The 72089-nt window shown below is 38.0% G+C and overlaps 3 protein-coding genes across 3 annotated transcripts in view; 2 read left to right on the top strand and 1 right to left on the bottom strand.

The window, feature by feature from the left end:
• COL25A1 (collagen type XXV alpha 1 chain) overlaps positions 1-26307 on the top strand; it is a 195896-nt gene extending 169589 nt beyond the window's left edge. The window contains exons 21-41 of the mRNA XM_053461495.1: positions 85-147; positions 1537-1605; positions 3673-3717; positions 4028-4072; positions 4888-4965; positions 5568-5591; positions 7148-7192; positions 8710-8754; positions 10481-10561; positions 10843-10905; positions 11467-11517; positions 12080-12106; positions 13398-13478; positions 14510-14545; positions 15736-15789; positions 18289-18342; positions 18586-18612; positions 19105-19158; positions 21063-21149; positions 23487-23525; positions 24104-26307. Of these exons, the coding sequence (XP_053317470.1) occupies positions 85-147; positions 1537-1605; positions 3673-3717; positions 4028-4072; positions 4888-4965; positions 5568-5591; positions 7148-7192; positions 8710-8754; positions 10481-10561; positions 10843-10905; positions 11467-11517; positions 12080-12106; positions 13398-13478; positions 14510-14545; positions 15736-15789; positions 18289-18342; positions 18586-18612; positions 19105-19158; positions 21063-21149; positions 23487-23525; positions 24104-24106 (1071 nt within the window). The 3' untranslated portion in view covers positions 24107-26307. The remainder of the gene's footprint in view (positions 1-84; positions 148-1536; positions 1606-3672; positions 3718-4027; positions 4073-4887; positions 4966-5567; positions 5592-7147; positions 7193-8709; positions 8755-10480; positions 10562-10842; positions 10906-11466; positions 11518-12079; positions 12107-13397; positions 13479-14509; positions 14546-15735; positions 15790-18288; positions 18343-18585; positions 18613-19104; positions 19159-21062; positions 21150-23486; positions 23526-24103) is intronic.
• An 8212-nt stretch (positions 26308-34519) lies between these two features.
• ETNPPL (ethanolamine-phosphate phospho-lyase) lies at positions 34520-49354 on the top strand. The gene is made up of 14 exons (XM_053461508.1): positions 34520-34678; positions 38091-38209; positions 38392-38551; positions 39184-39258; positions 40072-40165; positions 40616-40732; positions 43134-43216; positions 43645-43870; positions 44178-44332; positions 45058-45147; positions 46303-46433; positions 48436-48503; positions 48618-49038; positions 49114-49354. Exons 1-13 carry the CDS (start codon positions 34623-34625, stop codon positions 48747-48749), a joined length of 1506 nt encoding a protein of 501 aa, XP_053317483.1. The 5' UTR covers positions 34520-34622; the 3' UTR covers positions 48750-49038; positions 49114-49354.
• A 14260-nt stretch (positions 49355-63614) lies between these two features.
• Positions 63615-68532, bottom strand: OSTC (oligosaccharyltransferase complex non-catalytic subunit). The gene is made up of 5 exons (XM_053461511.1): positions 68379-68532; positions 68056-68213; positions 65325-65418; positions 64515-64712; positions 63615-63862 (listed from the first exon to the last, which is right to left on the bottom strand). The coding sequence occupies exons 2-5, from the start codon at positions 68192-68194 to the stop codon at positions 63844-63846; spliced, it is 450 nt and encodes a 149-aa protein (XP_053317486.1). The 5' UTR covers positions 68195-68213; positions 68379-68532; the 3' UTR covers positions 63615-63843.
• Positions 68533-72089: the final 3557 nt, after the last annotated feature.

The raw sequence follows: 72089 nt of genomic DNA on the forward strand, positions 1-72089 counted from the left end.
AAACAATGATAGCGTCCACAAAATGTATTTAACTTTATATTTTTCTTAAACAAAGTCTTATAATCTCTGATTTATTTCTCTAAGGGAGAGCCTGGCTTTTTGGGACCTCAGGGAGAACCTGGTTTACCAGGATTACCAGGAACTAAGGTAAGAAGTCATGCAACATATAATGAAATGTTTGTTCAACTGGGCTGAATTTTAAAAGACAACATTTTAAAGAAATTGGTTTGATCTGATGATACAATCATACCTTATTTATTTATTTAAAACAGGAGGCAATGTACTTTATGTCTAAAAAAAAGTTCTTCTCACCATACCAACCATTGTAATGTTAGCACTAAGTGGACAATTCATCTCTCCAAGCCTTAATATGTAAACCTACTGCTACATTATGTTCTCTTCACTGGATTATTTGTACGGTGTGGGTTCCTTATTTCCATAAAGAGTGTTTTAAAAATATAATTTGAGATTGATGAACCTGTGTTACCTAGGTTACGCTGAAATAAAAAAGAGCAAGTGGAATCTACAACAATGTGCCTTTGTCTTTATGATGAGAAGGTTATTAATGGCATGTGGGAACAGGGGATTTTTATGTTTTTAGGTTTTTTTTAGTAAAAAAAAAAAGTCCTTCCGTTCCCATCCTTAAAACCCCCCCAAAAAACGGCAGTATGTAAATATAAAATATATTAGAAAAAAAAAGAAAAATGTAAAGTTGTAGGAAAAAAAACACCCGACGGCTTCCATTGTTTAGACAAAATCAATGGTTTGGGGGGGGGGTATGGAATTTATTGAAAGGACATTTAATTTTAACAAAAAGTCCATAAAGAAAAAGGGCCATGCTATCATATCAATATTTCCAAATGTTATTAAGAGTATTGGCAAAAGGATTTCTCAACGTGGGAAAAGCCAAGTGCTAAGCTTGCAGTTTAATGAGATAACATTTGATCTTATAAAAATATTCCAGATACAATGTTTGAAATAGTTTGAAAAATCATTTAAAAGGTCAATGATGAGTGTTTTGGGAAAAAAGTCGAAACAACAACATTTAGATCAATATCATGTTAAATTAGTTGAAGGCCAAATGTCAAAAGAACATTTATTTTCTCAGATTTTTATTATTATTCTATTCTTCTTTGTTGTTTATTCTTGTAAAATGATTTTCCTGTTTAGTTTTTTTTTTTGCTGTTCATTTTCTTTGCACTTATTGGATGTCTAAGTTGCCCATGACAAGTGATAATAATAAATATGGAAATAATCAAAAAAGTAAAATAAACTATTTTGATGCAAGGCTCTTTAATTAGACGTGACTATTTATTTAACCGCAGGCATTTCTCTTGGGCAGTATTATTAGAAACGACTGTTACACGTACAGAAGCTTTATTTACATTCTTGTACACACTATACATGTAACGTAGAGAGACATTTTGCAGACAGTCTGAAATGTGTTTGAAGATAGCCATGTTAGTCTAGAGTATAAGTGCAGGCAATGAGTATCACTTCAATTATTATATTAAGTTTTTTTTTCCTATTTTATAGGGGGAGCGAGGAGAAATAGGACCCCCTGGAAGAGGTGAGAGAGGTGTTCCTGGATCACCTGGTCAAAAGGTGAGTGTTGCAGACTTTCACATGAAGAATTTAAGTTTTTTTATGGAAACATAGATATTGACGGCATCTAGGTTTTTCTGCCCATTTTTCCTAATGTAGGGACTGGAACCTTAATCAGCATCTTGTCTTAGATTAGGGGTAGCTTTATGCCTATACTGCGCATCTTGAAAACATCCTGGCATAACTCCATGAGCAGGATTTGTATCTACTACCAAAAATAGGTATTAATTTATAGAGATGAAAAACTTTTTTGAACCGCATTGCTTGCCTCCAAATCTACATTTAAATAGACGAGACCAACAGCTATATATCAGAATAATAAAAAATGTATGGTAGGGTCATTGCCGGTCTTTGTTCTGTATCTCTGGCTCTGCATTATAGAAAAGATGTGCTATATCATGACTTGATTGAGATGTCTATAGAGACTGATCAAAAGGTCACCTCCTTCCAATTGAATTCCTCAGATTATCACTGAAAACTGATGCAGAATTTCCCTTGAACCCCCAACATAAACTTCAGCTTTGAATGAATTCCAGAACAAGTTATTTTCTTTATCCAAGACAATCTATTTTACATAAACCATGTGCTTATGGATAGTCAGTATAGGTTTCACACAGCATTATGGTGATCTATTGCATCCCTCAACAGTTAGTAAATTTACATGTTCTGGCTTAATACCAATGCAGAACATAGCTATGACTATTGAAATTATTGGATATCTGGTATTCTTATTTGTGATAATGTTATATTCCACTTCTTGTCAATCTGTGTCTATCCTTCTGCTGTTGAACTACCGTTCCCATTACCTTCCATCCAGACTTGAGAGCTCCTATTCCCTGCTCTGTTTGTTTATAATGGGGTATTCTCAATGGCCTTTATTACATGAATTTGTTATGGCAAGTAGGCCCTTTTGGCCATGACTATGTGTTCTCTGTGGCACCGATTTGGTAGTTGAGTTAAGGAGGCAGAGGAGAATAATGAAACTGGGCAGTTTGGGTGTTTTGTTAATTAATAATATGTACAGTAACTTTATTGCAAAAGTTTACTAAAAAGAAGAACAAATTGACACTGGGTTCTAGAAGATAATAGGTAGAGATCCATTTTTTTTGTCTCGGGTATATAAGTAACTTTGAAGTTATACATATATAATCACGTTGATGTTTTGCCTGACTATATTGTACTGAATAGTACAGGACACTGTAGACTAAGGCTTTCACTACAAGAAGAACTTTTCTGAGAGCCTTTTATGGTATAGAATAAAAGTAAATTAAGCCAAAGGATGTATTGGCAAAAGCCTGGGAAACTACAAAGAGAGAGAAAATTAATTCAAATAAAGAACACAATGCCATGCATGCAGATTCCACAATACTGAAGTGACATCTACAGAAATTACATTATGCTGCTTAATCATGGGTTTAAACATAACTATTATGGTGCAAAATGTTGAGAATAAAGGGTTTTGAAATACTTATTTTTTTTTACATTATCAACAAAGCATTATAAAAATGACATGAGAAAAAAATGCAATTATGGCCTTGAAATGTTGTTTCAATCATCTTTCTTGACACATGTAGTACTCCTGTCAAAGCCTTTCATTGCTTAGCTTCATGGTATGATACAGGAAAGTTGTTTGTTTTTTTGTTTTTAAGAGGGTACAGGAATACTAAGCCACATTGGGAGCTTGATAACTAGATTGCTATCTCTCAACACAAACAGTATGAAATGTTATAAGGCTTGAGGCCAAGTGGATTATTTACTTTTACAACCCATCCTGGTGATGGGCTTTTTACGGATTCCGAGAACCCAGACATATTAGTGTATCGGACTCATGGTATTTCTTAGTATTGCAAATAGCTGTATACATTTGCTTTGTATTACAGAAATGTTTGCGTGTCCCAATTAACTTCATTATGCAAGGTTTATGGAAATTGTTATGTATTTATTTAAACATGTTCTTTTCTCTGTGGAGACAGGGTTTCTAAATGCCTTTACTGTGCTACAACTAACCTCACCGCTTCTATTTCTGTCACTCTTTTGCCTTCTTTTTCTGAAATGGATAAATAACAGGGGGAACCAGGTGAATCTGGAACCAGGGGCTCAAAAGGGTCAAAGGTCAGTAGCACCACCTCCCTGTATCCTTATGCTTTCCGGAAATAGTAACTAATGGTCCTTTTGCACAAGCATTTTAACATAAAACCCATGGCTTCTTTCTGCAAGTTATGTTAACAAAAACTAAAAAGCCACCATATCTCAACTAGCTTACTAACGTCTTTAAACTGCTGCTCTGGCTCCATCTAGTGGAGGAAACACCTAACTGTAATCAGATATGCCAGCTAATAAAATCTTGGGACATATTTAGTATGTGCTGAGAATGTAATCTCGGAAATTGTACTAATACACCTGTATACACAATGCATTTTAGGGAGATTCTGGAAGCAAAGGAGAAGCTGGTCCCATTGGTCCTCGAGTAAGTAATCTAAACAGAATTTATCACATGCAACACAGTCATGCCTGGCCTGAAGGCGGACGTCCGATCGACCGTTCTGATGTAAATCGTTTAAATTCTGGCACGCTGTGCTTGGAATGGCAGTGCCTAATTTTAGTTCCTGGCCGGCCTTGAAGATACTATTAATGCATATTTAAACAGCGGACACAACACGGTATTGTTACAATGTGTCCAAACTGGAAATTACAGTCCGGTACCATGTTTTTAAAGGTATAGTCCAGCTGTCGTATACACTTTACTACATATGACAGCTGGGTGTCACCTTATATTTATCCCCATTTTCTCCCCCAACCCCCATCTATTAGCCTTACAGACTTTCATTGACTTGATCTCCTGCTCAGCAGGGCTCTAATGCACAGATACTCCAGCACTGGCTCATGGTAGATATCCAGGTAGATATCCCTGAACACATGCGCAGAAAGTGCTCCCATTGATTTCAATGGACGGGCTTTCCTGACAGGTGTTTTTCTTTATGCTAAGTCCCCGCAGCTTACTAAGTACTTTAATATACATTCATTGTTGGCGAGTCTGTTTCTTTAATATCTCCCGTGCGTATCCATGTTATCCCGCTATTCAGCGAGCAGGACTGTATATCATTTATGGTAAATCATGGACGGTTAGTATTAAAACAAACATACTACAGGTCTGGTGCTTTTCAATGGGCTCATGGGGGTTTAGACAACCTTGTCGATCCCTAAGTATTATTTAACAAGGTAACACTCCTGGTCTGCAAACTCTGTGACTGTGTAACATAATTTCCTTTTGTTTCCTTAAAGGGACCCCCAGGACAAAAGGGTGATCAAGGGGCAACAGAGATAATCGATTACAATGGAAATATTCAAGAAGCTTTGCAGGTAGGGGAAATGAACCTCTCGGTGTAAAACGGCAGGGAAATGCATTGTTTCAAAGTTTATGACCACAGCTGGACTGCTCCATTCAGTATCTTTAACTCATCTGCTTTGTCAAGGGCATTAATCACAATGACTCTTTCAGCGGTCTCTAAGCCTTTCTCTCGCTTAACGTCTGTCTCAATGCTTTTGGCCGGCTGAAATATCCCGATATTCTCCAGCCTGCTGTTTGACATTGCCTATTGAGAATAACAATGATTTATTGCCAGATCTGTACGTTAGGAAGTGCAGGTAGCAGTAAGCATTTCATATATATGACACACACATATTTCCTCCTGGTTCTTCTGGGATGGATGTCAACTGAGTGTCCGAATTAAATTCTCTGTTAAAACTGTTTTTTAATTTAGTAAGTCACCACCGGGAGTTGGAATTCTATCCAACGTACATTCATCATTCTTTCCAAATCCTTTTTTTTGTGTGTAAATGATCAGGTTTTATTGAGAGATATAAAAAAATGACTGGTTTGTTCTGGAAGAAGTACTTTGGCTCTGCAGAATAATGTAATAATAAGTACAATCTTATTTCTTGTTGCTATGCCTTGTCATCAGAGGATTACCGCCATTACTGTTACGGTAACACTACATGCATGGTGTGCTGTGTGCTGTTGTGTGTGGCCCCCCGCTGTGCCCCCCCCCGTGCATGACTACAACCCACCTGTCCATTGTAATAGAATTGTTCTAACACCTCTTGACATGACATTGTCACAGTAAAGTGCTCCTGTCACCTAATTACTTGGCAATCGATCTCTATTCCAAGTTCTCTATTCCATGTCGCATTAAGACATTTAAGTGCTTTTCTCTAGCTTTTGTATATCTTTTTAATAATCTATTTCAACAAACTGACCTTGGCACTCGTTATTGTGGTAATGCTCCCCTTCTCTGGAATGGCCTCCTCACTTATAAAGCAAGTAAGATCTGAAAACATATTTAAAGTTTGGCAACAAGACAAGGGGGATAGAAGTCTGGCAACTTTTTTGGCACATGGGTTTTAACGTACAATATGCCTATAACTGGCCAACAATCCTCCTATTGTGTAGTATTTTGGTCCCCATGGTTATTAAATGCGTGGATTTGCACACGCCGCTCGATTAACCAACCTGGTGCCGCTTAACCAGCCAGCTTACCCCAACTAGAGAAAAATATCAAATACGCACACATATATATATATATATATATATATATATATATAGTGCTACAGGCATATGGTAATCATACAAGCCTACCCGGCAAGCTCTGCTTATAGTTGAGGGGGTCACACCGAGATCAGTGCCGTACTAATTATGATTACAGAAACTTTCTGGGGGTTACGGAACCCGAATACCATTCTAAAGAATGTCCCGGTGATCTAGAATAATGGAACACTTTCTCCGTAGACTCAGTTACAAGAAAATATTCTGGACATTAAAAGAATTGGAATATCGTCCAGCCGCGTTATATACTGAGTGTATGCTGATACGCTGCTTGAAAAGAACATTTATGTGCATGGGTTAAAAAGGCTTATGAATTGCCCTGCATGCGTTAAATGCATTTGTATGATGTTGATGTTGTCACCATATTTGAATAAAAAGAAAGCGGATTTTATCGCAATTTTATCGCAACTATGTCGTAGTGTTAAGACATCAAGCATAAAAAATACACAGTCATGAAAACATCGGTGATTGCCTTAAAGCAACATTCTTGTCATGTGAAGACTAAAGCCAAATGTGAGCCATAAAAAAACCCCTTAAAATACTGAAAACACATAAAACAAAATTGAGTTGAGAAAACCATATTCTTATCTTTTATGTTTTGTTAGAGATTCACCTTATAATCACCACCTGCGATGGCTTACAAAATATTTGTGACTTTTTTAAGCCAAAACAATATGTGATCTTCTATATTGTATGTTCTAGTTTTCCAGTATTGTCGTCTTTGAAACAAAGTCTACTCAACCTCATTATAGAGGTGCTACTAAAAACATATGTTTCAGAGCTGGCATGGTTTGTATAAATGTCCCAGACTGTTTAAACATCCCATTCTCTGTACTGTGTTAATGTTTAACCAAGTCGCACGCACCACCAAATATATCATTGTGTGTCATTGGTAGAAATTCCTGTTTGTTGCAACTAAATTCATTTTTGTTTTAACAGGGACCACCTGGACCACCCGGCCTACCTGGCTTACCAGGATCAAAGGTGTTTTTTTTTTTTTTTTATTTGTATTTAATTCATTTATACTAAAAATGTCATTATGAATTATGGTGACATAGATCAAGGTCCCAATCGATATGTTTACTACTAGACAACAAGATGTAGGTAGTGGGAGAACATTTGATGATGCCTCCTGAATTTATAATGCATTCTTTTTAAACCTGTGACTTAATAGTTAATGTCGATGGTATTCTGCTGCCACCTGCAGGTGACATTTGGTTTTCCATTTATTAAGTGGAAAATGACTTCATGAATGTCACCAATATCTTTCAATTTATCAAGTGGAGACAAAAAATAAATAAATCAGATGATGTTGGTAATTACCTCTGTAAACACTGTGACATGGACATATAGTTTAATTACGCTACCTTTGTGGCGAACGCATTAAGCATGTTTTTCTTGGTTCTTATTCTAATTTTGAGTTGACTTACATACTTATACAATTAGGGAGCAGCACAGTAAATGTGTTGAACTCAAATGCTTATGACATCTACAGTGCATAAAGTGGGAACATATATTTTGGAAGCACAAATCCACCCAATATTTTACACTTGCATTATTTCAAAGGTAAAAACTCAACTATAATTTTTTAAAAAAAAAGTTGCATACAATTTTGTTATCCCAGTATTACTATAAAATGACTTTGTGTGTGCATGTTTTGATTAAATTCATACTTCCAAGCGCCCAGGTGGGAAATCCCTTTTTTCCTTTCCCATAATCCCTTTTTGCTAGGAATGTGGGTAGGAGTGTATCATGGGTTTGCAGAAGTCACAATAATTTGTGTATAAACAGCTGAATAAATGTTTCGAAATTACGTTTTGTAAATCAAAAACATTCTTCTTTTTCTAAAAATGTCTAAATTACTGAACAGCTCGTGTAAATGATCTCGGTAAATCCCTTCTCCTAATCACATTTCCATCCACATCCCCTAAATCAAAAGTATGCATCTTTGACCAGCTAACTTTTTGGAAGCAAGTAGCTGAGTCAGCATTTTAAAAGAAAAGTGCTTGGCATTACACATTCTCACTTTCATCTCTTCACTTGATACATTCGGAAAGATTTTTACTGCAGTTTGCCTCTCTTGATGAATATAGGATTAGATATTTCGGTGGTTGTAGAATGCCTTGGTGTATGTCGACTTCTGTGCGCTTCATTATTGTGTGGTTTGTGGACATGCATGATGGTTAAAGTGCTAGCGCGCTTCTGATAAATGTAGCCCAAAGCATTTTGCATCAAGATCTCTCCTATATGCTTTACTGATGCTTACTAACTTGTAATCCAAGGTACTTCGAATTAGTAAACTTGTAAGTTGTTTTAGTGTTATTGAGATATAGAAACATTATATGACACATATACCGTAATAACATAACTAAATATTCAAGAAGATAATATGAAATAATGTTATTATCTATATGGCGCGTGTTATTTTTATAGCCTGGACCCGTAAAATGATCCAATAACAAGCTAAAAGCAGCTCGTAGTAATCCACATTGTTTCTACAGGGTGAGCTAGGCCCTGTTGGTCCTCCAGGAATTGATGGGGAGCAGGTAAAGTGTCCAATACATTCTAGTACTCATTGGGGATGGGAATGTTGTTATCTAAAAGTAGCATTTCTGTCTGGATTTGTTCGTTGCCAGCCACATGCGCCATGGTGCCTAAACACAATTTTTTTCCTTCTTTACGTTTATATCTTCTGCATGAATTGAGCAATCTGTTGTATATTCAGACTATGGACATTGTGCTAATGCTCATTTGGTGATTGGTTGCTAGGCAGCAGGAAGGCAACCAATCATAAAATGATTTCCAAAATGGGAATATCTTTTTTTCCAATATGAAAACATTGCTCTGGAAGTATTATATTTTTCCAGACAGTAATGATGCTTTTATGACTATGTGGAACCCGAATACCATATTCACCACTATTGGTGAAGCACCATTGGTGAACTATTCTTCTTTGTTATATATATACTTTTAAATACACATGCGTAGTGGCATAATATTTCAAGTGATACATGTATGTAGTAATGATATAATAACAAAATTGTTTACAAAATAAAACATTTTATGATAAGGAAATTGCAAGGCAGCAGGAGATGAGGTTTGATAGATCTATAAAGCTTAATATGCCGTACAGATATTAATAATGCATTTTATTTTAAGTTCTGCTAACTCCCTTGTGCATCCCGTCGTCATTTAGCTCTGCTTTTGCTTGAGAACATTTTCTCCGGCAGTATCTGTGTCGTGCATGCCGCTGTGCTAAAGGAATGGGGCATGGTACTGGCGCTTCATGACCACAGATGTGCAGCCCTGTTCCAAAGCAACTCTGCATATGAATATGTGGAGTGTGAGTGATACTATGTGCCCAGATGCCATAACAATCCCATAACTAAACAAAGCAGATCAACACTCAAACCGACATGGATATATGTTGGAACGGAGCGCCTTGGTACTTTGAGGACCAACCAAAATAATGACCACTTCCAAATTTCAAGCCTCCAAACACACAGGTTTTGAGATTATTCCAGTCTAATCACAAACACGGTCATCTATAACCCATGTGTATACAGGGATTTCATATAAATTTTGGATGCAGTGACAGAGAGAGACTGGGGTACCAGAGTAATGGGGTCATAGGAGGAAAAATGTTTGTCATAATAATGTTAATGTTACTGCATATATATCTACCATTTTATGATGGTATTCTTGCATCACAGTTCTAGTACCCTACAGTACCATCTTATTACCACTGTACATAACCAAGACTAAAGGATAAACCTGCATCTTTAACAAGACCCTCCACAGCGTTGGAGGGTCTTGTTTTCAATAAGCTACAGTTTGCCTTGAGACTGGACACTCCATCTTCAATCCTTTCTACCACTCTGGTAGGCTGTACCATGGTGTCTAATATGTATATTATGATATCCCTTATTACTGCTAGCCCCATTCATTCTACGAATAATTTTAATCTAAACCTCAAGTTTACATTTTACAAATTAAATGCGTAAAATGTGTGCGTTATTGACATCCACTTTCTGAGTATTTGTAAAGCTATTTACCCAGTTCTGTACATTAAAATGCACAGCCTGTCTGTAACTGACATAGTTTGCTGAACAGTACTGATTAAATTATCGACTCTGACGACTTAAGCGACAGCTTGGACACTTGTGATGACCTCCATGCTTTTTTTCTGTGGTTAAGTACTTGATCATGCACAGGTACATATTTTACTAAGTGTCCCTTTAGGGTTATTAAAGTATGATAATTGCCTCACAGGGTCCTAAAGGTTCAAAAGGAGATCACGGTAATGCTGGCATGCCCGGAGAGAAAGGAGGGATTGGACTTCCAGGTTTGCCTGTAAGTATAAAATGAAAGAAGTGTTATAAGGTATATATACTTCTGCTACATTATACGTCTCTACTAACAGAGCAGGTTCATCCGTTGAGCATTTGTCTAGTATATTAATAGAAGAGATATGGCATTGGTTAATTAAGAAAATCATAGCTAGTCATTATGTTCCATAACTACTTGAGGGCGCTATAATTGATGTTTTGTAGCTGAAATGGAGAGAAAAGCATATTATATGGAAAGGAGAACACAGAATAAGATATATAATCAGACTGTTGTTTGTTTTCCAGGGTGCAAATGGGATGAAAGGAGAAAAGGGAGACCATGGGTCACCTGGACCACACGGAGCTTCTGTGAGTGGACATGTTAATGCAAAGGATGAGCTCCTTTTTGTTACTTCACTCCCTGTTGGCCCATAGTTGGCACATGAACGTCCTGAAAAATGGAGAAATACCTTCACTTCTAATTGCATGGTTTAGCTTGCCAATTCCAAATTGCATGAATGTTCAATCAAAATTCACAAGAGGGTAGTATGGGTGAAATTCAGAAAACAAAGACTGATTTGATTGTTAAAAATGTATTTTAAGTTCTTTATAAACCATAATTAGTACATTTCTTTTCAGTTTATGTTTGCAACCAGAAATTATGATAACATTTTTCCGTGACGGCTTCCCTTTATACTATGAAATTTCAAACTTGCGTGACAGCTAAGTGTTTAAGACATTATCCACATTTTATAAATGAAACCCTCTGTGCGGTGGGAAATTACATACAATAGTGATTACATAAGCGGAATCATACCGGCCGAAAAGCTTTGTGATGACCGTAAATAGGCAGGGAAGCTGTTTTACTTTGTCTTTCATTTGTATTTTTTTTCTATTTTCCCTAATCTTTGGGAATTTTTCTTTTTACAGATTATAGGACCTCCAGGTCCAGCAGGGCCTCATGGTCCTCCAGGCCCCATGGTAAGTCACCAATAATTTTTCATTAATTAAATAAAAGAGCATTTTGAATAAACTTTGGATAAATAGTTCAATAATGTTAACATTTGCACCAACACAAGGACACAAGGACCTTCTTGACTGAGATGTAGACTGACATTATATAATGGCCAACGCCATTTTCAGCATTGCCTTGTTAGTACGTAACTTAGTACATGTACATGCAGTTGATTTGATGAAGGAATTCTGTTGTTCTAAACTATGTCAAAGTAACAGTTCCTTTTTTAAAATACCTACATTTTTTAGCTATTTTTGTCTGAAACCCCAGGCTTTGACTATCTCCTTCATGTTGTTACTCTTTAACCCAAAGATAGACAGCTTCTGGTCTGCTTGCCACTCTTGAAATACTGTACATCTGTGTAGTTAACAAAAAAAAGGTGCTTTACATCGGCGTCCCCATTTAGACCAGTTGTGGTTGAAAAATCAATACGGAATTGTTAATTTGGATACACCTTGTATTTTATAATTTTTTTCTCTATGTCTACCTATAATAAAAAATAATCATTTTTGGTCTCCTAATTTCCAGGGACCGCATGGACCATCTGGATCAAAGGTAAGTACACACCTTGTCATTTTCATGTAAGGAATGTGTGCAAAATCGCATGTTTTTGTGTTAATTCTAGAGGTGCATGCATATATATGTTTTGTGGCACGTACAGTAAATGTGTTTTTGATGTGGTATTTGCGCATAAACCTTTAAGCTCTTACTACAAAATCATGAAATTTGGGGATAAATGTAAAAAATATTCACAAGTATTCAATTTCAAATATTAACTTCATTGTTCTACAGAATATACAATGATAAAAAAAAGGTTTGGAATTTCCCTTTTGGGTACTCCTAAATTTAAAGCACAACATAATTTAATGTGTGAACAATTTATCAAAACAAGTTGCTTAAAATTTCAGATGACGGAAAGAATTTTGAATTATTAAACTCACTAGAAGCGGTTAAAGTAACGATCTTAAAGGTTTTTCTTGAATGTGCTGCATATTCTAGTCTGCAAACCGACAAAATACACAAAACAAAAGTACTACTGGATTGGTGTATCCCTAGCCAAAGCTCTAGAACCGTCATAATAATACATGTTTCCCGTGGTCTTCCTAGCTGCTCTAGAACACTGATGTCATCAGTAGGTAACATAACCTGGGGAATGATAGTTACTTTAAGATTCATTTTGAAATTTGAAATATTTTGAAAATACACATTTATGTTATAGATATGTTTTTAAAATGTCAAACTACATAAGTTATATCTGATTGGCTTCATCAAGTTATGCATTTAGTTTATTCAGTCAGAGTCAAGTTGAAGTAGTATTTGAGATTTGCATTCAAATTAAGCCAAATAAAATTCACACATACAAATGTAATTCAAGACGTTAAAGTTTTGGAATAGTTGTTCTAAAACAAACCATACCATTCTGTGCTACAATTAAGAGACAGGACTCCCTCCTACAAAAAATTCTAAGCAAGAGTCCTATCTGATTATTGTGAGATGAAGTATTTCCAAAATAGAACATCAGATCTCTTACTCCTGAACTGGAATTATGTGGCATATTTGAGAACCTCCCCTATGCTGATATGGATACGGTCCTAGCTCTTTCCAAACTAGAATATTAAATTGTAACATCAGATCCAAAGTCTAATCTCAGTAGGTGTCTTTCGGAAAGTTGACTCTTAGGTGGCCCATGTTTATTTTAAAACCTGAACTATGTGCAATTTTTTTTAAATTTCATGTACTTTGTTTTGTGTACTTGTTACATTTGCAGCAGTGTCTGCAACTTGAACCTCTTCTGTCCCAGCTTACACGGCCGGCAAACAAAATTGGCATCTACTTTTACATTTAGGGTGAACCAGGGTTAAATGGTCTTAAAGGATTGAGGGGTGAGCCAGGTCAAAAGGGTGACAGAGGACCACTGGGTCTTCCAGTAAGTAAAATTCTATTCAATTTCACCTCAATCCATATGCTTCTTTTTCTTTTTCCATTTCCAAACCAACGATTACATGGAACAGCATATGATCTTTTATACATATTAGAACAGTGCTGCAGCAGACAGGATAAAAAAAACCAATCCTTGTTTGTTTTCCATAGATAGTCCATGTTTACTTATGTTGTAATCATTTCCCCCAACACTTTCAATGCAAGCATAATCGTACCCGTCATCTTTGTATGTATTTGTACACTTATGTCCAAGTCGTATTCTAAACAAACATGTTAATGGCGTCTTAGTCTGAGTTCATGTTTGTTTTGCAGATGTGCTATAATTTTATGAGATTACTCACAGAATTAATGGTGTGGATTTGCTGTTTGCTTGCTCTTATCGACTCACATTATGATATTGCTAATGGTTTGTTGCCCATGTACTAATGGTTCTGGGAACTCCCACCTTTAAGAGTTCATGATCTTGTTTTGATCTGATGTTTTGATTCATATATGGTGAGCTAAGCCCAACCATTATTTCAACTCATAACTAGTTTATTTCTGCCCTTCATTGGTTTAAATATTGTTAAAATTCATCCAGCTATAAGAACAGTTCAGATTTTTGTCCATTAGAGGGCACAGAAGACAGTCATGTACCATAATTGCCATTTCTTATTTTTTTTTATGTATTTCTATAGTTATTCAAATGGTCCGATTAATGAATTATAGTATAATATATAACAGTATAGTATAGTATATATAATCTATATATTATTACCAGACACTCATGCTTCCTTTTTTAAAAAAAATATCTTCGATTATGGGAGCGGGTATGGTTTCCCAGGTTTTGTGTTTTTAACTTACACTTGTAAATGTCATGTGCAGTAGAGAGTGCTTCTTGTTAATGCCATTCCACAGTCTTTGTCACCACTTGTATTGTGTTACTCGGTTCCATGTGCTCATCAACATCACATACTAATGTCACATTCTTGTCATCTATGTTATCCCCATCGTGTGTATTTCCATCTAATCATACAGGGAGCATCTGGCTTAGACGGAAAGCCAGGACCCAGGGTGAGTCCATTGTCTTTGTGTCTCCTGCTTGCCACCCCACAGCTTCAAGCTGAGGGGAGTAGGGAACCCCAAACCAGGGGAGTCCAATTGATAAAATGAAACAACAGAGAGATTCAGGATCTGTAGCCATAAGCTATCCATTCTTCTAGCTGAGCAGTTCAGCAATCTAAGCAATGATAGGGGCCTATGGATTAACTCCACAGTTACTCAATAACACAAGAGTGCTTACTCATCAACAGAAGTTTATTCTCTACAACATGGACCATCAGTTGCTTGGATTCAATAGTTATATATTAAAATAGTTTCTCAGCATGGGATATTTGTCAAAAAAACTAAACAAAAAAAACTAGAATGTATTAAATAATAGCAATGCATATGGACACATAAGTATTCTCTCAATAGTACAATTTAAGAAATATGAAGTAATGTGCTAATTTATAAACCTCCCACTTCATCTGGCAAGAAATACTATTTGACAGTGGCCATTTAAAGTGGAAGTTCTCTTATTGTAAGATATATAGTTATGAGGCTTTGCTGTCACTTTAAGATGAAGCAGATGGGTGTGGAGATCTTTGAGTAAATGGACTAAAGGAATAAGTGCAATGTTTGTCACATTCAAGGATAGGGTTAACCATTTGCGTGTCCAATAGTGACAAAATGTAATCTAACATACATAAAGTAAAACATATTCCTTGGTGCCTGTTAATTCAGCAATGAAACTTACTTCTTTCTCCTCTTCTTTATTTCTGGGACATTTATGAAAAGTCTCTTACTTAAAGCATGAATACTCCTTGAAGGCATGTCTGCCTGTCCTTGGTCACTAGGCCACAGCATTTCCAGAAAGTCTTCCAGTTGAATCCTGTTCTTCACAATACTTATTAATTATATGATTTGTTTACTTTGCACGTTGCTTCCAGTAAATGAATAGCAGCCATATTATACAGGTTTATATTACGGGGACATACTCATCTATTGCACACATTTGTTATTTTGGTCTGCTCTTTCATGGTAATGTGTAACCGATTGTTTGTCATTTAATATATCACCTTTGCATGTTGCCTTCTAACACTATTTTTCACTCTTTTCAATTCCTTGTATTCCTACAGAACAAAGTTTGAGGAAAGGTTTCCTGGGACCATTGTTCAGAGATAAATCTGAGTTTTTAAATACTTTTCTAATTTTCCTTCTAGGGAACAGATGGCCCAATAGGTCCTCCTGGTCCAGCAGGTCCCAAAGGAGACAGAGTAAGTCTAAAAGTAATGTTATGTAATGTCAGGGATAGTTTTGCTTATTTAATTGTACTAGACAGGTGCCAACAGAAATTGTGCCATCAAACTCCTTAGAATTAAAATCTTTCTAGACAAAGTAAGTGTGGGGGGGGGCAAATGCATGAGGAAGGATTATGAAAAGAATTTGTTCTTGTAATTATATCTACATTCGTACGAATGTCCTTCAATTATTTACACACAAAAGACCTTGTGATATATCTATCCCTGCAAAACATTCTTGCACTGTAGGTTAATAAACTCTCTCAAATTAGAACCTGTGTCACTAGTTTAACATTAGCTACATTGGTTACAGCAGTAAGATAGTATACAATGTATGTTTATCAAACTGTTTTCTAAATAATTTCTATAAGCAAGTTGAGCTATACCAAAAAAAAAAAAAAAGTCTCATAAGACATATCTATGTGTTATCTAACACAATCCGTTATGATCTAATTCACAAAAGAGTTATTGGTATCTGTGAACTGTGAAAAATACAGAGACAAAACTGGGAAAATGATATGTATGTATTTGTTGTCTACTTCTGTGAGAATTTCATGGTTTATTCAACACACAAATGATGAAATGCTCAGTTGTAAAGTGCATTGTGGAAGTTGTAACCATTAGGACACTGCTCTATAACACAGGTTACATAGCTATGCTGCAATTTATATATATTTATAAATTAGACTAGTGCATTAGGATTCCGGTGAATTTTAATTTCTCAGGCTCTCTCATGCTCAATGTCTCCCTACCTTTTCCACCATCTTCCCTGTCTCCTTTTTTGCTGCTCAGCAAAGACGGAATAGGGGAGAGGCTGTCCCTGTAGTTCACGCCATGGCTCCGCTATTTTGTGGAAGTACCCCAAGAGGCCAGAATAATGCAAACAAATTCACGGAGAAAAATGTTCAGAAATGCTTCTCTTTCTCCGTGGATCTGTCCTTTTCCGGATGTGCTCTGGAAGGCCTGCACAATGCAGCAGATAGTGGGGATAAGTGGACCAACAAAGAATACAGAAGAACAACAAGCAAAGCTGTGGAAAAAGAGACATGAACACGGAAGCAGCTGTCTGAGCAGATAGGGAGACATTGAGAGAGAGCCTAAGAGAGAGAGTGTGAGCGAGATTGAGTGAGAGAATGTAAGAGAGTGAATTAGGGTAAGTGAATTATGAATGGAAGAAGCCCTCCGAAATTCATCCAAACCAAAACATCAGCAAACAAAGTTTGTCTGAAAATGAATGGACCAAGAACGAAATTAAAACGCCCCCTTTTTTTTTTGGTCCATGTGCACAAGTCTAATATAAATATATTAAACTATATAGAACTTTTAGTACTTTCTCTAGTGTAAACAACCAACAACAAAGCAATGTCCACGTAGAATTAACAGCCTTAATAAATTGCTACAAAAAAACTAGTAACAAACATATTTAGAACTCCATTAAAAAAAAACATTTTTGCACAATTTGCTACAATGTGTTACAGTAAAGTTCAAGGTGTCTTCCTCGGTGCAGCCAAGTAAATCTTCCTAATTGGTTACGAGCAAAATGTCCCAGAAAACAAGTAACAGAGGGGAGGTAAAAGTAAGTTTGCTTTGATCTGTCCAGCCAAGCAGTGGTCATTCTAAAGCCACGGCATACTAAAGATGGCTGAACAGATTCAAATACATTTGATCGACGTGTCTTTTTTTAAGATACTTTAAAATATCTATGAATGGTTCTGTATCTTCTCAAAGTGAGTGTGCGTATGTGTGTGTATATTAAATGTAAATTGAATATGATAATAGGGAAAATATGGCTGAAATGATTGTTTCTTATGTGTTAAGACATGGTGAATAGCAATTTGGAGGAACTTTCCCAGTATTGAATATAGAATATTCTGGGAAAGTACATGCCAGCAATTAACACAATATACCATTGTACATGGTGCGCTGTAGGTTTCTGACAGTCTGTTAGAACACGGCATTGGCATAGTGCCGTCTGCATTTATCCACGGTTCACAGTGGCTGGGTTTGGACGGAGGGATAAGAAGTTACTGTTCCCTACACAGAGATTAATTAGTGCTATCAGCTATTCCAAATACCGTAGCAATTAATATGATCATTAGTAAGTCATGGAAATTTTATTGCCCGTCATATGAGTCAGTGTTTCACCATGGCAATGCTACTAATAAATACATCTATGCCTTTTTGTGGACCAAGCTTTGACTATGCTACAAAAGATCTACCACACCTGGTTGTGCATATATTGTTATAGCTTGTAAGGCAGAATGTACTAACATTGTTTTTCAGACACTCCTTACACATGCATGATTCAGGATCTCTTCTGATGATCCCAGGTTGACTGATGTCTGCTTTTCAGACTGTTGACAAGTAAAGATCCACCTGTACTTATGGGAGGGAAACTGTACTGGTGGCATACATTGAGGAGGGCAGAGGTGAGACTTGATGCTATAAATATTAATACAAATGCTTATCTTGCAGGGCGAGAAAGGAACCGTTGGTGATCCAGGACCAAGAGGCCCTTATGGTTTACCTGTAAGTCACCATTGACAATGTAATGCATAGCTAGTACTGATACAATTAGTTGCACAATATGTTGGAACATAGTTTTGTAACATGGATTACACTTCTACGAAGTGTTCACGTTACAGCATACTAATACATAGCTCTTTCGGATTGAAGGTACACTACAGCTGGCATCATATAGCATGTTTTAATCTGACCACAGATACATGTGTGCATTACAATGCCAGATAAATATTTGTGATCTTTTTACAGGGCAAAGATGGCGAGCCTGGGCTAGATGTAAGTCACCTGACTTTGTGAAAATGTAGATATATATATATATACATATACACATTATATACATATGTGTGTGTGCATGTTTAGTGTCCATTCATTTTTCATATTTTAGTTCTCATGCCTTAAATTATCATGTTTGATAAAATTTGAACCCACACGAATATAAAGATATACTATATTTAAGTAGTCCTTGCATACCTCAGCATTGGATGAGACAGTGCCTCTGGATTGAGGAATTCTTAGAGCCTCCAAACTGCTTAGAATTCCCTTTGTCAAGCAAGTTCCTTTTGCAGTAGGATCAAGCAATTACTTTAGATTTCAAGAAATACTAGGAGTTTTTTGTCAAAAAAGTAGTAAGACTGAGACCTTCACCAACTTCCTTGGTGATATAGTACTAATTAGTAATTACTGATATGTACTGATTTTTGAAACACCCTCCCTTTTAATGCATGAATGGTAGACAGTCAGACAAAGTATTCTCATATATTGTTTCAGGGTTTCCCAGGTCCTCGAGGAGAGAAAGGTGACCCCGGAGAAAGGGGAGAAAAGGTGACTGATGTTTTAAGTAAACACTAAGTAAACACTAATTTTATAAACTAATCCTTGAGTCGTCTCAACCTTATCATAGGTTACGAAAGCAATCGTAGTCTTATGTGCCAAGTGATAAGATGGACTGTAAGCTCTGTACTTAGACCTTTTCAGTAAACCAAGGAATATGTGACTTAATTTGCTTGCCTTTCATAATTTCTTATAGGCATTCTTGCTACAATGGTCTAAATATTAGATCTTGAATCAGTGATCATCATTAAGACATTATATGGTAAATTTATCCTAGAACATACAATCCTTTTTACCAAACAGGAATATGCACATCTTAAAAAATTGTAGCATACTATCTCAGTTACTATTTGAGGTGTCTAGCCAGTCTAGAATATTAGCCATGTAGATAATAGTGAACTGGCCACACAAACATTATCTTGTCCTCAGGCAAACCAGTACCAAAGCATTTGGGAATTGCTTGATTGCTTCCCTGCCGCATATAATTTCTCTACGAGAAGGTTATTCCACATCTCCACTACTTACATAGAAATATAGAATTTGATGGCAGATAAGAATGATTTGGCACACCTGGTGATTCTAGTTATGATCATGTAAAGAAGTCAGTGTGATTTGTAGAAGAATGGTATGACAGCTAAACAGAGCCATAGGTTGGTCCTCCATGTAGTTGATCCCCTAATTGATAATATGTAATGTATATGTTATCTTATCAGTTATCCTTTGGATTAATGGCCGGAATATTAGGGTGAAATGATTTATTACCTATGGAAATTCTCATTGATGACACAGAAAGTTAAGTAATGTATAAGACAAGTGTCAAGAATACCCAGGACAAATATATTCTCCGTTCCAGGTATAAAGCAATCCATCTTACAGATATTTGGAATTCTATGAAACTGTTGGCACACATGAAGTCTTTAGCTTGCGCAATGTGCTAATTAGCCCTCTAACACAAATATACATTATTCTCGAAATGTTGTTTTTTTCCATTCCACTCTTTGATTGCTTTTATTTTGCATTGTTATGCCATATATCACTGTCCACTGACAGATCATGCTGATGTGATTTCTGACAATTGCTAAATGTTGTTTCCTTATCCAGAGGTGCATACCCTTCTCCTCCTTCAACCTGTGTCCTTTCCTGCAACTTCTCCTCCTGTACTTTGTAACCTTAAAATCATTCCTCCCTAATTCAGCATAGTGAGCTTACTTGGGCGATGACTGCTGGTTTAACCACCCAGGAGCTAGGGAATACTAAATGCAATCAATTCATTTCCCATAGTGATGAGCATAAATATTATTCTTGAGTATTGCAGTCATCACTAAATAAGCCTGCAAAAACCATCCTTGTCTGTTTATTCATTTTTTTTTACTAATACTATGGCTTTCATAATATCTCACTCGTTCAAGTAATTATAGCCATACACCTTAATTTAAAAGGCCGTTGGCTGGGTGTGATGGACATTTACCTTTGTCACAAACATCAGTTGATATCTGGATTCCCAGAACAGAACTGAAAACATTGAGAGCCAGTGACACATTAATTGCAGCAACAATCTACTAATGTCATATCTGCAATCACAAAGTGCAGTCCCTGCGAGATGCACTGAACTTTTTCTAAAGTATGTTCATTACATATAATGTATAAAGCCTTAATAACACAACCTTTCCTATCTCTTTCGTGATCACCTTTGTGTCGAACTTCATGATGTGTATCACGCTTTTAACCCTTACAGGAATACTAATATCTCACTTTTCCAGCCTGTCTCTGATATCCAGCACCCAGAGATACTTACACAAGTCAACCAACACGGTTAAATGTCCCCCCCAAAACCCTTCTCTTGTTGAGGTTTTTGATAAAATACGTTTGTTCTGTCCAAACCATTGTATCCACAGGGGGAAAAGGGAAAGAAAGGCAAAAAAGGGCCTAAAGGGGAGAAAGGAGAACAGGGTGCCCCTGGATTAGATGCACCCTGTCCATTGGTATGTCTCAATCAGAAAACGCCATCTTGTAATGAACGCTAACGTGATAGGATGTGAGCAGACATTCAGCCCTTAGCCAGCTGATCTTATCACCGTTAAATAATTATGAGTGTAGAATTATCGTAATACTATTATTCCAGCTGGGTTGGACCAGGCTTTCCATATTATTGTCTTCTAGCAGAAGAATTGGCGGACCACCTTACAGAAACTCAACCTTCCAGCTTTGATATAGATTGATCGTGGCTAAACTGTGATGTTTGCTCTATTCCTAAGTTTTTTTCCTTTTGTTTTTTGGTTTCATACAGGCGAGACAATATTTAAGCTTTATCAATGTCAGTAACATTGCGAGTTAATCTTTACAAACAGGGTTTCCGTGGATTAAAGGGGGAAAAAGGGGAACCAGGTCAACCTGGCCTGGATGGGCTGGATGCCCCTTGCCAATTGGTACAGTATTTCTCTTTCCTATGTTCCCTGCATGTACGTCCTTGTCTCAATAACCAATGCAAAGGCCGGATCTGGCACCTTTTGCATTGCCAAGAATATGCATGCTCCTGCATGAAAGAAGCTTACGGGATCTAATAAGTCATGAGATGCTTCCTGTCCAAATTCTAACCCCTCCAGCTATTCACACATTTTGTCTTTCCTCTATATTTTTCCTCAGAATGCCTTACACACAAATATTAGCGTGTTTGCCTACATACACACGCATAACCTTGTAGTGACAAGCGTTATAAGCTTACCTGTCTATTACCTGTCTTCAATTTAGGTTGACCTTTATAATAGATTAGTGGGTAATATACTACCTAGTGATATAATAGCCTGCAGCCCTATCCTTTTCACACACACGCCCTATAAAATGGTGTTTGAGTTTAATAGTCCCCCCCTCAAATTTCCTTACCCGTAGCCATGTTCACAGCTTCCTATCCTTGCCTCAGCATGAATCTTAAATCCTGTCCATACTAAAAGTATACTAGAAATCCTCTTCCTTGTACCAATATGGCAAACACAGACCTTTCTCATGAAAAAGGTTACGGTAATGTATCCAGACAGTGGTCACATAATCATTAAGATCGTATGTGAAAATATTTAAAGGTGCTGTTCCACCTACTCTGCTAATTTGCTTTGGTTGTAACTAAGTGCCATAGGAGATGAAAATGCTGCATTAATATAATTAAACATTAAGAGGAAATGATAATATCACAGATCTCCTTAAGTTTGACTAAGTGGAACAGCAGCTTTAAAGGATCTCAGCACACCTGTTTTATTGCAGTTGAAATAATTCAGCAGGGAGTAAGAGTTACAATTTCATTGAAGGTGTTTTATTTTAAGATTTCACATTTGCTGGGGAAAAATGGAGCATGCTTACTGCACACAACATATGTGTTTTGTATGTCTGTACGACGCACATGTCATTTATATCTGGAGAATGCTGGACACGCAGTATATGAACGTGCCGACCGAAAGCAGCGCTTGGCACACTCTCTATAGCGGCTATAACTCTCTAGGCAGTAAATGTGTCAAGCAGCATAAAAAAGTGCTGTTCATGGGTTCTCACAGATGTCATAAGTCCAACGTGACGCTAATAATTATCTGATCAGGCCTATGGAAACTCAGTTGTAAGGACCAACCCAAATATTGATAATATACTTGGCAGTACACTGTAGTGTTGCTGACAGGCATAATTAAAGTGTACTTCCCTGTTCAGGAAAACTAGATTTCTTTTAAATATCTGTCACTTAGAGCAGTGATGTCACAAGGCAAGCTCCAGAAAGAAATGACCGTGTCACATCATTGCTAGTCACAATTCATAAAAGCAGCCAGGCTAATTAGGAAAAATGACAACTGGCGTAGCGTGAATGTAAGACCGTACTGGAGTTTTATGGATGCATGGAATCATCATGAGTGATCTAGTACAGAATGTATTTTCCTACATGATTGTGATAACTTGGTTGATGTGCAATGTTGTTACTTTTTTGTGTATCATAAAAAAGATTGACGGGCAATTAAACGCCAAAAAAAGTTTTGTAAGAAGATCAGTAAGGTTCAACTAATAGTCCCATCATGTGGCCCGAATTAGATCAGATGCCCTAACTGGTGACAAAAGTATGGGCCCTCCTTAGATCTTTAACTCCTCTTGGCTCCATACCAAAGAAAAAAGTTGGGCATTTGCTTTGCTAAATATTGCGCAATCAAATTTTGTATCACTTAATAATTTGGACATTGCACCAGGATACCCCAAAATTACAAAGGTAACTGATCCCCTCTATAACAACAGGGAGAACTTTATCAAGTATGGCTCAGCTGACATTGTCTGTTGTAATTTTTTGTTTAAAACAGGGACCAGATGGACTTCCGATGCCTGGTTGTTGGCAAAAGGTGAGAACTGACTAATTGAAGTCACAGCTAAAAGATAGGTAATCACGCTTCAAATTAACATTAACTCCCTTCCAAATAATAAATGCAGCTGATTTGAAGGATAGATGCATGCTAATAAGAATGCCATGCATGCAATCTGCACAGAATTGTATTATGAAGCATAACAAATATGGAACTCATTAAGCATGATGTACCTTGCAGCGGTAAAAACATGACTGGAGGTGGTTATGTATCGTATATCTGTAGAGTAGTACAGGCTATCTAGGTTATGCGACTACAGAAGAAGGCTAATACTTAAGTAATTGCTTCGTAGACACCAGTTTGGCATATAATTCACATACACATGAGCGGCTCTAAAGGGATGGTGCTCTTTAGATTTATAACTCGCAGCCACAGTCCTGAAGGCAAAGGCACAGAAAAGAGCAGTAATGTAATAGGTTAATGTATACAAGTGCACTGTTCTTTTACACTATTGCTGTCATTCCGCGTATATTTAATACGCGTACATACACTGTTTTATTATACGCTGGGCCATGCCAGGTTATTAACCACTATGTTTTTTTGCTTCTGTTTTGCAGTGATGAATCTAACCATACAAGCATGAAGTTGTAAATACTTATCCAAATTTTGTATTTATGGTAGAGAACTGAAAAGAATGATTTGAACAGAAATGTTTACACGTAACGTCTACTTGTTTATGAATATATCTTTCATTCGCTTGCACAAGCAGTTATCAACGCTGCTGCTGAAACCTGCAAAACTATGGGAACAACCTTTCATACCTTTAACACGACTGCTTTGTGTAAAGACTATTATGCCAAGCCCCCAATTACACGGACTAGTTACATTTACAACCAAATACGGCTATACCAATACTGACTATTTTTGGAGCCTACTCCACGCTAACTTCCATTTGTGTGCCAAATCTCAGATTCGCTGGTTTGTGTCGTCATAGCTGTTTGTACAGACTAATGATATGCATGACCTGTGTCTCGCCGCTTGCCGTGTGATTTTAAAATCACGTGTGATATGCTTGCTGTTGCTACTTACCCACCTTCTCCTTATTATGCTCCTTTTGTTCCTTCCAAGGGAGTGACACCATGGCTTGTGGCCAAAAAGAGATAGAACGGCATTAACAGAGAATCAACAAATGCTGTTACAGTTTTGAGACATATGGCCAACGTTGTTGGTCTTTAGTCTCCTGCTTGATAAGCCATTCTGCAGATGAGGCTTATTGGTCTTGATTGCCTTCAGCATTTTTTTGGTGGTACACAAGGCCACCAGGAAGTGGAAGATGGACATGTTTTGAATATACAATATGTCAGAGATACAGTAACGTTTGGAGGTGGCTAATGAAAAATACAAGCGAGCCGTGGTGTACTGTGGACATGCAGATGGTTCCAGCATCCACTGATGAACATCTGAAACTAATGTGCGGAGCAGTGGCTTCTTATTTCTAATTCTAATTTTAAAGAAACTATGGGTTCTCCATGAAAAAATACTCCTCACAGAATAGGAAAAGCAAACGTAGGACATTTCTTTTATGTATGTTTTAGCTAATTCAGCCAACGACAAAAAAAAAGAAAAAAAAAAGCACCAGTTTCTGATCGTACCCAGCACGGTCTTGGTAAACATTGTACTTATTCCTGTTAATATGTTATTGTTCTAAGGTGTTTTGTAATAGTCTTGAAGAACTGTGTAACAATTGTTTGAAAGCCTAGCCGCAGTAATCTAGCAGAATGCCAAAGTGTTGTGTTCTTTTCTATTGCGTAGCAAGTTGACGAGGTTGGTCATGAAACCCTTTCCACCTTTTTAACAGGCCTTTCAACAAAAAATATCACAGCATGCAACAGTCCACGCAAACGGGAAAACTTCCTCATAGCTCTCAGCTTACATGGTGCACCTGTGCTTTTTTCCTCATTTAATATTCATTTGAAATCCTTGAGTACCGTGAGCTGTTAAACTTCACAGCTGCTGTTCTTGAAGTCCTCTTTGTGCAGGAATACCAAAACACACTGTTCTAGCTGTTTGGTTAGTGTTTGAGGTCTTGTTGTTTTTCCTTTTCTTTATATTTACCTTTGTATAAGCCATTTAGGAGACTGAAAGGCCATTCAAAAAAACCCGGGAGAATGTTTTCTGGTTATGATGACACATTTTTTCCTTAAAGCACCCATTCCTTGAGTTGCCGCAGGTATCACGCATTACAGCGTTGGCGATATAGTCATAGGTCCTTTTAATAGCACGCTGGATCTCCTGATCGATCTTGGTAGACAGCTTGGCTTCTGTTCACTTAAAAAGCACAGCTGGTTTCAATAGAAAACAGATGTGTAGCAAAACCTTAAGCCAGAGTCTAAAATTCTATAAAGGCTTCTCAATAAAATTGCAGCTAATGTTGGAATAAAAAAAACATGCCAGACTCGGCCGCACCCGCTTCATACTTCCCTCACGGTGTGTTTGTCTCCAGCCGGAGACGGCATCTGTATGAAGAGCGAAGAAAAACAAGGCACATCTGGTTAGGAGATTTCCTGTGGGCGGCCTAAATCATATTAAACTTCAGACCAAACAGATGTGCTTCAACTAGAAGTATACATAGATATAGATATATACACGGGCAGAAAAAAGTGAAATGTTTAAAAGTTTACAAAAATAAGCTAGAAAAAATCATGCTGAATATTAATTGTAAATTTCCCAATATTTGTTCACACTTTGGCCAACGACAGCTGTCTATTGAAAAAAGAAAAAAAATATATATAATGGGCGGCCATCCGTTTTTATACAAAAATATATATATATATACTGTGTATTATTTAATCACCCTGGAAAATGAATGGTTCTGTAATGTAATGCATGACATGCAAAAACACACACATACATATAAATGCGAGTTTAATTCCACAAAAAGGAATTAACTTTGTGCGACTTATACAAAGGTTCTACCTGCTACTTTTATATCCACGTTCCTTTTGGTGCTAATATGTACTATATGTGTTTCTGATGTAAAAATGCGGCATATATTATTGATTTTACTTCCATTCCTTTTATCATGTTTTCATATATATATATATATATACATTTACGTTTTTATGGCTTTTTTTTTACTTCCTTCAAGGAGAGGATATCCAAGCTCTGCTTCTCCTGCTGCTATGTGCTATAACACCCATCACGTCTAGGCTAAGTGTGCCTGATGGGATTTGCAGTCCACAGCAGTTGAACCAGCCGGTCCCTAGATTGCTTTTTGATTTTGTCTATATTTTCAATGATGTTGGAACTTGCAAACTAGTGCATGTGCACTGATTTCCTGCAAAAACCATACATTTTATGACGCATGTTGTCAAATTTCATTATTTTTCCTTTAACTACATTTTAATTTTGATTAACTTTTTTGAGTGTCAGGGAGTGGCAATGCATTGCTCACAAAACTGGCACTCGCGGGGTTAAGGCGTGAGATGTATTTAGGAAAAAATGACTAAACATTTTTTGAAGTTATATTTGTAAATGGATGGAAAACATGAAAGTTGTTTCCGCTTAGTTTATCAAAGTTTAATTTCCCAAAAATAGAAATATAGTTTTATATCCATTTATATTTTTATTACAAAATCTAATATTTTGTTTTAACTTATAAAAAAATTTGGCAACATTTCTAATCTGGCTTTACAATTCACCAGCTTTCAGTATGAGAGCAAAACTTTGATAAACAGAGCGAAGTTGTATACTCGTGTGTTTTACTTCTTGATTCAAGGAAATATTATTCTTTTTTTTTTATTATTACATTTCTGATCTGAATCACTGGAGGATTCATATGTTGAAAATCAATTACTTTGTGTTTTTTGTGAATTGCGATTCTTTTAATAGGGCAACATGCACTAGAGTCTAGTATCTGGTATTTAATCCCAGTGAGGTCATATATACTTTAGAGTTAAATGACATTTTACCCCAGATTCGGATGGAAGGCCAACAACAGACCTTTCCATGCCCAAAATATTTGCATGACTGATGATAGCTGACCTTTTCATTTTAAGTCCAACTATCTGTGTCTTTCATGCCTTCCAGAGAAGAGTACTTCAGAATCGTGATGATTAGTTCTGGAGATTTTAGGTATTATTTCACCTAATATTCAGTTTACACCAGAGACTAGCAGCTTCTTATCTCAGTTAGATTGAAAATATTTAGAACGCCACAAATATATACAGCGTGGGGCTGTAAAAAGTAGATGTGCATTCACTATACTGGGCGGTTGGATGTAATGATTACATAGGGCAAGTTAAGCCACTTTTAGACTTGGGTTCATCTTCTCTTCCCCAATAAAATGCATCCACAAATATTCTATAGTTCTAGTTTATTTTCTGATACTGAATTGGCTTCCTTTTAATTCTTCCTTCTTTTTGAGTTAATTTATAGCATGCAGTCACCAGTACTTTACTTCTGCTGTGTATTCATTTAAACACACCAGGCTCAGAGACATATTCTGTCCTAGTCCAACTAGGCCTAGGGCGTATCGTCCAGGAGGGCAACAGTCCCCTGCCCCCAAACCCTTATGTTATTCTACCATATGTATATCATACCCACTTGATTGTATTAAAAAAGCCATTATGTAACAGAATGCCAATAAGTATAACAATTCATTGCTACCTTTGGCAGTTCTGTATCTGCTATTGATGCAGGGAAGGACATTTTTTATTAATGGTGTTCCATGATCTTCCAGATGGGTTGGTACATTGCTGCTTTGTGGAGCACTGAGCGCTCATCTGGTAACGCGGAAGGAAAATGTTTGCACACATCGCTGGTTCAGCCTGTTGAAAGCTAGATGTTCACAGATTTAAAGCTAGATTCACAATATAAAATATTGTATGCTACACACATTTGAATCACTGTGTACTGGATTTTAAAATAGGATTTAACATATTCATATTTATCCTGGTCACACACAGGGGTGCAGTGGAAAAGTCAAGTGATCCATATATTATATTTTAAGGGTGTAGTTATTTTTCTCCTTGTACATGTGTCTTGGTATATATATATATATATATATATATATATATATATATACCAAGTATATATTTTTTCAGTCTTTAACATTGTGTGTATTATAACTGTGGCAATTGTACAGCTGTGTTTTTACTGCAGAATGCAAAAGGACTCTTTTTAAAGAATGATGGGTTCTTGTAGGCATTATGCTGCTATTGGTAAGGCATAAGGGTCAATGTTCTGATCAGTCATATGTAATAAGGACCTTATCTACACAATGGAAGTGAATCGATGGGGCATTTTTCGGTGTCCCACCTGTTTTTGCTAACCAGAAATTGCCTTATGGCTTAGTATTGGTCATTTAATATGGTCTGAAGTGTCTTGTCATTGTAAATATTTTGTTTTTGTTGCCAGAGAGTTGCAAAATTGTATTTTTCTTCCATTTTTTTAAACATGTCACTTGTCACAATTTTTTTCTTCTATGCATTGCTTTGAATAAGTTAAGAACAAGGATTTCTTTTTCTTTTTTTTTATTGCTCACCAGGTTTCAAACACATCTTTTTGAATTTTGTATTTTAATTTTGATTTGTTATTTCATGGTGAGAAGTTGATCTTCAGAAGTTATTTTTTACACTATGTATGACATATTTTCATAATGTAAAAAGTGTGTGATTAAAATATTAATCCCCTTGAAAAGTTGATGAGTCTTTATTTTTCTGTTCTTTTAAAGAAATGTATTAAGAATATTATGGTTTCTCAGTTCAGAATAAACTTCCCAAAAAAGAACGGGGGAGTCAGCCCTTGCCAGACTAAGATGGATGAATAAAGTTGTTATAGGTGACAAAGACCCGAGATAGAGTAATGCAGAACTCACCAGATATCATCTATGTCTATGTGGATGGGAGAGAAGTAACTTTACCCAGCCTTCACCCTAGCCGTTTATTTGACATATGTGATGTGGTAGTTATTGGAAGACGTGTACATTCAAAACTCACTTAAAGTCTAGTAGGTCTACATATAAACTTGGCTCTATTGTTGTAGGTGTGGGAGTTCTACTGGGCATGTGCAAGAAGCATACTGCGGTATGCACCTTGTTATTAGTAAAGGTAGCTGGTTTTGGTAGCATTCAAAAAGGACGCCAATATGCATGTGAGAGAGAAAATCTGATAGAACATGGAAGGGAATTCCAGAGAAGGGGTACAGAACAGGTGAAATCCTGAATGCAGGAATTGGAGGTAATGATGGTGGAAGACAGATGAAGGTCATGAGAGGAATGAAGAGGGAGGTTAGGGATGTATTTGGATAGGAAGGGTGTAAGATATAGGGGGTGCGGAGTTGAGGGCTCTGTAGTTTGAATGAGGAACAGTGACAGAGAAAGATTAATTTAGCTGCAGTGTTGAGGACGGAGTGGATCGGTGAAAGGCGGTAGAGGGCTGACCAGTAGGTAGTAGGGAGTTGCAATAATCCAAGCCGGGAGTGGATTGGTATTTTGGTTGTGAGGAATGGCCGTATTTGAGAGATGTTTTTGGGTGAAGGCGATAGGACTTAGTGTATGTGAGGGATGAATAAGAGAGCAGAGTCAAGCGTGACATCAAGGCAGCGAATTGGGTCTGTCGGTTGAAAAGCGTGCTTGTCAACCTTTCAAATATGATCTGAGGCGACCCATTCAGACTTGAAGAAAGGAACTTTCACCTGAAGCAAGAAAAAATGGTTCTTTACAGTAAGAACAGTAAAGATGTGGGGTTGTGCTATCAAATTCAATTGATGCATTTAAATATGGTTTTGATGAATGTTTTTTAGCAAAACAAATATGCAGGGAATTAACTCATTATACTGATACTATTAGTTGGTTGATCAAGTAACAGATCAGATTCAATTTTGGAGTCAAGAAGGAATATTTACCCTTTTGGGACATAATTAGAAATCGCTTCAATGTTTTTTGCCTTCTGCATCAACGGCTGGGTTGAGCTTGATTCACTTGTGTCTTTTTGTCAGCCTATGTTACTATGTAACTATATACATAAGCAGGAAATCACTTCAGGTGTGTCAGGATATAGCCATAGTTCACAGATGGGCTACTAAAATGGAACATAGGATAACAGTTGTGCTCAAAAGTTTGCATACCCTTGGAGAAGTGTTAATATATGTGCCATTTTTAAGGAAAACATGAGTGAGCAGGCAAAACACATTTCTTTCAAGTTCTTATGAGATTCATATTCAACTGTAGGTTATAGCAGAATGGCACAATCATAAAACAAAACATGGCAACAAGGAAAAAAATGAATAGTTCTTAATACTGTGTATTGTGTATCGCATTAAGGACAGAGTGCAGTCTTTTGTAATAATCGTCTATGAGGCTCCAAATTCTTGCAGGTGGTATAGCTGCCCATTCGTCATAGCAAAATGCCTCCAGGTCATGCAAAGTCTTTGGTCATCTTGCATGAACCGCATGTTTGAGATTGATGATAATAAGGTCAGGAGACTGTGATGGTCACTCCAGAACCTTCACCTTTTTCTGCTGTAACCACTGGAGAGTCAACTTTGACTTGTGCTTAGTAAAGACTTCTTTCTGGCAACTTGACCTTGCAGTTCATTTTTGTCGTAATGTGCCCTTTAAAACAACCACAACTTCTTTTTCCAGAGTAGCCTGTATTTCTCCTGAGATTACCTGTGGGGTTTTTCTTTGTATCCCAAAGAATTCTTCTGGCAGTTGTGGCTGAAATCTTTCTTGGTCTACCTGACCTTCGATTGCTATCCCCAAATTTTCCACTTCTTAATAAGTAGTTGAACAGTACTGACTGCCATTTTCAAAGCTTTGGATATCTTTTTATATGCTTTTCAATCTTGATAAAGTTCCATTACCTTGTTACGCAGATCTTTTGACAGTTCTTTTCTGATCCCCATGGCTCAGGATCTAGCCTGTTCAGCGCCTCCACGTGATAGCTAACAAATTCATTGAGTGTTTATACACAGACACTAATTGTTATTAGAAAAAAACAGGGAACGTAACCTTTAATTGCCATTTTAACCTGTGTGTGTCACCTTGTGTGTAACAAGGCCAAACATTCAAGGATATGGAGGAAACTTTATATCAGGGCCATTTGGGTGATATCTGTTATCGTTATGATTTAAAAAAGAGGTCAAACAACTATGTGATAAAAATGCCTTCATATGATCACTGGTCTTGAATAAAAGACAGCTTTTTGTATGATCAGTCCTAATTTCAAAATCAACGCCAACATTTCACAATTTCTGCCATGGTATGAAAACCTTTTGAGCACAACTGTATATCTACACATATAGATGAGGGAAGGGGATATGATATAACAGGCCTGGTATGGCCATCATGCCTATATGGCATATATGGCCCTTTAGTGTGGGGCTGCAGGTTTACATATGCAATGAGAGTGTGGCAATGGTTCTTTAGCCAGTATGATATTTAGTGATATGTGCTAAGCAGGTAAGTATAGCAGATTTGCATGGATTTTTCAACAATCAGGGCCCTGTTGTCTCTGTAAGTCAATTTATTATGTTACATACTACTTGTTATGTTCTGTCTACCCATTGTACACCACTACAGAATTTGATGGTGCTTTATAAAACAATACATAATAAAGAAATGCTGCTTATTTATGCAATTAAGTTGCATAATCGGTTTCCAGGTCATGAGGACAAGCATCAGGAATACAAGAGGAATACAAGAGGATCATGGGTAAATAAGTGCATGCATGAAACATTAAAGGGACAGTTTACTGTCCCTAACAGCCCCACTAGATAAAAAAGCATATGAACATACTCTGTGAGCACTTTCATATGCCTTTTCAAACATGAAATAAACCATCTTGCCTGAGTTTGAAGCTGTTGCTCTGAAGATGCATCTGCACTTCTCTCCCATGGTCCAACAATTTGGGCCACTAATTGGCTACTATTGGGAGCACTTTCGTGCAGGTGAATGTGGGTCTGAATAGACCCCTGCCCCCAGTGTTCGCTCGAACTGGCAAATGATAAGTGTGTCATTTGCCAGGAGATGTGTTCAGCATTTCTCCATGGAAAATAGTGGTGATTTTGCAGAATCCTCCATGTATTTTGAATAGGGACAAATGGAAATTCAAAGTAGTCTTTCAGCCACCATATGCATTAAAGTGCATCTGATAGATGGATTGTCTCTTGAACGGAAGTGAAAATGTAATAATTATGGGGCTTAGCATTGTTCAGGTTTTACTGACATACAAAAAAAATGTTGGACAGGATGATGTGAGTTAAACAAATTAAAGGATTAGAGAGAGGAAAAATGTTAAGAGGTCAATCTAAAATTAGAAGATCAAATGCTTAGACGTAATAGTAGAAGTTCACTGGGGCGGGGGCCGATACGTGGAATATCCTGCTGCCAGTGAACTCAAGCATTAATTTTAGAATGCATCTGATAGGCAAAAGCTATAATGGGCATAAGATATAGACAACAGCCAGGTAGGATTTGAGGTCTTTCTGTAGTCTAGAATACTAGAAAGCCATATGGGCTTCCCTTCAATAATTGGAAACTCCCAGACATGATGAGATGGATGTTAAAGCTTATAGTGGAAATATACTCCTAATAACGAGGACATAGTCTGCTTTGTATATTTTAAACTCAGACATCCAGATGCCCCTTTTCTAGATTTAGAGTGCCCAGGAGATATGTATATTAATTTTTTAGGTGTGCCTTAGGAGGCAGTTGGGAATGGATAAAAGCTACTTCTAACAACTGTAGGTCTAAAATAGATATTATTAATTGCCATATCCATAAAAGAGATACCAAATTCACTCCCCTGCGCCATAATTTCTGTTGAAGAAACTTGTAACAAACTCACTGTGCCTGCAATAGAAAATCAAATTACTGCATGCAATTTTCATATGTCCAGTTATAATATATAAGTTGTTTGCTGGTTCCTTTCTTCTCCGGCATTGTGTCAACATAGCAATGGGTTACTAATTACAAATTGTAGTTCTTCAAGTATGTAACGTGTCCAGTTTTGCTCATGATCTGCCTAGTGATATACCTCAAAGTCAACACACTGCGTCAGTATTTCAGCAACACCCAGTGATTCCCGAATGCCTGTGGCTTGTATTTTTCCTTTCTTTTGTATACATTTGTATGCCTACTGGTTGGCTAGCTGTTAGAAAACAGGTACCAGAACATCCATGATATGTCTAAGGTTGGGTTTATTTTATAATTGCCTAAAAAATAAAGATTCCAAATATTTGATCTACAGAAGAAGTTAATGATTTTAGGGCTCCCCAGCAGATCCTGTTACAGAAGCATTGATTGAAGAACGCCATAGGAGAACAATTTCAAGTTCAAGTGCAACCTCTTGTCCTGTCCAATGGACACCCATGAGTGGGGTTATATTTAAGGACTGTTTGTCATTCTTTCAAATGAAGAAAGTATGCTAAGAAAAATGCCCTTTTGTCCTTACTAGATACAGTTTGCCCACGGGACAGTTAACCAATCCTTAAATACTAACTAAAGATCTCTAAAGTGTGAACATCAAGGAGTTCATTGGCACAGTCACTGTAGTTGAAGGGGGAGGAAAAAAACAAGCAAAGAGTGATGTGTATTTTCCATGATGAGCCATTTATTATTCCAAATAAACCTCAGTTCCCACAGCTTGCATTGGAACATACTCTTCTGCAGACCTAGAATGACTCCCAGATGTTTGCTCAGAGTCTTGCCAATTTATTATAGCTAATATCGAGGGGAAAGTCACGAGAATATGAAACAATTCTGAGGAAAAAAACATATATTCCAAAGGTTTTTGATATCAAATGAAAAGTTTCTTAACACAGTCACTAGCAGGAAGCCAGTCACATTTCTGCAGAGCATTAGAACAAACCACAATGGGTTAACCATTTACAGGCGTAAAATAGAAAAGCTGTACCGAGCTGTTGGCTCTCACTGGGTGCATGGGTTAATAATGTGAGGAGGTGTGGAACAGGGAGGGAAGGAGGCAGTGTCCTTAGAAAGCATAGCTAGCTTATATAAATAGCTAAAGGGAATGAGTGTGCAGAGCAGCAGGTTACAGCTCAACGTCAGATAAGTGCTGGAAGAACAGCTGATCCAGAGACAAGAACCAAGACCGCTTGCCAGCCATAAACATGTGTGAGCCATACTCCAAGGAGAAGACCATTGAGCTTAGGAAAAAACACATTGGGTAAGAGACGCTACATTCCAACATAGACAGTCTACTATTGTTAAGGGCTTTTTTTATAAGTGTTATTTGTCTTTCTGAATTTAGTTAATGTACAGAAATGCCGCCTTGTTTCACTAAATTATACTGATGTACTGTAGGGATGAGAAAAAAATCAATATTTTTAATGCCATTTTTACCTTAGACACTACATATATAGAAATAGGCATTACTCCACCAAAAATAATTCACTAACTAGCAGGTCCGAAAGAAGATCTAAACCATGTATGTTAGAGTTCCAGAGGCTGATCATGACTGTAGTTCCTTTATATCCCAGATATTATATTTATAACTATTTCTTGTGGAGTAGGGGAAACTCATCTTACATTTTCTGAGTTTTCCAGAATTGCCCTCATATTAGGGACAGCGCAGCTATCTACAATAATGTGTCAGCAGTTTTCGTCATCAGCTGATGAAGTGGCTTGCCAAGAGCAGGGAAACCTTTACAGAGTGGGGGTCAAATAGGACAAAGGCACCAGACTCAAAGGCTTTGGTGGCACCTTGTCTGTGTGACCAGATAAGTGTGACTGATACCAGCACAAGCACCACCCATTGAGTATCAGATATTTAGTATATTATACTAGTTGACTGGAAGAATACATCGCCTTTTAAAGTTATTTATTTGGATCAGGGCAGCCATAAGAAATAGATCATTTTCATCCAACACCTTGTTCTTATGTGGTGAAGGAGGACACGTAGACGGTTACTCTTGGTACCATGGCCTGGTTACCCAGTCCTTCCAGGCTGATGTACATCCATCCAGAGGGCACCCCATATCCAGGGGCAACAGATCCTGAAAGTCCCTTATTGTTAGCACTTTGCAGATACAAAGAACTAGTGACAACACCAAGCATAGTTAGTGAAAGAGCAAACACAAAGCCACAACTGATGGCTATAGGATTTTTATCTTGCCACATTACAAGGTATCACATTTTTTGAGAATCTTAACACTAAGCTAGTCTCAAAGCACAAAACTAACTGGATTGGTGAAACTGGACAAACAGAGCTACTGGATTGGGCAGTTTACATTTAGGAGCATCGGATACAGATGGAGAGCAGGGCAAGAGCAAGCATTGTGAATTGTGTACAAACTATTGTAGCAGCATACACTGTAGCAAGGGCTAAAGCCTGATGTGCAAATAATTATTATTCCTTCCATCGGATGTTTTAAAGCAAAAACCTATTAGCCATGAAAATTCCATTCACTGCAAAGAGGAGGACGTTTCAGTTCTTCTGTGTTTAATTCACAAATCCTTAGTGTTCAGACAGAGTTACACAACACATATGGTGTTTTCTACACATCAGCATATAGGAGCTAACCCGTCTCGGGCCTCTCCCTTTGTCCCTCAACCGAAGAAGTTCTTGCAGTTAATTTTTAAGGCTTCGGTTCACTGGGTTCACGTAAGAGCCTTCTAAAAAGTTAAATGCTACATTGAGTTCATATGTAAGACGAGTTCATGCTAACAGAATGACAAAGGTGAAAATTCCTACAGAATGACTTAAAGAAACCAACAGATATGCATCAAAAACTCAACAACAAATTACAACAGGAACAAAAACGTCATATATGTACTGCTTGTGGTATTAATTTAGGAACATATACTTTTTTCTTAATATCTTTGTTTACAACCATCTCTCACAAAGGCATTTAAATCATTGCATGGAGTCGGCCGATGTACTGTAGCCTATTATGGTAGCTGGATTTAGGAGTGAGCAGCGAGCCTATAAATATTAGACTCAGTCATAATATTTCATGGTTGTTCCAGGAAGGGATTGTTCTAGGAAGAGATGCGTTCATTGTATAGATGTCACAACAAATGTTTTCTAAAATGTGCAGATTTACTGACTGCTAGAGAGGAGGAATTCTACAGTGACTACACGCTTCCCAATTTTCTGCCACGTAGCATTCAACACAGTGCAAAGGAATGTGTTTCTGGCTCATTTGTCAGCCATGAGGTGAAAGAGCATCCACATAGAAATGTTCATTTAAACATAAGCTAGCATCTGGTATATTAAAATGAATTACAAGGCATGTTGTGGTTTTAATTTTAGTACGTTATTAAAGAGAGACTGCCAGTTGGAAAGCATGGAGGAGCCTGGTTTTAAGGATCTTGGGGCTCTAGAGAAACTGTGGCTTGTGGTGCCAGCGACCCCTAGGCATCATTATTAAGACACTTATATGTCGCCTGGCCTGGGTGTTCTCTGGTTTGAAAACATAGCAACAGCCCTGTGTGTCTGTGGTGAGGCTGGCTTCGGAGTCATCCAGGGTCATGCGTTAGAAAGATAAGACCAATTTCTGGATGTACTGATGTAGTAATAATAATTCCCCAATCGGCTGGTCTTTTATGATTTATAATTCTTGCAACATCTCATCTTCCTCTAACACAGGTTACAACTCCATAGATAGTCATGTTCATTTTGTTTTGGTGCACTGCACAATTAGTATAATGAAGCCATTGTGCTGCCCTGAAAAAGGACCACATCCCATAAAATCCCGAGGGGTTAATTATGTAGTTTTGGCATTCTTGATTTGCCTTGTAATCAGAAAAAAAAGTAAAGTCCTGCAAGTAATTTTCATACCATTTGTATTGCATTTGCTTAGACAATTGTGTTTGCAGTAGAGTTGATGTCTGGTTTTATTGCCAGGATACTTGTTTACAGTTGAGAGATACCGTACGTTCTGTGTACTTCTCTGAAGATGACTCAGTCTTCTGTTTCTATTTTTCCTGTTTATTAATGTCATTTTGTTCCAGGACTCTAGGCTATTATGCCATTGTAATTATTCACGGTGTCAAGTAAGGAGTGATTTACTTTTTTAAACCGTTCTGTTCTAGTTTTACATATAAACACTGAAATATTGTTCTATTTTGTGCCTGTTTACGTTAACATTCCATGGATTATATGATAGAGCTAACTTCCTAGAACTAATCATTTTGGTGCTAGAGTTGAATGGCATTGTTATCTTTTGAATCTGAATTTCTCCACTTCCCAAAATGCCAATTAGGGGTTTGGAAACAATTCAAACGCTAATGGCAGAGCTTTAGAGATAAGAACGTAAGGGAAAAAGAGGGCTATTTGTGCTAGAAAGTTTTTCTCTTAAGTCTTAGTTTAACAGATTCATGAATTATCTACACTTTTACATCATAAAACATGGGCTTGTTGGGTAATACTTAGAAAGAGCAATTATGTGGCCAAGTTCTAATCACCATGAAATCCAGTTCACAACAGTTGAAACTCAATGTCCATTTGACCTAATTTTGGACCAAGCTGAAGAAACAAAAAAAGCTATCCATAAATATTCTAATGTATTTTGGCCGGGTGGAGACATTTGAGTTTCTGGTGCACTCAAAAAATACAATGTTTTCCCTTGTTTCAGGCCATCATGCAAGGTGTTTTTTGCTAAAGACCCAATAAAGATTGTGCGGGCAAAGGGACAGTATATGTTTGATGAAAAAGGACAGCGTTACTTGGACTGTATCAACAATGTTGCTCATGGTAAGTAGATCAATAATATCTAACAAGGAATACATTAGTCTGCACCACAGATTATATCATGTGCAGTGTGCTCTTCCTTAATAGCAAATTGCCTGGGGTCTTTGTCATATGATCTCATTAAGCTGATATGTTCTTTTGGCAGCGTCAGCCCGTGAATAATGCATTACTTCTTTATTCTGCAGTTGGACATAGCCATCCCGATGTGACAAAGGCTGCTCTGAAACAGATGGAGTTACTAAACACAAACTCCAGATTTCTACATGACAATCTCGTTCAGTATGCAGAACGTTTAACTGCCACCCTCCCAGAAAAGCTTTCCGTGTGCTACTTTGTGAACTCTGGGTATGTTTTCCTATTGCCGTAACCTAGATTGATCTGATATGTTCCTAGTTTCTGGAATGATTATTTTTATTACAGAGAAATAAGAACAGTGAAGCAAAGTTAGTTTGCTTCACAGTACCCAGAAAAGAAGATGCAGTGCATGTCCCCAGAACCAAAAACAATGGACTTCTTCTATGGATAATATTTAAAAGCAGTTGCATATATGTGATTTCTGAAATGAGGTCATTCAAGTTATATCAATTTAAAAGTCAAAAATCAAGTTGCAAGGAACAACAGAACGGTATTTTTGTGTAAATTTTGGTCTCTTCCCCATTCTTTGGGCTTTATGGCTACATATTTTCCTATGTGCTATTAAAAAATTACTCTGACCATGCCCAGTATAGTCAATCGCTAACTAACACAATAAAAAAAAACATGACTATCTCCTCCATAGAACAGTTCTGTGGTGTATATGAATTCAGCACTTCACAATGCAATTCTGCAATATTATCACATGCAACCTTTTCTTTGTGTTAAAAATTCTCATAGATAGCAGATTCATTCAAGCAGTGGTTTTTCTGTTTGTTCAAAGAACAATTAAGGACAGGGATTACATGCTAAGCTTAATATCCATGCTGTACTTTCCCCTGTAGGTCAGAGGCTAATGACCTTGCACTGAGGTTGGCTCGACAATTCAGCGGTCATCAGGATGTGATCACCCTTGAAAAGTAAGTTTGGGTATTGAAATGCTATCAGAGCCACCAGTATCTGAGAAATACCTCGAATAAGCTTTTTAGTTTTTAAAATCTATCGACTACAATTATAAATGCAAAGCTGGAGTAGTAGTAGTAGTTTCTAGGGTAAATAGTGGTTTGATGTCGCAAACAGAGTGAGGTCTGATTGACATTGAGGAACAACTAGCTTCTAAGGAGAGACAATGATATATTTGAAGCCTGGTCAGGTTGAAAGAAACATGTTTGTGAAGCATGCGTGGAGCTACTAAAAATGGTCTGAAGATGTACTCCTACTTCAACTTCACACAGACAATGAGGAGCATGCCATGGAGTGCTGAACTTTGCTCTAGTTTGTGTTGATGTCAGTTCGCATGATCCTTGGGATAGTTTTCACTGTTATGACTATTTGTGATACCATGGACTCCAAAGGCGTTTATCTGTAGCCTTGTTTTTGAAGCGGTATCAGGCTGTGGAGCGCCGAACTAGACCAAAGGCTTTGAAAACATAATGCTGATAAAACTGTACTAGACATTAGCACCTTGTGTTTAAAAAAAATAGAATAATGTAGCAGCTATAAGTGCTGACATTGACATTCCTGTAAGGACAGAACTCAGATGTCTACAGTTTCCTGTAGCTTAAGATCTGATTTCTGTCACTTCCACAGCTGGGAAGGAGTTCAAAGTACTGCTCATTATAGAACTCGTTAAGGAGTACCTATTGCTTTCCAAATTGGAAATACCCAAATTATTAAATTCTTTATTTGCTCAAAACTAAATGTTAGCATTTCTGTTTTCTTTGTTATTTTAGTGCATACCATGGACACGTCACCTCTCTGATTGACATAAGTCCGTACAAATTTCTTCAGCTGGGAAGTGATGCCAAAAAGGAATATGTGCATGTGGTGAGTGCCCACTGCTCGTATATGTATGCTTACTTCATCGAACTTGTCTGTCATTTGCTTACCTGGTCCCAAATTTGGTCCAAATTGACTGCCTTACTTAAGTTCCTGATGTCTGCAAATATTCAGTAGAAAATATATTAGTTCATTAATTAGAAAGACTAAAAAACACATTGTCAAACTGGAAAAGAATCTGATTTATTTCATTAATTCCAAATTCATATATAAATAATTTACACAATATTTAGATCATGTCACGGGCAACACTGCAATCAAAATTTCCTGTTGGAACGCCACATGATGTCTTTGGTATCATCATTGAACTTGAATCACCTACTAATGATGATAATTAATATTGTGCTTTAATTACTCGCCGTTTGCTTCACTGATACAGATGATGGGTATATATGTCTGCTTTCACCTATAAAAGTACACTGTTTCTTCCTATTTCAGGCTCCTTCCCCTGACACATATAGAGGCATATACAGGGAAGATCACCCAGACCCAGCAACAGCATATGCAGAAGAAGTAAATAAGATCATTACAGAAGCTCACCAAAACAATCGCCAGGTGAGCAAAGAAATAGAATGCTAAACAACAAGTGAACAGTACCAAAATCTGCTTGCAAAATGCCATTGAATACTATTGAAGTATTTTTGCACCTCTTTTGTTTGTCTAATATTTGCCTAAACATGGATTTCATTATAAGCCTTTCTGTATTTATTCAGATACAAACTATGCCCATCTGCCTGCAGTTTATTGCGAGTTTCCTTCAGCTGACTTCATAATAGTGTATTTAAAGTCTTCGCACTGACGTCAGCAGGCAGCCACTGGCCTTAAAGTGCCAAAGCCGCCTCATCACTGCCAGCTCGGCCCTGTGTGCACTAAATCATGCCAAGCTCATTTCGCTTTGGTATACAGCAGGGGCTGCCAAGACACTGCTTCTCAGCTGGTGCTGAACAAAACCGTGGTTCTGTTTGTTCCTTAGCACAGCCAAAGTCTGACTATGAATTGCTGGCATTGTTTTCCTGCTTGAGAGATGTCTCTTGGCCCCTCTTTGATCAGAGAATAAAATAACATAATAACTGGAGATTTAATTATCCTTTGTATCCCACTGGAGCAGGGCTATCATCTGGTGATAAAGCCAGTATGGAGTCCAGCCTCTGGGGGACCCTTGGCTCCCCATGTTTCCATACTTTCCTAAACCACATCCGTACCTTGAATACCAGTGCAGTCTTTTCAAGGTGGGGACTTTTAATATCGGGCAAGGTGGAGGGCCTGTAATTCATTAACATAGGGGCCCTGGTTGAAAATGGACATTGGGAGGTAAACATGGTGTTGTGACAGGAAAGTGCCACAGGCCTGATGTTAATATTGGGCCCAAATGGCAGCCCTGCACTAAAGTGTCCACTGTCTCAACCTTACTTTTCTTTTATGGTGCTTTCTAAGTTACAGCAGAGAGACAGTGTGGCTTAGAGCTGCAGGAAAGTACTCAGAGCATGAAAGATATAGTATTGTATTTTGTTTATAATAATTTGTGGAGTTTGTGGATTACATGTACACAAAGGACCTTCCAAGAAATATTCCAGAAGGTTTTAAAAATATCCTGCGATTAGAGTCCAGTAATAACAACCATTGACGTTGCCAGGGACTTTGCATTTACAAAATGTAAAATATAGTAAAATAAGTAGTTTTATGTATTTGCTTAAGCATGCATAATTTCTACCCTCTATGTTTTATACAGCAATACATTTTACTTTAAACTTTTTCTTGCAGGTTTTCTTTTAACGATCGATCAAGCATTAATAATAGTTTTACCATTTCAGCGTAATTCTAAATGTAGATCTTTCTGAAAACATGCAATCAGAAAACACAAATTAAAAGACATGCAAAAATACTTGTGTGATGGCTTAACACAAAATAAAATTGCTTCCTTCATCATTACATTTATTTTTCTTTATGTTACATTACAATGAAGTCTAATCTTTTGAGACAGCCTTTGTGGTGTGAAAAAAAGACCTTCTTTTAGTCCAAAGGATTAGACGGATCAATGACCTGTATTTCAGAAGATTTACAAAAAAAACCTTTTTACTAATGGTCAGTTTTCTTTTTTTTTTTCCCTTTTCTTTCTTCCTTTTTTGCATATTATAGGTTTTGATGACGTTTCCCAGTTGCAGAACAAGCTGTGCTAAAGACTAATGTCTCATCTTCTTTGGAAAGCCCCATGCTGTTCCACTCTATGCGTCTCTTCGACTATAGTGTACATACTTCTTTATTCAGACTTCATAGATCAATAACCTGGTGTTTCCAAAAAATATGGTGGGGCTGGTTGTGCTTCAGCCTTCGAAGAAATACACAGTCAAAAAATAATAGTTAATAAATACCTGATGTAGAAATAGTCACAATTCACAAACAAACACAGCTACTTGGCCTTGTTTCCTTTGCAGCTAATTTCACATTTTCGGTCAACGGTCTAAGTTGGCACAATAGTTAATATTATATATATTAATTCTCTTTAATTTATTGACAATATAAGGTGACCACAAAGCAGAGTGTGACTATTTCTACTCAATCTTGTTTTTTGATCAATATTGCTAGATGTAATTGTTAAATATGTTTGTGTTCAGGGTTGATGACAGTAATAATGCCTCTTTACTTAGGAACCCCTCCTTCTCCTTAACCATTGTTTTCCCTTCCCAGAAAACATAAAAATGTATTATTCAGTTTTGAACATAATAACAGTCAACAAGTGTGTGACATCTGTCAGGAAACGGGCACCTCTTGATGGTCATGTACAATATTTCCAATTCCTAAAGTACAGAGAATGTTGATCCATTACTGGTTGATCCATTTTTTCTAACGTCTCCCAAAATCCACTGGATTTATTGATTACAACAATATGGGATCAATACAGATTTCTACAGGGAGTAGAAGGAAGGACTCTGCTCTGATGTCATCTTCTTTTATGTAGATTGCTGCGTTTATTGCTGAATCGATGCAAAGTTGTGGAGGTCAAATTATCCCACCACCAGGCTACTTCCAGAAAGTGGCAGAGTATGTACACAACCTCATAATACAGTATTTTTTATATTTAAACGGGTTCACCCTATATACACCTAACACCTAGAACCATAAGGAAAAAATACCATATAGAAGCAGAAATCAGAATAGTCGGTTATCCACAATAATTCTTCTGATTGGTACTATGCTTGTTCACAGTGTGTTACGTTCAGTAACTTTATACTCGATCCTTTTTATACATTATATATTTTCTTACATGTTATAAAACTAGATAAAGGGGTTGATACTTAACTTTAAATAAATAGCTGACAATATCATATACCCCTTTCTATTTCCATAGTACAATATTAAAAGTACCTCTCTATTTAGCCATTCATGTCAATGGCAATACTATTTTTTTTTAAATTGTACTTTTCTGGGACCTTGTATGTATATGTGTTGGAGAATGTTTTTGTTTTCAGATTTGTGCACAAAGCAGGCGGTGTATTCATAGCAGATGAAGTCCAGGTTGGATTTGGACGAATTGGAACACATTTCTGGAGTTTCCAACTGCAAGGAGATGACTTTGTACCAGATATTGTCACTATGGGAAAACCAATTGGAAATGGGCACCCAATGTCATGTGTTGTAACCACTAAAGAGATTGCAGAAGCATTTGGAGCCACTGGACTGGAATATTTTAACACGGTGAGTTGCAGCAGAAGGAGAAGAGGGCCCTGAACATTCAGCCTTGGAAGTTTGGCCTAATGCATTTGTATACTTCAAAAAGTGCCAGTGTTTGACATATGCCACTTATTTCTTCATACATAATTTTATTCTTTATTATTTATAAGGGTTTTCCCCATACTATAAGATCAGTGTTACTGAATGTTTCTGAAGAGGGGTGATAACTGCACATAATAAAAAAAAAGATTAGGCTATGGGTAACATAACTTTAGATATTAAGAAAGAGAAAAGTGCTTACTATAATAATTATCTTGTTTGTTGTATTTAGTTTGGTGGAAACCCAGTGTCGTGTGCTATTGGTTTGGCCGTGCTGGACATTATCGAGAAGGAAGACCTAAGAGGAAATGCCATCAAAGTGGGAAACTATCTAGTGGAACTTCTGAATAAATTAAAGGAAAAGCACCAAATGATTGGAGATGTCAGGTAAAATACATATCTAGAAGGCATCAGTAATACACAAAAACCTTGGAGTACAGAAGGTTTTCCACTCCTAGATTACTTTAGAATAATTATTATCAATTATGTATAACGTATAAATATCATGTCCTGTTCTAAAAAAAAAATGCCCGGAATTGTTGTATTGTTTTTCAATCAGACTCAGTAAAAGGCAGCTTTTAGGCTTATATTGCCCGTAAAGTGATGTGGAAGCTGAGAAATCATTGTGATCACATTTACAACCAAGGGCGATTGGTTTATTTGTAATAATAATAAATCGTTTCCAGCTACCAAGCATTAACGGACGGATGAAATAACCATTGTATTAAGATGGAGTTCCAAAATCAATCCATTTTCAATAGCTTAATATGTGGGGGGGGGGATCTTGGAATTATTTACTTGGGCTTTGTTGGCTTTGGTCCTTCAATACCTTGCTGCTCTATATTTCTGAAGAATGATCGTACTCATAGGATGTTGTTCTTGAACAAGACCTCTGTTACATTGCTAGGGTTCTGGCAGATTAAATGCTGACACTTGAAGATGAATCCTGTTTGCAGTAGATAGGAGGACTATGTGCACTCGTGCCAAGTTTTGGTGAAAGGGCATAACATTCAGACTCCGGGTGCCTGATGAAGACGCTGACTCACTAGTGCGCTACTTTGTTGAAACGATAGGAAATCCTGATATATAATTTCTCTTCTGTTTTTTTGCAGAGGTGTTGGCCTGTTTGTTGGAGTGGATCTGGTTAAAGACAGGCATCTCAGGACTCCTGCAGTAGCAGAAGCCCAGCACATCATATACAAGTAAATTCTGTAACTAATTACACCGGTAGAATGTATTGAATTGCACAAATATTAGCACTCATATTTACTTGACTATCAATAATTTATCAACAAGGAATATCAAGCTGTAAACTGTCATTAAAAAAGACCTATTTTCTCCATCTATTTTGTGCATAAACACAGGATTTACTAAAAGAAGTAATATTGTTATACTGTGATATGCTCTATCCACACAACTCTCTTTTTTTATCTATTATTTTACAGTAATCTATGCACTTGACGGTTTTTATATTTCAGTTTTACTTGATGTTTCTGCTTGTTTACAACTTGTTGGGCTTCCTTTAGCCTTTAGGCAGGCAGATAGACAACAGGTGCAAATGTCTAAGCAGGGTATGAGTGACAGTATGCAATGTGACAGCTGTTGTATGTGGGATAGAAGCCATATGTCTGTGTCCTAAGCCCTCTTAAAGAATGTGTCCTGTTTCCTATCACAGGCTCCATAGGAACACCAAGTATATATATATAGAGAATGTACGTGTTCATCCGTACACAAAGTAAATAGTATATCGGGTAAACTAAAGCCTTTAAATCACCCTTCAAAGCTCTTGTCGGGGACTCAGCATCCATCGTTGAAATATTAAACACATTCCAGCTACAGAACTACAGAAGGAAGCTCACGGGTTTCTTCGGTGTTTTACCGTTAGGGGAATACATTAATCTAAAGATTTTGGTGATAATTTTGTTACCACACAGAAACATTCTTACCAGACTTTATACATGTAAATATGAAGGTCTGTAAAACCACATGACTATCGGCTATTTTTAGGTTATGTTTCTTCTCCAGGTGCTTCAGAAAATATTCTCCTCCACCTCCTCTTGAAAATGATATCCATGTTGCTGCTAAAAAGCTGACAGATGCTTTTGCCATAAATGTCATGGAGTGTATGTATACACTAACGTAGTCTATCATTGAAGGAAATTGTGGTGGCTGGAAAGATTATAGAACCATCCATGGAGTTTTGGGAAGCTTTCAGATGCAGCAGTGCCTCTGAATTTTATGGAACCATGTACAGGAGCATAGCTAAAAGATCCCACCAAAATCATGTGATTAATAAATGCAGCTGAACATTTATTTCATTTTCAGGAAATCCTAACGTTTGTCATGCTTCTCTTTAGGCTAAAAGAAAAACGAATCCTTCTTAGTGCGGATGGCCCTCATAGAAACATTCTTAAATTCAAACCCCCTATGTGCTTTACGATGGAAGACGCTAAAATGGTGGTTGAGGCAATTGATGAGTTTCTCACAGGTATGACTGAGATATTTGCGTTGCGGGTACATCTAGTATAACCATATGGGTACATATATTAAGTGACACCTTTACCTTGCAAACTATACTGTATTAGTGTCTCCAGCTTGTTAATTTATGTACAATTTCTAGATGAGCCTGGTTCTAGACCATGGGGCCTTAAGGGAAAAGTCTGGCACAAAGCATGTTGCCCATACCTTCTCTAGACCATAATAAAAATCTGAGAGAGAGTCTCAAACCTTCTTCTCTCCTTCCTACATCTATAGACACAACAATCACACTTATGGCCACTGCATATGCTACAAACTCCATGGCTGGGTCCAGGGCCGGCCCAAGACATAATGCCGCCTGGGGGTGAAATGCCGCCCCCCCACTCATTATCTACCCTTGCTCTCCCCACCTTCTCATTATCTACCCCCTTCCCTCCCTATTATCTACCCTACCCCCCCTCCCCTTTGTACTTCACTTACCTTTCAGCAGTCCTGCGGCGAGTGTCTCTGCTCTGCCACGGTGCGCGCTGCTTTACTGCTGAGCGGCGGAAATGACATTATATTCCGGCGCTCAACATTACAAGCCGCCACCGAGAGAGAGGGGCGCCGAGCGGGTACTGAAAACCACTCAGCGCCCCTCTCTCTCCCCGCTTAAAAAAAAAAGGCACCTGGGGCGGCAAAGTGCCACCTCTTCAAAAGTGCCGCCTGGGGCAATTGCCCCACTCTGCTCCATGGTAGGGCTGGCCCTGGCTGGGTCTGATTAGTATGAGCATATACCCACATAAATCAAAGATCACACTAATGTTATATCTCCCAACCATTCCAGCCCAACTAAAGTGTCCTTTTTTGGACACCTGAAATGCTGAGGGGTATGGTTATGTACTAAAATCTAAATACTAAGTCCATAGATGGCTATGATTAAGATTTTAAATCACCAATAAATGGTGTATAAATTTAGCAATATATCCATTCTGGCTCAACTTGACATATCCAACTTCACAAAGAGATTCAATCACTTACCTTAACAAAAAAAAAACAGCCCCCACTCACTATGAACAGATATATATTTTATCCAGTGCTGCAAGGGAGATTAATAACTAATAATGAAATAATATCGTAAGAAAACATAGCTGCATTCTCAGTGTCCCCTCGAGGATGACATATACGGTATTTCTGTCCCAGAAATGAGATGCTGTTTCTTCCCGTATGACAGCTGTGAATCAGCTGTGTCTGAGATATGAACAGCAATGACATGGAAAACACGCAGATAAAGCAAAGGAGTATAAAATGAGGTCTAGTGTTTGCCAAGAACGTAGGTTACTTGTAATAACGCTTATCTATTAACCCATATACTGATTATCCTCAAAGAATCCGTTAAGGAATTTCTCTGATATCTTACACATTTACTGTAAATAAGGAAAAAAGCATACATACAATAACCTCATCTGTATGGAACATTGTAAAGATAAGATCTGTTTTTATACCATAGTGCAAGGCATAGTGTTTTGCAAAGTCATTTCTTACAAACAAGTGTTGTGTATGATAACATGCAATGTGCTATCATACATATATATATATATCTATATATATGTATATCTATATATCTATACCATCATAGAGTGATACTCTTTGCACCCACTTGTCTTTTACTAACCTCCCCTTTATAATTCAGAAATTAAAACATATATAATCTTTTATAACTGCTATAATTGATTACGTGACTTTCCCTTAAACAACTTGTCTGAACTGGTGGTTTTCATAGCATGGTACTTTTTAATTGCTTCCTGTAATAGTTTAGGCTAGAAGTAATTTTGCAGCAATGTTCTAACTGTATACCAATTGTGATGGAAACCACAAAATATTTCTGCCAGTTGCTCCACAGTTGCCACTGTATATATCCAATTTAATGTTTTTACATTCATGAAAATATAATAATAATTATATATATATATATATATATATATATATATATATATTGGAAGAACTCATGTTTCTTTATATTTGTCTTTTAGTCTTGGAAGAAGCTACTACAAGCAGATCAGAAGTTACCATCAATGGACATAATGGACTGAAACGTAAAGTAAGTTATGGTGTTAAATGCATCAAAAATACAAATTCAGACATTACAGAACAAGTTAACAAAACGTACCAAATATAACGTGAAGGCATTGATACAATGCTTTGCTTTTTGTAGGAAGCTAACGATTACTGCAGTGATGGCATTATGGAGGAAACCATTAATAATATGCGCGGAAATGCCTGCAGGCAGGAGAGTGGATTCACCCCGGAGAAGCGCTCAGTCACATACAAAAGAATCAGAACCTGAAGAAGAGGACCGCTTGCGAACAAGAAACATGATGTGGATGATTTTAGTAATTTCTCTTATATAGTCTATGTATGCTTGTGATTTCAATATATTATATTGGAATGTCAACTAGATTTCCATGTTTTAATGGCTTAGATGTATAACACGCTGACCTTTTTTTATAAGCTGTCATTAGCTTGCTAACTGACTTGTTCCTGGACATATGACATCTTTATAGCCCTGCATTTTAAGCTACAAGATGTTGCAGAATTTAGCAAATGTTCTTTTAAGAAAATGGACCGTGTGATTTGTCAATGTCTCCCAGCCCTGTAATATTTAATATTATCTTATGTTTTAGCATGCATAGCACACAGCTGCGTGACAGAAGCAAACTGATACCTAATGCCAGTAAATGCTCAAAATATATCTTATGGCTGCAATATATTACTGTGTATGGCTGATAATAATGTTGTTGAATCGCACTATATACGTCACATCCCCAGTTACTAGCATAAACAAAAAACAGCCCTGAAAGGCCATACTTGGTTGTGTGTGTGTTATATTCTTGTATATGAAAATTATAATGCCAATTTTATAGATATTTTAATAAATACTCTTTTGGTGAATTTAATTTCTTTTGTGGAATGTATATATATATATATATATATATATATATATATATATATATTGTAAAAACGTCACAATATTGGATTCGATGAGCTGAATTCCCATGCAGCAAAAACCCTCTCACTGGGTTCTCGCAAGTGGTCATATTCATACATTACATCTCTATGCCATGAGCTAGGCGGCATAGGGATATCATCACGGAAAAATGGTCTACTACAGGTTGACTAGGATGTTTCCAAGCGCCATGTTACTTTTGATGGTAGGTTCACTAGCACAAGTTTGTTAATGGTTAGACACTTTGTATACAGAATGCAAACCACATTGGACAATTTTAGCAGTGGTCATTGAAACCTTCATAACTTCATAAATACATAGAATCTTGGAGCAGCCCATAGGAACATCTTGGAACTTCTTCAACTCCACATACATTTACAGAGGTGTCTAAAGAAATAAGGTCTATAGGCAGCATTTATGCTATGGCCTATGTGTTGTTACTTTGGAGTGAAATTTTAGTGGGTCACATGACTGTACTTGTCCATAACAGGACAGACTTTTTTCCTTATTACTGTACTACATAGTTAACAAGTGTCTTACTGGTAACTGGTAGTTCTGTTTTATGGGGGGGGTTACACAGTATAATCCAATTTAACATTTTATTACATGCAAACTTTGAACTGGATGATAATGTATACATTTTTACATAGTTTACAAAACTGGGGTCTTTCACCTAGGAATCCTATATCACAGGGAAAAGTCCAACCCTTCCATACATTATGGTTACCCATGTGCTACAAAGAATGCTCAAATACACATGGGAAGAAAGCCATCACTTTAAGACAGCTTTTCATTAGCCTTTCATATTTGAAGACCTAGCAGTCAGGATTTCTCTTGGGTCTATGTGAGTCATCAAAATATATAACCTAATGCATCACGGGCAAAGCTTTTGATATTGTTCCCAATCTCAAATCAACAATTTCATCTGGACTAGAACTCAAAGAAAAACTTTCTTTGTAAGTGCTCATGGCAAAAATTATTATTGAGACAATTTGACACAATAAGTTAATTATTCTTGGAAAGAAAGAATTCGTGACATTCAACACTTCAAGGAATGATATTTCTAAGGCCTCATGTAGTTATTATCCATTATCTATTTGTTTATGAAGTGCCAACAATTTAAGTGGGGGCTGGTAACAGACATAACAAATATACATTGATATATACAGATACATCAGGAGTTGAGAACAATGCCTGTGAGCTTGCCAAAGTTCCAATCAAATGGTGGGCTTTTGAGGGCCACACTTGTGAGCTTACAATCTAAGGGTGTAGTATGAGTAATTGTAACAAAAGGGGGTGAAAAGAGGGAGTAGTAGCTCTCTTGTAGCAGTAATTAGGGCTAAATAGTTTCAACATGGAAAAGAGAATGTATAAATAAAATGAACAGAGGTGCTGATGGGTGATAATGAGGGAGGAGGTTGGGTTAGTGTTTGGCTTGAGGTGGTAGATGTTATGGTGCAAGAAAGCTACAAGAGCAGAAAGTGATAGATAACTAAAATAGAGAACGTTTAAAGTTAAAAAGGGGATGAGTTATGGCTGTAGGATTTCAGGGGGAGGGGAAGAGGACAAAGGATTGTGCAAATAAATAAATACCAAATGTTGCCCAAAAAAGAAACTATGTCCGCAAAATACATATTTGGTACAGGAAGCCATGCATAATTATACAGCATATGAATTAAGAAACATGCTTGCAGATCTGACATAGTGGTCCAAATGAGTTTTAATACCTTTTTTTATCTAGCAAGAACTTGGCTTGACATGGTAGTAAGCAAAGTTAGGAAGGTATGAAGAATAATGTCTTTAACAGTCAAGTTCTCTCCTGTGTTCTCTCCTAGATTTCCTAGCAGGAGATGTAACCAGGTTTCATCCCAGCAATGAGGCCTCCTTCTTTCTCAACTACCACCGGCTTGTACCTTAGATGAGGCAGGCAACAAAGATTTTATTATTTATGTATGGTGGTAGTGTTCTAGAGTAACTCACATGTTGGATAAGATCTATTTCATCATCAACAGCACTGCAAATGCTGATTCTGAATAATCCCTGGGTACTTATCTTTTGCCTATTTATGATTCACCATGAAAATAAATACATTTATGAATACAACCCAATGAAGGATGTGTTTCAGAATGGGACACAATAATGAACAGGTGGTATCCATATATGTTCTAATGTAATAATGTATTCTATTCATTTTGCAGTGCAACATCTAGAAAAATACAGAGATAAACTGTCTTCAAATTATCCATTAACTTGAAGATAAACTTGCTCCATATGTTAGTCTAGTAGCCCACCCATTTTTCCTTGACCCAGCCACAGAGAACATAGCTTGTCTACATACAGTGTAGTATATGTCACTTAGGTACCCAAAATAATGAGCCATGGCTTTAAAACGTGTTGTTATTACAGCCCTGTACAGAGTGGATTGATGAGTGAAATGGTCATCGAGCACCAGTGCCAAAAGTCCATTGTGCAAATGTTTGTTCACATAAAGTAAAATGCAGTCAGCAGATTTTCAGAGCAGACTTAATGTGAGTGCAGGTCAGGTCAAGCAGTGTGTATTCCGAGTAATTGCAGTTGCTAAATAATTGTTTAAACATTAGTGCTATATAGTAGTATAAAATTAGCTTTCACATATTACCCTTGGGTGAACATGAACATCGGAAATTAACACCAAAAAATCAGTAGGTCTATACCTACAAGCCCTTGAATATTTGAGTCGGAGGTAGGCGCTGGAATACGTTGCTGAGCACTTTGGTGGAGGAGGTCTAATCTCATTAATGTACTCATTCAAGCAAGCATTGCTACAGGGAGTAAGTCTTACTTAGGTATAATGTAAGATTAAGATGAGTAAAACTCAGTAACACACAGTTCCAGATTGTCTGACAAAATAACGGTTAAACCAGCTCTGCCATCAGTGCTGTAACTAATTTGATAAATGGAAGCTGTTTAATGTGATTTGTTTGAGTCCAGTGGGTAAAAATGTTCTATAATATTTCCAGAGAAAAGCATTTCCCCTTAGGTTGCACAAAACAGTCAGGTTCCCCAGTGCACATTTGCTCAAGTGGCTGTTGTAACCAGATCAATTACACCATGGGGGTCTGTGCCGATGTAGGCACAGCCTCCACTGTACATTGTACCCTGCTGCACATGTCATTTTCTATGACATCATATTGAGGCAGCAGAGAGAATGGTGGCTGTGGGGGTAGGTCCTGGAGTGGGGCTCTGTTATGTAGACACAGCCTCTACTGTATATTGTACCCTGCTGCACATGTCATTTTCTATGACATCATATTAACGCAGCAGAGAGAATGGTGGCTGTGGGGGTAGGTCCTGGAGTGGGGCTCTGTTATGTAGACACAGCCTCTACTGTACATTGTACCCTGCTGCACATGTCATTTTCTATGACATCATATTAACGCAGCAGAGAGAATGGTGGCTGTGGGGGTAGGTCCTGGAGTGGGGCTCTGTTATGTAGACACAGCCTCTATTGTACATTGTACCCTGCTGCACATGTCATTTTCTATGACATCATATTAACGCAGCAGAGAGAATGGTGGCTGTGGGGGTAGGTCCTGGACTGGGGCTCTGTTATGTAGGCACAGCCTCTATTGTACATTGTACCCTGCTGCACATGTCATTTTCTATGACATCATATTGGAGCAGCAGAGAGAATGGCGGCTGTGGGGTAGGTCCTGGAGTGGGGCTCTCTTCCCTTGATTTGTAGGAATTATCACTTTACTAATAACTTATGTACTGCTTATTTAAACCTATATATATACCTTTAAGAATATGGCAAGTTCCATTTTAAAATTATTTTTTCATCTTATCAGCACGCATAATTAAACAATTACTGAAGGAATTTAAAGAGTTATCTTGACTGCATCATACTTGTCTGCAAAACTGCAAATGTTTAAATGGAAATGAGGTCCAATGGTCATTGAACTTTAGTAAACTTCAACCATGCGCTTGACACAGCAAATATTTGCTCCCTTGAGTTCATGAGCTACATTAAAAATTCTATGGAATCCTGCTTTGCTGTGGCTATTATAGACTGGGGTGTACTAATCTGAGCAAAACTGGACCCTCAAATACTATTGCCAAGGATCACATAAGTACCATACTGTTTATATACTAACCCTATAGGTTCCACAGTGGCAGTTATATAAGGCCAGACTGACTGGAAGGAGCTGATCTCTCAGTTAGTCCAAGCGTTGAATAGTTATCAGCACCCATAAAGTCTTCTAGAAAACCAAATCTGTACCCTTTTCGTGACCAGAGTCTTTTCATAGCCTAATGATTTTTTTTTTTTAATCATTTTTACCAATAAACCATAATTCCCCTTTTCCATATCTAAAGTCCCCACGTATACTGTGTACTTGTTTGCTTTTGTGGCTGCTACTTGACATTGAAATAGCAAGCAAAAATCAAGAAACAGGGGGACACTTGGTGATTAATTATTTCTCTGAAGGTTTTTGTACTTACTAGTACTAGGAGTTGTGTTTCTAAAGCATCATTTAGTTACAACATTGTTAGGTTCAACAGGGAAGTTGGAACTGAAGTCGACGTAGTAGAACTTGTCGGCGACCGCTTTTTGACGGATATACACAAAACGCCTGTCATTCTTTTTATATGGTTACTGTATCAAACGGGATGCACTGACGTTAGAATATATACTGTGCTCTTTTTTGAAGTGTTTGTCAACCTGCTGCCTTGACCTAATTCTTCTGCGCAGAATGTTATGTTGTCCCTGACACTATCAATGCTTGTGCTTTGACCTTTGATAAATGCTTAGAATAAACTGGTTATATCCAGTAAGGACTGCAGGTCGGTTTAACGGCTGGAGTTTGTTTTCTTACAGGGGAGGGCAGGTAATTTCTGGCAAACAAAGGAGATCCGAGATCCTTATTTGTACTTCATTACCTAAGAAATTCTTCGTAACTTCTTCGCAATTATAATGTAAAATGCTATTGTACAGTACAGCACCCAGTACAATGCGGCAGAGGGAGAAGCCTGGCATATTGTAGCACTGTAAAAGCTTGGCATTAACGATATAACCTTTTATTTATTACCGACTCCTACCTAACTGTAAGTATGATCCCTTGAATAGACAGATTAATGTCCCTGACACCCCACTTTAAAGGAATATACAATATATTGGAGTACTTTGTGAGTACTTTAATATGTATTTTTCCAAAAAGAAAAATAATAGAGCACTTACTTGACACAGAAGAGGCAGCCCTGCTTCAGCAGCTGCCCTCCTTCTCCATGGTCTAGCGAGTCTATGTTTGAACCCTATATAACCCTGTTGTTATACTGCTATGTGCAAATTAAGTAAAAGTCCCTAAAATTTCTAGTAAGTAATTCTATGAATCTAAACACTATTGAACAACATATAAAATAGCCAGTGTATAGGGTGGACAAATGGCAAGAGTTGTAGGCCATTGCTACCTCAAGTGAGCCCCTTATCTTGCGGTGCCTGGGGCAACTGTCTCTCTTGCCTCATGAAAATTATAGCCCTTAAGGAAGAGTTCACAAAGCACCTTGACGTTCACTTAGATATCTAAGTATCTTACATATGAGAGATCCTGGCATTACATTCTCTAGAAACCTGCTTTGACCAAATCGAAAACATATTGATTGCCCAAGAAAAGGATCCAAGTGGGATAGTTCCAAAAGTACCATATATCCTGTGCTGGGGCTATAAAATAGCACAAGGACCAGGTACTAGTGTAGGCGTGCACTGGGGCAGATACACACAACCTCAAAGGCGGTTCGCCACTGTTCAGGGGGATGCCACCAACCGGGAAACTGGGAAATTGCCACAGATGGGAGAGGTGGCAAAGGCAGGCTGCTTCAGGGGCAGAGGCATACCACGTCAATGTCTAGCTTAGTATATAGTGATGGGGTTTATGCTGCACAACCATCAATGTCTGGCTAAGTATATAGTGATGGGAGTGTTACACTGTAAATGTTATTGATTTCAACTTATTTAATGTATTCATAAGCTGATTTCTAGTTTTTTTCCCAGTTGACATACAGTTTTCAATTTAGTGAAAAATATTCTTTCCGACATTAATTTCTTTTGTGGGTGTCTTTACATTTTAAAGTTTGTGGGGGGGGCACATACAGGATCTGCCCCAGGTGTCAAATAATCTAGGTAGGCCTCTGACCCCAGCACTGGGGTAACAAAGAAAACACAGTGTATAGAATGCTCATAGATATAATATAAAAATATATGCTTTTGATAAATACATGTAAAATGTGGTACAAGACAGGACATATGTTGTATATGATAGATCAGCCCCACTATGAGTATTTTTAGAGTATGGAAGGATACAGTTATAGGTTATAGGGTTATGGGGATCAACTGCAGAAAACTACTAAGGGCTGTGAGGCTCTTCAAAGCTCCATTTTCCAAATTGAATATGAATCTTAAATGAAGATTCGTAGTTGATTCTCCTAAAACCATCGGAATTAGGAACAGCCAGCCATTCTAATGAGGAGTTCCTATATGAATGAAGTGCTATATGGGCACAATGTGCTGCCCAACTGAACAAAAGAGATTAAGAACAGTTAAGAAGGAGCCTAACTGGCTCAATCAACTACTTGCTGCTTGGCTAAAGTGCACACAATCTCAGGGGTCTGGATGAGACCATATCTTCCTCTACAATTGATATGTTATGTGCGGTAAATGTCTCCTTTCCTCATAAAAGCAGTACCACAACTTTATGTCAATTGAAATGCTGATGATGAACACATTCTTTTCTAAGAAAAAAGCAGACATTGGCTTTCTGAGAACAGAAAAAGTATGGTCTGTGCAAGTTGAGACAGAGACTCTGCTTATTAGCTCTAGGCCACCCAAAAGGCAGTGTGGACTTCTTGGCCCTTGCTCCAAATAACAAATGCTTCACAAATATCATGTTAACTTCTCACACAGTTTTACACAATTTCACTGCAACAGATCCTCAGATTGCAGCTATCAACATTTGTTTTGTTTCGAGGTCCTAATGCTGCTAATTTTATGTTGAAGAAGAAGCAGAGGTTTTCAGGACCTGGCAAATAAAAGTGCAAGCCAAGTGCTTAAACTGCAGAAAAAGAGTAATTCGGAGGCTGTTAGCTGAACACGCCTTTCTTCCCTGGCACTACTTGCTGGCAAAGCACGTAGGGCACCTAAGGTCCTGCTGGCTTGGGTTCAGCTTCAACACATGAACAAGAACAAACGTCAAATGCCAGGAAGCCTGATTACATTTTGTTGCCAAAACAGAGCAGTTGGTATTCTTGGAAGGTTTTCTTTTTTTTAAGGCATATCTCTTCTTGAAATTACCCAGAAGGTACTTAGTTATTGGTGGGAAAATACCTTTAAGGGCGAGTTGTTCAATTTTATGAGTGTTTAGAGAATAAGATTTTTTTTCTCCCTGCTGTTGATTCTTGTTTTCTCAGTAGAACCTTATAAGATCTATAAAGCCAATTTCCATGGATGTAGCCTCTTTTGGATGTAAATGGTTGCATCTTGGAACATGTTTTTGAAATTAGTGAATTATTATGGCGTAAATAAACCCAATTTTGCTAATATATATATATATATATATATATATATATATATATATATATATATATATATATATGAGCCAGTAGAATAAGAATGTGTCTGTTTGGTCAAGATTAGGGCCAGTTTCAGAGGACTCTGTTCTGCACCAAGAAACCTTGGAGGGTCCCCTAAAAGGACCTGCGTTATAGTAATAGACTAAAGCATAACAAAAACCCACTAAAGAGTGAGTCACCATTGTGCTGGCTTCTTAATAGAGTATTATTTTACATGTCCTTCACCAATGGTAATAAAATGGAGGAGGTATGCATTGTTGGAAATTTATGATGAGCACTGCCCTAGGCCTGACACAGAGAATAGCATTTTTGTAGAAGTTTTGCCTAATTACATCACTTTAGAAAGAATGTTGATATAATGTATTATTTTTAACCAATAAATGCGCACAAATATTAGATTTGTCTGATCTATTATTAACTAGGACATATAAATACGGTATATGGTTGTATATTTTGGGACACGGATTTCAAGTAACTGGAAGCAAAACTTTAAAGCTGACCTCTTACAATGGCTTTTGCTGATTCCACAGATTGCTGAAGATTGTCTTCTTGAGTGGGATGTTTTCACATAGTTTTCACTGTTTCACATGAACTCAATTTAACTGTTTGTGTATCAGGGTAGTGAGAAATCCTTAATGCTTGAACTGTGGTATATTTTTAGGCAAATTATTAGCATTGTCATAAAGAATCAACTCCGTATGGTGTTTGTGCAGGGAAGGTCACTCAATATATCACATGACTGATAACAATGGCAGCCTGCACGTCTGCAGATAAAGTATGTTTATTGGAACAAAATGAAATAACACTCACTTTTCTTCAATATAAACTATATTTCTGCATACAGCACCAAAATTAATTCTCAAAGAGAAAATATTTTCTTCCGTAAGACTTACCCTTCTTAAGAAGTGACAATAGTAGACAGTAACACAGGCAGGGGCAAATTATTTTTACTTTTGTACATTTTATATTTAAGTGCAATATTGCAATCTAGGTAGGTCCAGTGTGTATTGACACATAGTATTATCGCTCCTTGTTGGACTACACCATGTATCATTTTATTAAGCTATTTTATGTATATTATAAATATAGTTTATGTATAAAAAAATATTCAGAATAAAGTGGTGAAAGATGATTGATTTGTTTTGGCATTATTGATATTTTTTTAAAAAAAACTTTAGATTAAACTGTATTATTACCGGTATTATTCAATTTACAATGGTTGTTTTACATTTATTTCCTAGAATGCATGTGCCCTCTTGTGGCAACATCATACATGTCATTTAATGTTTTATGCATTGAAAAACTGCAAATGTCTTCATTTTACATACATATAAAAACTTATCTTAATGTGCATAAATGTTCTTCTACACAATAGGTGCCACTCTTGAAAAATGACTCAGTGTGTGTTTGAGAACATCCCCTGATTCCATTAATACCTTGAATACATATTGTTATGTTCTAGAGGGTCACATCCATCTCATACCCAATACATACCACTCTATAGTGCAATAATTGTAATATTACTGTCTTAAGAGGGTTTGGGGGTAGCAAAGTGTTTTTTTATATAGATCTATATAATATTTGTTTTTAACTTGTAGTGCTAGGGCAACAAGATGTTGGGGCACTTTAAAAAATACTTATTGATAAAAGTAATGTCATGTTGACATCACCAATCTAATTTTTTTAAATAGTAGATGGGCTACAAATGATCAAATGTATTAAATTAAAATGGAAGTAAAGTAGGACATATTCTGGGGGTAGCATATGATTAACACCCTATCCAATCAGTCCATACTCTACATGCTTAAAAATAGATGGAGTATAATTCCGTATTTACGGCATCTCTAATACTAGCAAGGCATTTTAGCCATAACACTAGTTTCGAGCCTCTTCACTGTGGTTGGAAAAAGTAACAGAGAATAGCCCCAAGTGCATTTCACGGATACCTGCCAGCTTTGTTAAGGAAACCTGCATTTCCAGGATACTGACATTTAAATAGCCCACGTTCACAGCTGATTGGTCAGTTTAGTACACATCTCCCTACAGCTCGTCAGCCCTCCGTTGCCTAGTTACAAATGCCTAATGCTATTGGTCAATCATCAGGTTATGTATATATCTTCAGAGAAGGCTTTAACCCCTTCGTGACAAAGGCTGATTTTACTTTTTGTACCCTTCGTGACAATGGCCGTTTTAACATTTCTGCGCTGCTCGTGTTTATCTGTAATTTTCTTCTTTCCCGTTTACTGAACCCACACACATTAGATATTGTTTTTTTCAGGACAATAAGGGCTTTCTTTAGATGACATTGTTTTGATTGTATCATATTATTCACTATTAAAAAAAAGTATAAAATATGGTGAAAAATGTAGAAAAAAATGACTGTTTCTAACTTTTGGTTGAAAATCTTTTACTCGTCTATAAAAGGTAATGAAAAAACCTGCTAAATAGATTCTACTATTTGTCCTGAGTTTAGGAATACCCAATGTTTTTATGTTTTTTTTGCTTTTTTCTACACATTATGGGACAATAAGTACAGGTAGCGTTTTGCTATTTCAAAGCCATTTTTTCCAAATCTGGTAATTCTTCCCCCCATGTGCCATTTCGGGTATCTTTGAAGCCGGCCAATGCAATTTACCCCATCAAGTCATATATTTTTGAAAACTAGACAGCCCAGGGTATTCCAAATGCTAGTATTTTAATCTCATAAAACACCCCAATATGTGTTCAGCAACATCTCCTAAGTACAGCGATACCTCACATGAATGATTTTGCCTGGCTGTTTGGGGGCAAAAGGGCCACATTTGGGGCATGCGCATTTTCAATGTTGAACTTTGGCGTTTGGCGATCAACTGCCCATGCCCTATTTGGTACATCTTTGAGCCGGGCCATTTCAGTGTGCCCAATAAAGCCATATATTTTTGAAAACTAGACACCCCAGAGTATTTCAAATGCTAGTATTTTAACTCTTTCCATGCACCATATCTACCACCAGTCTTTGTCAAACTTTGTGGTAGTCATTTTTTTGCATTTGTTTTTTCACACACATTTTACTTCAGGTATGAATTAAAAGGTTCTGTATATGTCACTATCATAAAACACCCCAATATGTGTTCAGCAACATCTCCTGAGCACAGCGATACCTCACATGAATGATTTTGCCTGGCTGTTTGGGGGCAAAAGGGCCGCATTTGGGGCATGCGCATTTTCAATGTTGAACTTTGGCGTTTGGCGATCAACTGCCCATGCCCTATTTGGTACATCTTTGAGCCGGGCCATTTCAGTATGCCCAATAAAGCCATATATTTTTGAAAACTAGACACCCCATGGTATTTCAAATGCTAGTATTTTAACTCTTTCCATGCACCATATCTACCACCAGTCTTTGTCAAACTTTGTGGTAGTCATTTTTTTGCATTTGTTTTGTCACACACATTTTACTTCAGGTATGAATCAAAAGGTTCTCGTATATGTCACTATCACAAAACACCCCAATATGTGTTCGGCAACATCTCCTGAGTACAGTGATACCTCACATGAATGATTTTGCCTGGCTGTTTGGGGGCAAAAGGGCCACATTTGGGACATGCGCATTTTTCAATGTTGAACTTTGGCATTTGGGGATCCCATGCCCTATTTGGTACATCTTTGAGCCGGGCCATTTCAGTGTGCCCAACAAAACCATATATTTTTGAAAACTAGACACACCAGGGTATTTTAAATGCTGGTATTTTAACTCTGTGCATGCACACATTTTACCAACAGAATGTTTTCAAAGTTTGCAGTAGTATTCTTTTGTGTGTATTTTTCCCCCACACACCTATGTTATGTATGAATTTACAGCTCCTGGTATATGCCGCTGTCACACGACACCCCAATATGTGTGCAGCAACATCTCCTGAGTACAGTGATACCTCACATGCATGGGTTTGTCATTTTTTGGGGGAACTAAAAGGCCACATTTGGTACATGTGCATTTTTCTAATTGGAAATTAGATGTGTGGCCATCCTTCCCCCCGTGTTAATTGGGACATTGTTGAACCCGGCCAATTCAATTTACCCCATCAAATCATACATTTTTTTTAAAAAGTAGACACCCCATGGGCATTTAATTTGCCAGTATTTTAACTCTTTCCATGCGAGAATTGTTTTAAGCTAATGTGCTAATTTTAGGACTTGCTCACAAAAATATATTTTTTATATATATATTTTATTTTTTTTGCCTTTTTAAAAAAAAATGTCAATTTTTTTCAACTTGAAGGTTCCCCTGATAGTGACATCAGTGGGAAATAATTTTCACATTTTACTGTTTTTTTTACTATTTTTTTCTAATTATTATTAATTTTATTTTATTTTTTTATTTATTTTTACTAATCACACTGTGATTTGAAAGCTGGGCTCCATTGACTTGCATGGTTGAATGCAGTACCTGTATTCAACCTGCAAGTGGAGCCAGAGTTCTCTAGAGGGTCTGGAGACCGTCTAGCAAACTTTTTTGTTTGGTGTCGCTGGATGCCTCCTGATCGAGGCATTGCAGCGACACCATTTAAGTTTAGGAGGTGATCGTTGATCGCCTCCTAAATGCTTTTAAAACGGGCGTTCGCCGCCATACAATGTGTGGCGGTTGTTGACGCCCCAGGGAGGGGCCAGACATGGCCCCTGGTGCCGATCGTGGCGTTGCTGAATGCCTCGAGGTCGAGGCATTACAGCAACGCCGTTTGGGTGCAGAAAGCGAACGTAGATCGCTTTCTGCACCCGTTTAAAGACGTGCCGGTCCTGGCACGTCATTTGTCGTAAACGACTTGTTTTTCCGTGCCGTGCCAGAACCGGCAATTGTCATTAAGGGGTTAATCCCTTAATGACAAGACTGTTTTGATTCGTAGTACATTTTGGGACAAAAGCTGTTTTAATATTTTTGTGGTGTTACTGTTTATCTGTAATTGTATAAAATATATGGTGGGGGGTTTCAGGTAAAGCAGGGCTTTCTTTAGATACCATTATTTTTATCATATCATCTAATTTACTCTAAAAAAAAAATATATAAAATATGAAATGGTTATTTCAAGTACTGGTATTTTAACTTTTCCATGCACTGATTCTACCACCAGCCTTTGTCAAAGTTTGTGGTAGTTTTATCCCGAGTACAGTACCACCACTCATGCATGGGTTCATCATGTTGTTTGTCACTCACTGATAGCGGTTGTGGCTCTTCGGGGTGCTGCTGAATGCCTCGATATTGAAGCATTTCAGCAACACCGATTATCTTATGATGAGATTGCTTATCGCTTCATAAGCTCTGTTTTCCTCTGCGAGCCTCACTTGTGAGACTTCTGTGGATGCAGCGATTGAAGCAATATTAAAGCTGGGCTTCCCAGAGGTTCTTCAGAGTGAGAGGATTACACGGCCCTGGCTTGGAGTCTGGTGGTGACAGGGCTTACGGCCTCAGGAAGGGTTGGGGAGAACTGGAAGTAAGATGTCCCAAGTCTTTGCTGAGTAGGAGCTCTCCCGTCAGGTTCTTCAGGATTCCTACTTCCAGATAGTGGGATCCATTACCACAGTCAAAATAAACTCGGCAGTGGTGAGCCTCTGTGTAGTCCCTCTGGCTACTCTTATTGCCACGATACAACCAGTTTGTTCTAAGCCTGTAATCCTGTGGCCTGTACCAGAGTAAGAGTGGCCCCTGTTTCTCTCAGATCCTGGGCATTCTGACCATACAGCTTGACCAGCTGCTGATGATGATGTTGGTTGTTTCCAGGCCTGGACTGGCCATCGGGCGGCCCAGGGCCGGACTGATTGCAGCTCCAGGCCCCGACCGGACTGACTGGGCCTATGCGGATATATATATCTATATATATATATATCTATATATATATATATATGTATCTATATATCTATATATATATATATATGTATCTATATATATATATATCTATCTATATATATATATATCTATATATATATCTATATCTATATATATATATATCTATATCTATATATCTATATCTATATATATATATCTATATATATATATATATATCTATATATATATAGATATATATATACATATACACATATACACATATACACATAAACGCATATACATATACACACACCTGTTCCGAAAGGCCCCAGAGTCTGCAACATCACTGAGCAAGGGGTGCCAGTACAGATCAGGTTTGGGTTATAAAATAAACAAAATGTAAGAAAATATATACGAAACTTTGAGCAACTCACAGAGTATCCATTATTAAGAATATGGCACAACAAACCTGCCAAGAGAGGGCTGCCCACTAAAACTCACATACAAAAAAAACATAAGAAATGTATTTCTATAATTATAAGGTTTTTTTAGGCAAAATGAAGCAGGTCTACTCCAGCTTTTTACCCCCCCCTTAGACTGAACAAAGGCAAATATGTACAAACAATATATGATCACTACCAAAATGAGCAGACACCATACTTGTTGCATGTGTGCACAAATGCTCTGTACATAGGTCTAGCTTTTGTATATAAAACTGCTTCACATGCATATTGCATTAAATCAAAACTACCATGCTTCTGCTTAGAGTTGGTTATGCATATACTGAGAAATACTAAAACATGGAATTAACAAAAGAAAATTTTATTTGAAACCAAAAAGTGACACAAGCAGTGAAAAACAATTACAAAAATATTTGTAGCTGACAAGCTAGGACTCCTGAAGAAAATCATGCCTCTCGGTTCTTCACTTGTACCCAAATTCCACGTTGTGGCGTAATATGGCCATACCACTTCTTTTATGATTACTGCAATCTTGTCTTTTGTGGTATCTTTTAGGTGTAGGTAAATGTAACATTTAACCCATGAGGTAACCTCTGTAAGACAAAAAAACAAAAAGGGAACTAAATTGATTGAGATAAAAAAAAAAAAAAAAAAAAAAAAGACGACATACGACTGTTCCTTTTTTTTGACTTTACGTATTTGCTCGATTATATGACGACCCCTCAATTTCAATATTAATTTAGGGGGGGGGAGCCTGAATATAAGACTACGCTATAGGAAAGATGTTTTACTAGTAAATATTAATTCACATGTAAACTATTTTTCATATTTAATAAAAACAATGGATTGAGAAAAATTATTTTTTTGTTTTTATTTCCTTTTATTTGACGCTCTGCCCCCAGGCTTCCGGTGATCCGTCATAGATGCCCCAGCTTTAGTTCAGCTGGGGCATCTATGACGGATCACCGGAAGCTCTGGTCATGCTGGTGCTCCGTCATAGAAGCCCTGATGGAAGGGCCATGCGTGTTTGGCTTGTGTGCCATAAAGGGACATTTCAGCAATGCAAACTCCCACCAAATTTAAGAAACTTGCTGATGTTCTCCCACAGGGCCAACGGGGTGTGAAGAGTGAAAGTTCTGTGAACTGGGTTTAGTTTTCCCTTTATATGGCTTAATCAAGAAAGATTAAAACATGCTCAACTTTGTGTAACACAAAGGGTAGTAATGACTTGGAAAAAAAACTTACGGAAGCTTCATCCTCATGAATACTCTGGCCATGAAGAAGCTGAGAAGGACACAGATGAATCCGATAAACAGCAGCAGGAACCTATTCAGCTTAGGGATATTTGGGGCATTAGAGCGATCCAAGATGATGAATCCAAGTCCACCCATTGTAAAGAGGAAGCTTGAAGCTAAGCCTTCCATAATGTATTGCCCATTTACTCTGCAAATAAAGCCAACCAATCAGGGTTTAGAAAAAAGTGGGAAACATACTTCAAAGCACTAATCTAATGAAAGAAAAAGGGGAAAGTGTCGGTGCTTTTTTTATCAAAGGGTTATAATAAGTTCAGTTTAGCTTAGGTAAAAATGATCCAGGGAAAGTCTGGTTGTCTATTAAAAAAAGTCCACACAAACCAAAGGACCTGTTATTACACACAGTATTTTGAGTTGTGACCTATTGTGATTCAAAATAGAAAAAGGCTCCAGGCACTCAAGGGTTCCACTCAGGCAGATTTATTGAAGGAGAAGGACAACAACGTTTCGACCTCACGATGAGGTCTTTATCAAGTGGAACCCTTGAGTGCCTGGAGCCTTTTTCTATTTTGATTTACTGGGGAGCTGGCCCTTCCTGGCACAGCTAAGCACCTGAGTTCCTGTGGGGGGTGTGTGCAGATTCCTGATTCTGGTGACGTGACCTAATGTGATGTAATGGAAGAATAGGCAGTTAATAATTACACAGAACAAATTCTGAAAAATACTTTTTTGTAAATAACGCGCCACCTTCAACAAAGTCCACTAAAGTTTGGACAATAAAGTGGATGAATGTCTTGTTTACCTGTAGGCCAGAAAAGCTACTGGCCTCTGGTGTCCATGCTCATCTGTCATAGAACCAACGCTAGGGGGTTCCACAATCACATCATAAATTATACCTAAAACACATAAGATAACAGACATTAAGAATTTAGTAAGGTGGAACATTAATTCGATGCTTCACAGCAGAATTAAGAAACTGCTGTATAGCCTACAACAATACATCTCACTACAGGCGTGCATAACCCTACGTGAAGAGCAGATGACAGAGCACTATTTTAACCATGGTAATCATATACACCCCAACACCAAAAGTTAGCTTGTTCCGAAGAACAAAGTGGTACTTTGCATTTTAATTTAATACGCAATATTAGGATTGAAAACCATTCCATACATTTATGTGGACCGTAAAAGCAATATGAAGAACCACCACACACAGAGAAAAAATACAGAATAGATGCATTAGCGTCCCCATCTTTTCTCAAAGCAAAACAGAAAAAAGGCTTTGTATTTGTAGACTTTTGGCAGTAAACAATCAGTGAACATGCCTGTTATCCACAGAAGTATGCATGAAGGTTTAAAAAAAAAAAAGGGAAATATTTGAAATATTGTTTGAGGGCGTAACCTGGTTTCTAAGCCCCGTTTCTTTGTTGAAGAAGGCAGAGAGGTTAAATCACTGTCAGGACGTCAGGAGGCAGCTACTGAGCATGTGAAGAACATCATTTCTCTGACATACTGCTTGGATCGCAGAGGGAGTTGAACAGAGAGACTAGCTTAGTTAACACCATAGGTAACACATATAGAACAAAACTCTTACCGTATATTCCGGCGTATAAGACGACTGGGCGTATAAGACGACCCCCAACTTTTACAGTCCAAATATAGAGTTTGGACTATACTCGCCGTATAAGACTACCCCTCTACCCAACGTACAACAACCAGCCAATCACGGCAAGCGATGTACCTTACAAGTGATTTGCTGGTTGATTTGCTGACATATACATACATGCACTGCCCTTACACACACACACATATATAATATATATATCTATATATATATCTACACATATGCCTGTCCATACATACACATTTATACACTGCCCTCACCACACACCCCTGCCTTTACACACACATGTATATGTATATATACACACACACACGTATATATATATATAATATATATATACACACACCAGTATATATATATATAATATATATATACACACACCAGTATATATATATATATATATATATATATATATATATATATATATATATATATATACACACCAGTGTGTGTGTGTATATATATACATATATATTTCTCCCCCCTTTCTCCCTTTCTCCCCATCTCTTACCTTATCTTCTGTCTTCTTTCTTCCATCCAGTTGTGGGAGCGCGAGGTCTGGCACTTGAGACCTCGGCTTCCCTGCTCTCTGATCACTACGCGCCGGCTATCAATAGCCGCCGCCTAGTGATTAGAGAGCAGGGAAGCCGAGGTCTCAAGTGCCAGACCTCGGGCTTCCCTGCTCCCTCATCACTACGCGCCGGCAATTGATGCCGGGCGCCGGGACATGACGTCATCCCTGCGCTCGGCATCAATAGCCGGCGCCTAGTGATTAGAGAGCAGGGAAGCCGAGGTCTCAAGTGCCAGACCTCGGGCTTCCCTGCTCCCCCATCACTACGCGCCGGCAATTGATGCCGGGCGCCGGGACATGACGGCATCCCTGCGCTCGGCATCAATAGCCGGCGCGTAGTGATTAGAGAGATTGGTGGCTTCGTGGGAACCTCCGGCTTGGTAAGTACCCGGCGTATAAGACGACCCCCCACTTTTAAGAAGATTTTTTGGGGTTAAAAAGTCGTCTTATACGCCGGAATATACGGTATATCCTTAGGGTTTGCATACTGCATGCGACTGTATAGTTCAACTTAGTATTTGTAATGCAAAGCTTCACGGCAATGTGTTTTCCGGAGCGCTGATTAAAGGGAAGTCCCATGAAAAAAATAGGTTTTCTCCTTCAGCATAAAATGTAGGTTAGCATTCACAATAATTTTATTTTGCGATAATCCTTCCGCGATCCGCAGACCTGGGGGCTGTCATGTATTGCTTTGGATGACTTTCCCAGTGCAAACACCACACTGCGCTGATTCTTTATGGCAATGCTAATAAAGTCTGTTACTCTTTAGACTTTCACAGTCACAGTGTCCAGATAGATGATTAAGACAGACATTCTATTGCTTGACAGAAAACTGAGTAAAACAATAGTACTACAAAGTACTATTGTACAGTATGGTATGTAAAGTGAGCAGGGGGGGGGGCGCGACAACCAATCTGACAACTATAGTTTGCCCATACCTGAAATACCTATACACCTGTCACATAGGTAAGTGGTCAAACATAAGAATTAGCACTGTTTGTCCCTCTTAGCACATCATCAGTGACACTTTGGTTGGGTGTTTCATAGAACGTACGATTCAGGTGCAGAATTTTGAAAGTGGTGTTATCACCAACAGAAAGATCAATAAGCAGTTGGTTGCTACGGTAATAAATCAAGTTTTCAGGCTGTCATTTTTTACACAAAATCCCCTTTAAGCCATGCTAAGAGCATTTTTTACACAAAGCGCTAAAGACAAAGCAATCAGCAGGTAAATTCTGACGGTTTCCGCGGTGACTGCTCCACATTTACAGCTTAGTCCAAGAACCGGCCTTATCAAGCCTGTCCCATTGAACGGAGTAAGATGAGCTCTGGTCTTACCTCCTGTGATGAGAAAGTATGACACCACCACCATGGCATACACTGTCATAGCAGAGGGCATATGCAGCCATGAGGGCTTCTTCAGCTTTAAGTTGGGGCACTCCAGCACTGTATACGGTACACGGTACAGGCTCTCCATCCTGCAGCCTCACAGCACCCTGCGAATAACAACACACCCAATTCAAAGCGGTTACTATACTGACCGAGTCACCGGCCACGGAGAGGGCAGACCCCGGGGCCTGCAGGACATCTAGGTGCCACCGCGAGCGGTACCATGCAATGCCGGAGTCCTGTCCCCCGAAGAACCGGCACACAGTACTTACCTCCGGCGGCAGCTCTGGGGTAGGGAGTACAGTAATGTCAGGACCGGACCTAAGGAGGCCTGACGTGGCGGTGCAGCCGGAGAGGGGAGGGACTGGGGAGGTGACGACCTGACTGATGCAGAGCCGGAAGTAGGGACACTGAGAATACCCGGGATAATGTAACGATTTTTTTGCTGCAGCGGATTTATGAACAGCTCACCGAGTGGCATTGAGAAGGAACGCATTAACAGCGAAAGCGCTATAATACTATAACGCTTCAGCGATAGTCGTTTTGGCGTGAACTACATATCCCACAATGCAACGCGGCATTCCTATGTAGACAAAAGCACTGTGGGATATGTAGTTTGTCAACGTCGGGAATGCTGAAAACCCGCTTCTAATCACCTCACTCCCGATCAAATTTTCCCTGTCCCGCGCAGATCGACTCCAATCTGCATTTTACTAAAATACACCCGGACTGTTCTTTTAAAGGGAAAGCACAATGTGTCTCACAAAGGAGTGTGCCCGTTAAAGCACATGAAAATATAATATGTATTCTTTAACCCCTTCAATCCCAGGGTTTTTTGGTACCTGAAGTCCCTGAGCAATTTTGCCATTTTTGCGGGATGTCGGTTCAGTGATTCTCTTTACCTGTGAATAGTGTACCCATGTAAACTATATATTGTTTTTTCAAGGAGAGCTAGAGCTTTCTTTTGATACCATAGTTGGATGATTAGCTGAAAATTTAGAATCAGAAATTTAGTAAAAACTATTTGAAAAAAAAACCTATTTCTTTTTTTTAATTTTCCCTCTGAAATTAGGTAAAGTGATGGAAAATCCCCTCCAAGTTTATCAATTCAGATACCTTATTTATATAGATTTTTCATACTTTCCCAGCACCTTTAGGGAACATACTATAAGGTGTATATTTTTTGTAGAATTTTTATGCTTATGGCTTAACAGGTTTGTGAACAGGGGCAGGAGGGTTATACTGGGGAAATATTATGCTAGGGCAATGGGATGTAAGGTTTTTAATTTTTTTATTATTATATTTTTTATATATATATATTTTTTAAAACAAATGGTTAGCTGTCCTCTTGAACATGTCATTAATGCCAGGGATGTCACGACATCACTAAGCTAACTTTATTGTTTTAATTATTTATTGTATAAATTATTTTTTTATTATTTTTTTTTTAAAATGACTAACTGGTTTTTTTTTTTCCTTCGTTTTCTGTTTCAGCATGGGAGGAGGGTGAGAAACATGGTTTCTCACTCCCCTCCCTGCGATTCCCCTGCACCGATCACACTGTGATCTCTATTCAAGTCCCCACAGACTTGCATAGAGATCACAGCGTCTGTGCCTCCGATGAACTTCCTGGTCGCGCATTTTAAACTGCCCGATCACGCGTTTGGCAGTTAAAAATGTAACAGCTTTCCGGCTTTTATGCCGGAAGCTGTTACATCAGATCGGACAGCAGAAAGCTGGTGATGCCGGCATCTGCTGTCAGGGGGGAGTCCAGACTCTCAAACGACAGCCTGATCTCCCGTGCAGCGGCAGGGATGTGTCCCTGCGGCTGCAGATACATCCATAGGGGATTCTTGGGATGCGTTTTTTGGATGTACCGGTACGTCCATAGGGGACTGAAGGGGTTAAATAGATAACTACATGCATGCAGGGACACCATGATAATTTAAATAGACCTTTCAGCTATCATGTGCCGATTCTCAAAGTATTAATGTGTATATAATGGCTGGAGTGTTACTTTAAGAAGGTATTATGCCGTTATAGGATCCCATTGTAAAGTGCTTTGGAATTTGATGGTGATATATAAAACAATAAATAATAATAATACTCAGTTGAAGGGACATTTCAGCCATCATATGTATTTTAGTAGCTGTATGGTCTCTTAAAGTTTTCATGTCTTTTTGCCCCAGCCAAATTCCTGAGCACACTACACGTGATAAACATAACTCCGATCAGCTCCAGTGTATGGCGGAAGGAACGCTGCGTGCAGGAGTTTGTGTAATCCCCCCCATCATTAATTTCAGTGGGTGCAATTAACTGCCACTGATTGACTGCTTCAATCAACCAATCAATGGCAAACCGGTCTGACTATGGAGAAGAAGGGCAGGTGCTGCCTCTCTGGTGTCAGGTGAATGCTTTTTTTTTTCTGTTTTGGATATACGCATGGTTGCCAACATTTGAGAAAAAAAAATCCAGGGACACTATATACATATTGTGACAAATCCTGTTCCACGAGGGCCATAAATTTCATTTTTAGGGATCTTAAGGACGGGCCTCTACGGCAATAAGACTCTGGAACACCATTTCAAAGCAAACTGTGTAAATTATTTGCTGGTGCACAAAACACAAAGTATCTCCAAAACAAAATCATAAAAATAAATCCTGGTTCCCATTGGAGTCCTCGCCAACTTTACTTCACTGGCCCAGGCTAACCCCCCTAACCACTAAATTCCCTGCCCGGCCCACCTAAGCCAGGCTCTGGAAACCTCCCCAGACAGTACACACAGGTCCTGGAAGGTTTGACGCAAATGGCTACCTTCCCCAGGGAGCACAGGGGAACAACTTCTTCCATCCACAGTCTCCTTGATTATAGGCTTCATCAAAGTCCTGGACGGGATCCTGCAAACCCAGCTTAAGCATCCAGTTTGCTACAATACCGGAGTTGGATCAGTCGCCCACCCTGTTCTCCAAAAGCTGCCCCATTATATTATTATTTTATATAGCGCCATTGAGTTCCGTAGCGCTGTACAATGGGTGGACGGAACACAAGTAGTATGTAACATAACAATTTGACTTACAGAGACAACAGGTGAGGAAGGCCCTGCTCAAAAGAGCTTACAGTCTAGAGCAGTGATGGGCAACCTTTTTGGCGTGGTGTGTCAAAAATCGGCAAAAAATCATGCATAACTCGCGTGGTGTGTCACTTCGACAAAAAAACATAATTTTGCGCAATTTATAGTTTAAACTACAAAAATGTATAATTGCAATATATAATTGTATTTAATAAACCAAAAACAAATTATTTAACATACCTGCTTAGTAACTACTTTCAGGAGTCCTGCGGTGGGGGTGCAAGGCCTCTGTCTCCCAGCTCTGCCACTGTATGGAACAGTATAGTGTGATGGGAGTTATGATGTACTTTAGAGCATAATTATATAATGAAAAACAATTGGAAATGGTACAGCATAACACCCATCACTCTCACACACTTACCAATCCGCATTTAACAATCCACACGCATACCAATCCACACATATACACCAATCCACACACATACACCAATCCACTCTCACTGTATGCTTTCCTACCTTTCCTCTTTTCTCCTTACAGCTCCTTTTCCTGCTCTTCGCTCCTCTTCTTCTTCAGTTCTTCTGTCTTCTTCCGAGGGCACGGAGAGCGGTGGGCGCGGCTTCAGTGTTGTGCGCCGGGATCGGACAACAAACCCCGGCGCACAACAGCTGTTGCCGCGCGGATCGCAAGGGAGCGGTATCGGAGGTCTTTAACAGACCTCCGGCTCCCTCGAGTGATTTTAAGCCGGGTTCAAGGGAGATCCTTGAACCGGCTTAAAATCACTCAAGGGAGCCGGTGGTCTGTTAAAGACCTCCGATACCGCTCCCTTGCGAGCCTGCTCCTCCAGCGGCGGACATTACTGTCCGTCTCTGGAGGGGTGCCGGCAAGTTGGCACCCCCCTGATGAGCGGCACC

The sequence above is a fragment of the Spea bombifrons genome, chromosome 1 (genome assembly GCF_027358695.1).
Source record: "Spea bombifrons isolate aSpeBom1 chromosome 1, aSpeBom1.2.pri, whole genome shotgun sequence".
Taxonomy (NCBI): Eukaryota; Metazoa; Chordata; class Amphibia; order Anura; family Pelobatidae; genus Spea; species Spea bombifrons.

What these genes read in the sequence shown, in the direction of transcription:
- ETNPPL (XM_053461508.1), top strand. Translation starts at nt 34,623, where the DNA reads ATGTGTGAGCCATACTCCAAGGAGAAGACCATTGAGCTTAGGAAAAAA. An exon ending in CTCACCAAAACAATCGCCAG is followed by an intron (nt 40,733 to 43,133) that starts GTGAGCAAAGAA and finishes TCTTTTATGTAG; the next exon opens with ATTGCTGCGTTTATTGCTGA. An exon ending in CAAATGATTGGAGATGTCAG is followed by an intron (nt 44,333 to 45,057) that starts GTAAAATACATA and finishes GTTTTTTTGCAG; the next exon opens with AGGTGTTGGCCTGTTTGTTG.
- OSTC (XM_053461511.1), bottom strand. Translation starts at nt 68,194, where the DNA reads ATGGAGAGCCTGTACCGTGTACCGTATACAGTGCTGGAGTGCCCCAAC. An exon ending in ATACTTTCTCATCACAGGAG is followed by an intron (nt 65,419 to 68,055) that starts GTAAGACCAGAG and finishes TATGTGTTTTAG; the next exon opens with GTATAATTTATGATGTGATT. An exon ending in GTAGCTTTTCTGGCCTACAG is followed by an intron (nt 64,713 to 65,324) that starts GTAAACAAGACA and finishes CTTTATTTGCAG; the next exon opens with AGTAAATGGGCAATACATTA.